The sequence below is a fragment of the Homo sapiens genome, chromosome 2 (genome assembly GCF_000001405.40).
Source record: "Homo sapiens chromosome 2, GRCh38.p14 Primary Assembly".
Lineage (NCBI taxonomy): Eukaryota > Metazoa > Chordata > Mammalia > Primates > Hominidae > Homo > Homo sapiens.
In genome coordinates, this window is record NC_000002.12 from 7,332,375 (window position 1) to 7,399,890 (window position 67,516).

The 67,516-nt window shown below is 42.3% G+C and overlaps 2 long non-coding RNA genes across 4 annotated transcripts, besides 1 other annotated feature; both read left to right on the plus strand.

Moving 5' to 3' along the window:
* Positions 24,104 to 24,908: an enhancer, noted in NCBI's record as "H3K4me1 hESC enhancer chr2:7496609-7497413 (GRCh37/hg19 assembly coordinates)". NCBI's record gives its function as "activates a minimal SCP1, AML or CMV promoter by ChIP-STARR-seq in primed H9 embryonic stem cells {active_cell/tissue: H9 hESC(primed)}" and the evidence as "EXISTENCE:reporter gene assay evidence [ECO:0000049][PMID:30033119]".
* On the plus strand, positions 35,655 to 46,280 carry LOC107985847 (uncharacterized). The gene is made up of 3 exons (XR_001739269.2): positions 35,655 to 36,882; positions 39,755 to 39,860; positions 40,194 to 46,280. It is a non-coding gene; the product is annotated as an uncharacterized LOC107985847 (long non-coding RNA).
* A 1,523-nt stretch (positions 46,281 to 47,803) lies between these two features.
* Positions 47,804 to 55,148, plus strand: LOC105373406 (uncharacterized). Of its 3 annotated transcripts, XR_922747.2 has the most exons (5): positions 47,804 to 50,540; positions 51,092 to 51,160; positions 51,567 to 51,711; positions 52,474 to 52,661; positions 54,443 to 55,148. It is a non-coding gene; the product is annotated as an uncharacterized LOC105373406 (long non-coding RNA). The 3 variants fall into 3 exon arrangements; XR_001739271.1 differs by having other exon boundaries at positions 51,092 to 51,711; XR_001739270.1 differs by having other exon boundaries at positions 47,804 to 51,711.
* Positions 55,149 to 67,516: the final 12,368 nt, after the last annotated feature.

Sequence of the window (67,516 nt, forward strand, 5' to 3'; positions counted from 1 at the left end):
ACCACTGGCAGATCCCATGTCTGGTGGGGGGTTGCTACCTGAATTGCAGATGGTCATCTTGCTGTGTCCACACATGGAGGAGAACAGAGAGAGAAAAAGCAAGTTCTCATATGTCCTTTTATGGGGTCACTGATCCCACTTGTGGGAATTCTACCCTTATGACCTTATCGCCTTCCAATGGCTCCACCCCCTAATCCATCACCTTGGGGATTAGGATTTCAATACATGAATGCGGGGAGGAATGTGTAAACATTCAGTTCCTAGCAATCTCTATCTTTCGTTAGCCAAGAGAAAACACACAAAAGAAAAATTTACTTTGAAAATAAAAATATAAGCATGCAAAATAAAAATTTACTTTGGCCCAATGGATAGAAAAAGGCAAAAACTATAGATAAATAGATTTTGCTTTCTGGACAAGTAGTTGGAATAAATGGTAGTCTATATTCTCAGACATGCAAAGATGCCATCTTCCTTTGTTTTGATAACAGAATTTAATTTTTATTTCAGCATCCCCTGCCCACCCTCAGTGCTGGAAATGCATTCTCAGGCTACTCAGTGACTTCACCTTTTAGGAGGTGTGTCCACATTTGGTGCAGACTTTTCCTGTTTCCAAGGTGCTGAGCATGTTTGGATGGGGTTATCTGGCCTTCAGTGCCGTTACCTAGCCACACTGACCAGTTTTAACATCCCAACTCCATTGACTACATAGTCACCAGTCCACAGGGGATACCACTTGCTCTGTGTCCACTCTCATTCCAATGGAGGGCTTCCCAGGACAGCTCTCTGTGCCTAGGGCAGGCTGATTGCCGGTCCTGGAAAATATGAAACTCAGGCTCATCTTGGTTTCCTTTTACCTTCACCCTCAGACTGGAATTAGAATGGAGTAGAAGTATAAACAAAACGATGTTCTCCTCAGCAAGCATTCTCTCACTTTTTTCTTTCTCACCTCATACCCTATTTTTTTGAAAGATAACGTTGAGTGTTATTCCCCCTTCCCCAAATTCTGCTGAGTCACACTTTTTCATTTAGAACAAGCCTGGCAAGCCCTAGCAGCTTTCTGAATGGGGCAGTTTTCTGTATAGAGGGAAGCTGTTTAATATTTCAGAATGTCCTCCTTCCAGAAGGACTATCCTATTGCCAGAGCTGCAAAGTTGCCTTGCAAGGTAGTGAGTCACTCATCACTAGACATGATCAGTCAAAGGCTCATCAGTCACTTGTCTCATAGGCTGTTGAAAATTTTAAGCAATATGTTAGAGGCTGGCTCAGTAGAAAGTGGGATTAAGCCAAGACAATGATAATAACCTCTGGTGTTTGTTAAAACATTCACTGATTTTCTTACCCTGCTCTGAGATGCACTAAGTTAAAATCTAAAGGGGCAAGAGACATGGTTGACATTTTGAATAAAATCACCAACTTATTGTTATCCAGCCATATTTTAAACGCACTGGCATTCCACTTGATCCTGAGATATTCAGAAAAAGACTTATTCTAATCAATACCCACAAAGGCTTACCAAACTGGGCACATTACATTGTTCCTGAAAGCAACATATAACCACTGAAGACTCCTTTTGTTTATGTTGTTAATAACAGATGTGGCAAAGAAACATCACACATGCTTGGTTAATATTATCAAAACAATTATTCATTTATTCATCTCAGCTCAGTGTACTGGTGCAAGCTGGCTCTATAGATCTTGCAGGCATGGCCTTTATGAGTGCATAAACAGAAACCTGTGTCACATGTAATAAATCATCTCCAAACCCTCGCGACTCAGTGAGTACTGACGGGAGATATGGGGAGCATAACGTCTGATAGACTCTGCAGAAAACTGAGATTCTAATCATCTAGGAGGCAGTGATATGAAAGTCTGATCCAATTACTTACATTTTCCAGAATACCCAGAGTGGAGGCAGAGTCTTGCCTTTTGTTGAATGGCAGTCTGACATGCACCAACACACCAACATGCAGGAGCTGAAAAGACGAAAGTGAGATGCTTTGATTGGAATTGTTTTTATTCAATTAAGCAGTGAAGCTAACCTATATAATAATATGGCATGATGTTCAAGCCTAATTCATTTTCTAGGGTTTAATGAAGAAATTAAAATGTTATAAGAAAGAGCCTTAGTTCTATGTTAAATTTTTAAACAGCTTTGTTAAAAATCAAATGCTTTAACTAAGAAACTATTCAATTTCATTGAGAGCCTGGATTCTACAGTCGGTCCCCCAATAGCCACTTTGTTGAGTGGCCCTGGGGGTGTTACTTAAACTTTCTTTGCCTCAGTTTTCTTAACCATAGCTGATGAGGGGAATAGTGCCTACCTCATAGAATTGTTGAAAGGATTAAAGGAGTTAAAATGTAATGGCTTTGGAACATCCTCTGGCACTTAGTAAACCCTGTATTATCACCTACCTTTTCTTTCAACAAACATTTATTAAGTGATTATCAAGTGTCAGGTAACAGAAAATTAACAATAAATCAAACACACTTCTTCCTTCTGTTCAAGAAGAGAGTTGTTTAAAAGATAGACCCAAGTATGTGTTAATCAAAAGTTCGCAGTGCTGAGGTGGAGCCACTCATGATTCTACCAGGAGTGACGGCAGCTGCAGGTCCCAGGAACAACATGGAATAAGTGTTGGTTGAGTGCCTCCTGTTTCCCACATGGTGTTCTACAGTTTCTATTCTGTGAATTCTCAAAGCTTTGTAGGAGATATTGTCTCCTTTTATGAGAGAAATGAAGACAAGGAAAGGAAGGAAGAAAGGGAGGGAGGGAGGGAGGAAGGAAGGAAAGAAAGAGAAGGAGGGAGGGAGGAAGGGAGGGAGGAAGGAAAGAAAAAAGGAAGAAAGGAAAACTCAGAAAATTCATGTAAATTTTATGTTACATGACTGTTAAGTAGAAAAAGGCAGAATATGTAGTTTTAAAATTTATGTTTTTGACTTTTTTTCATTGAATCTTTTAGAACAAAGAGATTTTCTATGGCTGACTAATCTATATGATTTTTCAACCTGTTGGTGAACTATAAGATTGCTTTGTGCCGTGGACTTGAATTCTACTTTTCTTGGGCAAGACTGATTTCAGAATTAATTTAATTAAAGAAACCAAGCAGCTATGTTTAGAAACATTTAAAGATATAAAATTGTCTTAAGAAACCAAGGAATATAGGTGGGTAGAAACCCAGTTCCTTCCAGTAAACCCTTGCTTCTAAGGTGCCTTACCTGGCCCATTGAGAATCCATTCCACAAGCAGAGCTGGCTGGGCATCTCCTCTCTGCTGAGATTCGAAGATGTAAACAGAAATTATAAATTCTCCTTGCTGTCCAGGAACGTGTGGCTACAGCATATCAAAGAGGGTCTTGGAAACCCTGGACATTCAATATTTGAGGCAATCTTCCATGCCTAAGTTTAAAAAACATTGCAGGATTTAGCAAGATGAAAAAAGAAAGAAATCGGGGGAAACAGCAATCTAGGCAGAGAGAAAACAACGTGAGCAAAGGCACGTGTTGGGACACGATAAAACAAACAAAAAAGCAAACAGACATGGAATCGGTGGTGGTGGTAGGGATGGTAAGCAGTTCTGGACATGATGAGAGATGAATATGAGAGGAGGGAGCAGCCATGAAGATTCTGGGTGTGTGTTTTGAGTCAAGAAACAGAAATTGTGCTTTGTCTTCTAGATGATAGAAAGCCTTCTAAGAGTTTTCAGCTAGAGAGTAGCATGGCTGTATGGCAAGTCGCTGGATCCTTCTGGAAGAAGCAAGCATCTAAGGAAGCCAGCCCAGGAGAGACAGGACTCCTGCAGAGGCTCAAGGGAAAGATGGAAGAGTCTGAAGGAGGAGAGGGGGAGTGGGAGGTGAAGAGTCATTTGAGAAGGATTTCAGAGGCAAACTTGGGAGGACCTGGCAGGTGATCATAGGGAATGAGGAATATGAGTGAAGAGGGTCACAGGGAAATGTTAGTTTTCTAGACTGGATGGCCGGGGTGGTGATCATGTCTACTGAGATAGAAAACATCAGAGGAATAGGCTGGTTTTTCCAGTAGAAATTTTTTAAGTTAAAAAATATGTTATTATTCAACATAAAGAACTAAAATAAAAGAAGTACATGAAGATTAAAGGTTCAAAAAAATTTTAAAAAGCACTCACACTCTCTCTGAGTAAAATTTGTATTTCATTCTGAATACCTACATATGTATATACAAACATAACAGATATAGATAAGGTATAAATGTCATATATGTATATAGCTATTTATGTATGTATGCATTTTTCTACAGAAAGAGAACATAAGCATATTAGACATAACTTTTTAAATCAATCATATTTTTAAAAATTACCTGAAACTAACAAATGACAAAAGAATTAAAGAAAAATGAAATGTAAATATTTAAAATAAACATTTCTTTACAAGAGCTATGTTTCTACAAGAACTCTCCAATGTTTCGAAAAAATATGTGGATCATTAGGAATATGAAGTTATTAATGTTTATTTTTAATTGCATGCTTCGTTATTTTTCTGCATCTATTGACTTCCTGCTATGAAACGTTTGAAAAATGAACACACTTCTTTTCACCTTCCCTCTGAGAGTAAGATTTTGAGTTCATTTCTGGACAAATTAAGTTTGTAGTGGCTGTGAAATTTTTCAAAGGAGGTGGAGAACAGACAGTTGCATAATTTTGAAATATGGGATTGTGAAGAGAGGCCCAGGGAAAGTAAGGAACAATCAAGGAAAAAGGAGATCCTGAAGAGTTAGAGCTTATAGAACTCAGTGGTTCCTTATGAAGAACCAATCCAAAAGAAAGCCAATGGAAATCCCCCATTAGATTTGGCAGTGGGAAGGTACCAGTTGCTCCTGTGAAGAACTGTGCAGATCAGTGTCCAGGGGCAGGAAGCACTAGGTGGGGTTTGAATGGGATTGCGTTGAATGGGACTGAATGGAAGGAAGAGGGCCTCACCAGCCATGTGGACACATCATTCAAGAAGTAGTGTTACACACGATGGAATAACAGAAGTCCATACAAATGGTGAGTCTAAAAGGATATTCAGTAACTTGGAAAATGTTTTAATATGGATTGTTAAATTAAAAAAAAATTATGAACATTTTGTAGAGAATAAAATATATTACCCTGATCACTAGCTATGAAAATTCTTCGGCTATTATTCTGCTATTATTATCTTTTTTAAACATTATTTTCTCAATTTATAATTTTTTAAAAAAATATATGTCTTTACACAAGGAGGACCTGTGTGGACTTTGAGGGTCTATTGGTGTCTTTATGGAGTAACTGGAGAGAAGGCTCACCACGTAGACCCTTTATGGGTCACTGTTAAGATACATTTTTTTTAAAATTTATTTATTTATTTTTATTGATCATTCTTGGGTGTTTCTCGCAGAGGGGGATTTGGCAGGGTCATAGGACAATAGTGGAGGGAAGGTCAGCAGATAAACAAGTGAACAAAGGTCTCTGGTTTTCCTAGGCAGAGGACCCTGCGGCCTTCCGCAGTGTTTGTGTCCCTGGGTACTTGAGATTTGGGAGTGGTGATGACTCTTAACGAGCATGCTGCCTTCAAGCATCTGTTTAACAAAGCACATCTTGCACCGCCCTTAATCCATTTAACCCTGAGTGGACACAGCACATGTTTCAGAGAGCACAGGGTTGGGGGTAAGGTCACAGATCAACAGGATAAGAATTTTTCTTAGTACAGAACAAAATGAAAAGTCTCCCATGTCTACCTCTTTCTACACAGACACGGCAACCTCCGATTTCTCAATCTTTTCCCCACCTTTCCCCCCTTTCTATTCCACAAAACCGCCATTGTCATCATGGCCCGTTCCCAATGAGCTGTTGGGTACACCTCCCAGATGGGGTGGTGGCCTGGCAGAGGGGCTCCTCACTTCCCAGTAGGGGCGGCCAGGCAGAGGCGCCCCTCACCTCCTGGACGGGGCGGCTGGCCGGGCGGGGGGCTGACCCCCCGACCTCCCTCCCGGACGGGGCGATACATTTTTCTGTCCTTTTTTCTTTTTAATTTTTGTGGGTAAATAGCAGGTGTATGTATTTATTGGGTGTGTGAGATGTTTTGATACAGGCATGCAATATATAATCATCACATCATGGAGAATGGGATATTCATCCCCTCAAGCATTTATCCTTTGTGTTACAAACAACCCAATTATAATCTCTTAGTTATTTTTAAATATACAATAAAATTAGCATTGACTACAGTCACCTCGTTGTGCTATGAAACAGTAGGCTTTATTCATTCTTTCTCTCTATATATATTTTGGACCCATTAACCATCCTCACCTCTTCTCACGAACCAAAATCCTTCCCAGCCTCTGGCAACCGTCCTTCTACTTTCAATTTCCATGAGTTCAATTGTTTTGATTAAAATGCGTTTTTTCTATAAGATGAGGGCTACCAAAAGACAGAATACGTAGTCACTAAATGAGTGACATTGGATAGGGCAACGTCATGATTTATTATCCAAATAAGCTCAGTTGGTAGAGTGAAAAGAGGCAGCAACCAACTGGGCCTCTGAGCAGGCCTAAACTGACAGGCTTGTGTGAGCTCGCAGGACATCTGGTCCCCCCAGGCACGAAGGACACAGATTGGAAGTCCTCATTCCACACTTCTCTAGTGTTCTGAGGGCTTGAAATTGCCATAGATGATGATTGTTTTGGATCAAAGGTTTGAAGTTTTCTTTAAAATGAAAGTATGAGATAGGCACCTCTGTAAAAGATTAGTTACAATAGTTTTACCAGATTAGTCGAATTCCCTGAGGGTGTTTGAGAAATGAGACATTGTGTTAGGCAACAGGAGGCTGTGCTAATGAATGAACTAAAGTAATCATGGCCCAATACTAGAAAACTTTCTCTCTTACTCATTGTTTTAATTTCCTATGGGTGCTCTAAAAAAATACCATGAGCTGAGTGGCTTTAAACAAGGGAACTTTATTCTCTCAGGATTCTGGAGGACAGAGACCGAAAATCAAGGTGTCACTAGGCCATGCTCTTTCCCTGGGCTCTAGGAGAGAATCTGTCCCATGCTATGCTCTTAGTTGCCAGTGTTACCGTCAGTGCTTTGAACACATCACTCCAGTCTCTGCCTCTGTCACCGCATGGGCTTCCCTCCGTGTTCTTCTCCTCTTCTTATCAAGACACCAGTCATGTGGATTAGTACCATCCAATGTCCTCCATCTTAACTGGATAACACCTACAAAGACCCTATTCCCAAATAAGGTCACATTTGCAGGCACCAGAGGTTAAGGCACTATTTAGGAGGGAACAGTTCAACCTACAGCAGAACTTTGGGTCAAGAAGCCAAATAATTTTTAGAGATCAAATAAGATGGCACCAAAAGCCCCAGTGACGTGGGTTTAAAAGTGACAGAAGATGATCAAACAGAGTGTGTAGGAAAGAGGTCATGAGAAGTTTATCTCTGAAAGGAAGGAAGCTGGAAGGAGGTGAAGGATTGAAAGGAGGAGATTTAAATATGCATAAAAGCCAGTAGTAAGAATCTAGTTGAGAAGGTAAGTTTTAATATAAAAGAAAAAAAACAGTATAAACATCACATTAGGCAGCCAGAAATAAATCCAAACCATTGGCGTAGGCCTCAGCTTTGGGGAGGAGAAATGACCCTTCTAGCAAAAGTAGAGGAATATAACAGGATCCTGATAGGTTTATACTGCAACTTACAAAAATGAGAAATGTGTAGGAGTTCGAGCAGGAGACTGGCTCACTGGGGTGGGCTGGGGAGGAGGCACTGGTGGGAGAGAGGAGCTTTAGGTAGGAGAGAAGGCTGGTTATGGTAGACTGGCCATATGGTAGAGTGGCCAGGAAAATGGAGTTGCCAGGTGATATGGTTTTGCTGTGCCCTATCCAAATCTCATCTTGAATTGTATTTCCCATAATCCCCACTTATCGTAAGAGGGACCCAGTGGGAGGTAACCAAATCATGGGGGGTGGTTAACTCCATGCTGTTCTCCTGATAGTGAGTTCTCACGAGATCTGATGATTTTTCTGAGACAAGATTCTTCCCCTGTTACCCAGGCTAAAGTACAGTGGCACCATCTCGGCTTAGCGCAACCTCCACCTCCTGGGTTCAAGTGATTCTCCTGCCTTAGCCTCCCAAGTAACTGGGATTATAGGCACCCACCACCATGCCTGGCTAATTTGTATTTGTAGTAGAGACAGGGTTTCACCATGTTGCCCAGGCTAGTCTCAAACTCCTGAGCTCAGGTGATTTGCCCACCTTGGCCTCCCAAAGTGCTGGGATTACAGGTGTGAGCCACTGCACCTGGCCAATCTGGTGGTTTTCTGGGGGACTTTTCCCCTCCTTCTTTCTCATTCTTCTCTCTCCTGCCATCTTGTGAAGAAAGACGTGTTTGCTTCTTCTTCTGCCATGATTGTAAGTTTTTGAGGCCTCCCCAGCCCTGCAGAACTGTCAATTAAACCACTTTTCTTCATAAATTACCCAGTCTTGGGTATGTCCTTATAGCAGTGTGAGGATGGACTAATACACTAGGGCTGCTGAAGGCCAAATTGAAGTGGTTTCTGAGACCAGAACTTAAGACTCGTATGTGGCATGGTCTTGCAAATGGGAAACCTAGAAGCTGGAGGCTTGAAAACAAAAAATAAATTAATTGATTAATTTAAAAAAATCAAATGGACAAACAAGTAATGCCTGGGTTTGTGAGCTGAGGGACCTGGGGTCTAGCGAGGTATAAAGTACAAATGTTGTTTCCTGGTGATCCCTCACCCTCAGCAGCCAGGACTCTCAAGCAGGCTTGGTTCACCCAGCTCTGCTGCTTGACAAGCTCATTCCTACCTCCGTGATGCATTTCTTCTCCCCACATTAACCATAAGGTCCACAAACATAAGAATCACGACTTTCAATTGCTTTTGGCAGCACTCAGGATGATACTGTATGTTATATATATAGGAATTGATCCATACGCATTGCTAGATGGATTTTTGGCCCGTATTTACATATGTGTAAATATATATGTAGATTATACATAATATGAAAATGTACATTCTATTCTTAATTGGTGGAAGTGTATCTTAATTATTTACACATTGTACTGAAGTTATACAAGTGAATTCTAGTTAAGAGATATGATAATTTCCTAACAATTTTGCTTTTGTGTTTTTTAACATAGGCTTTCCTGATGATTTTGATAATCCAATCAATGAAAATTAATTAGATAACCTTTTCTAACAATTGTCAATGTCCTAATTTTATCTAGTATTTGGTGTTCATTTTCAATTTTTCTATTTCCAAACAAAAAAGAGTCTTCATTTTTGAATATACAGTAAAGTTTCTTAATGAACAGGCATTAAATGTGGAGTGATATAGTGGTTGGATTCTTGAAAACATCACTGTAAATTGTCTCTATGAAAGATATAATCAACAGTGTTTCATCATTTGAAATAACTTCACAGTGAATACTCCTGTGAAGTACAACACACACACATACAAATCCTTTCATAGTATAATCATCCTTCAGCTTGAAATTTTCCTATTGATTACACATCAATATGTAGAATTTCCCTAAAGGAAGTTTCACCTTAAGGGGCAAAGATGGAATATTAATCTCTGTATCCTCCTTAGTGCCTGAGGCACAATGAGCACTATTATTGCTTAATTAAATTTAATTTTAACAAGGCTGAGCTAAGCTTACCTTTGCATTAAAAACAAAAGACAATTTGCTGTGAAAGTTAATAATGTCAGCCAAGGAGCTATTCAGTGTAGCATATAGAAAAGACTGCTCTCAAATACTTGAGAGGCTGCTAGTATGATACAAATATTGATCCACTAATTTCCAACCATTCATTATAATTCATTAAAGTAGGGCCAAAGGACCTTTCCTAGGAATCACTCACCACTGGACATAGGATATGAAGTTAACAAATGTTTTTTCTTAGGACAAAAATCACCCTTTGTCTGCTACTGCCATCACAACCGCCACCATTACCACCACATACACAGAAGGACAACACTGTCTAGCAAGGTTTCTTAATGCTAGTTGATTTTTCTTTTCTTCCCTTTCCCTCCACATACTTTGTCTGAATCTTAGGTCCTTCTGTACTTTTTTGCAACACTTAAGAACCAAACTGCCTTGACAAAGATGGTTTTTCTCTTTCATTTTCTTATTTCCCCAAAGTAACAAACTTAGTGCTAACAAATATTTTGTCTGATTTTATAGGACAAGATATTCCAACATTGCTTTAAACAATGATCTCTTTTCAGTCCTTACAGATTCCCTTTGCACCAAGATGCCAGATTTAGAAACCCTCTGTGCAGACTTACAGCAGGTTTAAATACTGCACCCCCAGGAATGGCAGTGGCCAGACAAACATTGAAAATAACACACAGGCCAGGCACGGTGACTCACGCCTGTAATCCCAGCACTCTGGGAGAAGGAGGCCGGTGGATCAGGAGGTCAGGAGTTTGAGACCAGCCTGGCCAAGGTGGTGAAACCCTGTCTCTACTAAAAATACACACACACACAGACACACACACACACACACACACACACACACACACACACACAAATATTAGCCAGGCGCAGTGGCGGGCACCTGTAATCCCAGCTACTCGGGAGGCTGAGGCAGGAGAATCACTTGAACCTGGGAGGCAGAGGTTGCAATGAGCTGAGATCAGGCCACTGCACTCCAGCCTGGGCAACAGAGCGAGACTCCATCTCAAAAAAAAAAAAAAGAAAGAAAGAAAGAAAGAAAGAAAATAACACCCACACAAAAAGCCACTAGACTATCACTCACTCACTCTTAACAGACATCGCTCCAAGACCTTCCTCCAGACACCCCTACCAAAGGGGTCAAAGGACCATTTCAAAAGATAGTGCTGCGCTATTCTGAAAGAGCATGAGTGTGACGTCCCCTGGCCCTGTCATGCAGCAGATCTGTCCCTACTCATTCATCAGCTCATCACCTCCTTCATCCGTGCAGTAAACAGAGATGAACTGAGCATGTGAAGGGTCCCAAAGAAGGTCATGCAACCTGTCTTAGTTTGCAAAACTGTAAAATGGAAATAGAAATACCTTCTTCCTAGAACTGATTCCAGTACCAAATAAGAAAACTTGTAGGAAACGTGGCATTTGTTTTTAAGTGCTATGCAAATACAATATATATATATTTTTTTGAGACAGTCTCACTCTGTTGCCCAGGCTGGAGTGCAGTGGCATGATCTCGGCTCACTGCAACCTCTGACTCCTGGGTTCAAGCTATTCTCCCACCTCAGCCTCCCGAGTAGGTGGGATTACAGGTGTGTGCCACCGCACACAGTTAATTTTTGTATTTTTAGTAGAGATGGGGTTTTCACCATGTTGCCCAGGCTGGTCTCGAGCTCCTGGCCTCAGGTGATCCACTCACCTCAGCCTTCCAAAGTACTGGGATTACAGGTGTTAGCCACTGCGCCCGGCCACAAATACAAATATTTTAACATTATTCTTAGTAAGGGACCCTTCATCACTGGGGCTTGTTAACTTTCAGTGATCAGGAGCCCAGTGACACTCACTCCTTTGGGGAAACATTTGCTTGGTCTTATGAGTTGCTGCCTTCTGAAGGCAGATCTTTTGGAGGGGATGGTTTTCTCCTGTTCTGTTCATTAAGTGGTGGCAGAAATGTGGCCGTGGAGGCATCAAATACATGCGCTATCATAGTCTCTGGGATGAGGCATGGTCTTTGGGATGAGGCCCTAAGATGGTCTCTGAGGGAACTGCTGAAACAGAGACCTGAACAAAATCAGGACAAGGGCTTAGGTCAAGAGAATCAGCATTTGGTGACATGAGACAGAGGAGTGATGGAGACCTGAACCTTGCAGGGTAATCAGGAAATACCCAGAGAGATGAGGAGAATCAGGGCATGGGACGGCTCAGGATGTTCTGCATCAGAAGACATACCTCAAGCTGTGCTGCTGGGTGGGCCGCTCCTATGAGCTTCCCCTAGAGGTATTCCAGAGCACAGAGACAAGAGCTGTGCTCCGTGAGGACATGAGGGTGACCCAGGCATGCATTCACCTTCCTGGAAAATTGATGGAAAAGAAAGGAAGTAGCAGGTTGTGGCTCAGTCAGAAATGAGGTGCAAAGAAGAGGGACCCGGGCATTTGTCCCTTTTGCCCCAAGAAGGGGAGAGGCCCTGCCTGGAAACACTAACATAACTGCAGCACAAAGAGAGACCTGAAGACCACCATCCAGTGTTTCCCAGCTTTTATTCATAGAGCACATCAGTATCTACAGACAGAGCTCACCCAGGGCGGCCCCAGCATAGCTTGAAGTGGCGATTTCACTGCACCCAACATTTCTATTTTATCTCAAGTTTTGTTTTAAAGCTTCATGTGAAATTGGCGTTATTTTCATAACATGTTCATGTTTTTTCAATATAAAAACATGTTTTAAATTTGTTACTCATTACTTATTTAGGGATTTTTCCTCATTTTCAAGGACTATTGATACTCCAGGAAGATTCTTTAATTCATCCCATGAAGTACTTACTGGAAACCTCTATGTTTTGGATCAGTGATCTCCAATAGCTCCCCAAATATGCAATTTTAAGTTCTGTAAGTTTTCTGGTAACCACAGTTAAAACATAGGATGAAATTAATTTTACTAATCTATTTTAACTAAGCGTATCTGAAATATTATGTCAATATATAATTAGTACAAAAATTGATAATGCGATTGTTTTCTCTCCAGCAGAAGTCTTCACGTTTCAGTGTGTACTTATACTTCTACCACATGTCAATTCAGACTAGCCACATTGCAGGCACAAAATACCCAAAAGTTCCTGGTGGCCACCATATTGGACACAGTTCTAGATACTGTGTATGTCCACACAGATATAAATATTTACTCTTATATGGCAATATATGCTGCAAAGGACAATCACATTTTTTTTTTCAGAGAAGACCATTTTTAAGATGTAATATGAAGCCTATTATCTTAAGAGTGAGGAGTCGGCCTACAAGGAGAAGGGGAAGAACATAACAGGCAGAGCAGATGTTATCTGTGAGGATTCTAATATTGGAAAGAGCCATGTGCATTCAGGAAATTGAAAGAGGCGAGTGTGTCCCAAGCTGAGAGTGTAGGAAGGAGTGATACAAAGTGAGGCTGGGGAAATAGGAAGGGGTTTGATTATGCAGGGCCGTTATACAAAGTTTAGGTTTAATTTTAAATGCACTGGGAGGCAGGGGATGACACGATCTGATTTTTACCTTAAAAAATTATTCTGACTATACTAATGAGATTGGAGACAGGAATTCTGCTAGGAGAGAATGGTGTTTTGGTAAAGTCCTGGAAGTGGTGATAAATAAAGGATTAGAACTGGAAGGACCCAATGTGGCAGGGGTGAGGATCAGATGCTAAGATGACTTCCCCATCTTTTTCTTATGCAATTGGATCGATAGAAGGAAGGATGGATGGATAGATGAATGGTGGAGGAATTTACTGTGATAGACAACTCTGAGGGAGCATAGGGAATATTGAAATGATATTATTTGCGCAGGCTCTTCTAAATGCTTCACATCGATACATTTGTTTAATTTTTACTGCCATCCTATGAACTGGTATGCTATTGGCACCCGTATATTACCGATGAAACAATAGCCAGAGTTTATGGTTAGTAAGTGGTAGAGCTAGGATGTGTACAGCTCAGTCTGACTCCAGATCTGGACTCTTCACCCCTAGACTCCACTGCCAATTCAATTCAAGTGGCCTGTGAGATATTCTATGTAAGTGGAAACTTTATGTAGGTTGCCCAGGTGGGAGTTATGGGCAATTCGGTGGAGAAATCCTGAGCATTCCGGATGAGAGGAAACCCTTGCATTATGTTGTTTCTGTGCCCTCGTGTAGTTCCAGGTACACTGATAGTGACGTGTGCCCAGTGGGTGCAGGGGGTATTTTCCATTCTTCCCATTTAAATGTGAAGACACTGAGGCCCCAAGTGTTTCAGAGACTTTCCCAAGCCACCCTGTAAAGGGCAGGGCCAGATAAGCTCCTGGTTTTCCTGGCACTTGCTCCCACATTCTCTCAGATGCACCTGAGGACATTTCTGTACAGCACGTTGGAAAAAGCGTGAGAAAGATTTTGAAGATTTTCCTAGATAGCCTCAATTGGGCAATTGCAGTTTCTCAAGTTGATCACAGCTAGTGTTCCAAAGAAGGAACTAAAAAATAATGAAACCTAAGCACGCTTTGTCTTTTTATTTTTTATTTTTTTTTGGAGAAAATGTGTGCAGTGGAATTTATGTTCCTATTTATTCAAGGGGAAGCACTCAGCCTGGTACTTGTTGAGTGAAAAGGACAAAAAAGACTCCAGAATTCACGCCACCTAAATGCAACCCTAGAAATAGGGTGGGTTTGCTTCCTCGCGGAGGCCCAGTCTTGGAGCCATGGCACCAGCTGCAGGTTCTAGAGAAAGAGGGGCCAGGATCAGCCAACCCGGGTGACAGTCCTTGCTTCTGCAGCTGCCAGCTCTGTCACTTAGGAAGGTCATTTAGCCTGTTGAGCCACAGTTTCCTCATCCATTAAAAGGGAGAATCCTTACATTGCCTGCCTAGTGGGCTTGTTGTGAAGCTCAGATTAAATGAGGGAAATGAAGGCAGTGGCGGAGCCCTGTAAATTGCAGAGTCTGCTGGAGATGGATGGGCACCCTGTGGTTCCGATAATGGAGGGAGGCTGTCGTCATCATTGTGGTCATCATTGTCTTCAGCTTCCCGGTTACGGCAGTTAGGATATCCTAAATTTTATGTGATGGGGACTTTACACACTATTTTATCCCATTATCACAACAATATTTCAGGCTAGGGGTTATCTCCATTTCACAGATGTAGGAGGTGAGCTCAGGGAATCATAACTTGCCTCAACTCCCTAAGTTAAAGGGTTCAGATGCAGGTTCCGGTCCAAGCCCTGTCTCTCTAAGCCTGTGCATTTATATTGAAGCACACTGGTTCCTTCTCCCCAGATTACTTTCCCCAGAAGCAAACACCACCTGTGGAGGCCCTTCCCATTTGGCCTCCACTGGACCTTGCTTGCTCAGATTTCAGCCAGTCTGTGGGAACTGGGCAGCCTGGCAGGCGAGATCAGCCTATTCAAGGTGACCTGCTGTCCTGAGGGCATCCGCTGACTCAGTGCCCTAGCTGCTACCTGCAGTCACTCTCAGCAGCAGACCCTCAGGGCAGACTTCAGAGGTGAAGCTCCCCCAGGCCTGGCAACTCTCCTCTCTACCCTTGGACAAGTGTGTTGGAAGCCAAGCTGACTGCAGTGGGAGAGCCAGCTCTCTGTCGGAGAGCTGTTGAGGGCCTAGAGTCTATCCGGCTGAGACTCAGCGAGACCTCCTTTCACTCTCTTCTCCTCCTTACCCATATGTAAGGCAGGGCCAGGGTGGCATGGACCGTGACTTCCCAGGGCTATTTACCCCAGGCCTGTCCCCACTCTCCTAGAGCTCTTCTTCTAGGAAGTGGACAGAGCATGATGTACTTCACAGAACTTCATCCCATCCATTCATTTCTTTCTGCTCCAGAAACATCTGTGCAGGAGGCAAGAGGGATGGCTAAGCCCATTTGCCACCAAGGAAACCATTGTCTGCTGAGGGAGGGCCTTGGGGTCAGCCTGACCTGGATAACACCCTACATTATTATTTAACCTCCTACGTGATTTGGGCAAGTTACTTAAGCTCTCTGAGCTTTAGTTTCTTCCTCTGTAAAATGGGGAGAATAGCACCTGCCTCTCGGGACATGTGAGGCAAAAATGAGGAAATATGGCAACTTTTGGACTTGAACTATATTTAGTAACCTCTGGTCTCTTCCTTCCACTTACCAGATGAAAATGAGGTTTCTAGAAATGAACCTCCTGCGAAAGCCTGTGGCCCTGGGAGGTAGCAGAGTGGGTGCACATCCAGGTCTCCTGACCTCATGTCTAGGACGTGTCCAAGGAGCCCACATTTTCATCCCAGTGCCTATCAGGACTTGCAGAATTAGGCAGCTGGTTAAGAGGAAGGGTAACATTTATACTTGGATCCATTAACCTTTCTCTTCTTTCTGGGACCCTGCTTCCTCCAGCCTGGGGTTAAATTGCAACCTCAGTAGCACTTGGGTTAACCTTAGTGCCCTTTTCCATGGTTAACTCAGCCTGCTTCCTGATGTAGTTTGACTTCTCCACGGTTGTGTTTGGCTTTATGACTTTGGATGTCACGCAGGTTTCCGTGGCAATACGGCAGCACTGGTTGCAGGGTGAGGGCGAGGTTTGCTGTTCCTGCTGATGCTGAAGCTGGGGAGCAAGAGCAGGGGGTTTCGGTCTGCGTTCCCACAGTTGCCCATGGCTGTGTGTGATGTGTATATTAGGGATGTGTGCACCAAGCACAGAACTTTCAATCAAACACATTTTCTCTTCTTAGACACTTGTGTATAAAAGATGGTCAAACTGAGGACTATATTAAAATTTTTTAAAGGAGAGATTCTACTTTCAAAGGCTATGGTTCAAAGCATATTAGCAGCACCATACTCATTTCTGAAGCTTTATTTTAGAGTTGTGGCTACCCCAGCCCGGAAATGGGGATAGCTTCTTCCCAGTTCTGTCTTTTTGCCCATCCACCTTTCAGATAAGGCACGTGTGTCTGAAATTTCTCTGTTTCACTTTCTTAGTCTCTTTACCCATTTTAAAAAATCATTTCTTCTCTATTGAATTCCCAGAACACTTTTTGCCTGTGCATTTAATAAATTTTATTTTGCATTTATTTTATCTTTTGCTCCATGCTATCCTTTCCTCTCAAGAGAGGACAGATTCTGAGGTTCACTCATCACTATATTCTTTATGAAATAATTGCCTGGAATGTAGTAGTAGCTCCGTGAAATGCAGCCACGCTTTTCTTTTCAGAGGCCATCCCTGCGCCTCTCCCATTAGAACACTGGGGTGCTTCCCACTGCCCTTAGGACCCAGTACAAACTCCCTGGAACGGCCAGAAATTCCATTGATCATTGCCTCTGCTGACATTCCCACACTGGCCTCTCCTCTGGCCACTTCATTGACCTAATCTGATGCTCCAGCCTCAAGGGAGCCACTTATGGTCACTAGAGTTCTCCGAATCCCCCGTGGTCTACAGAGTAAATTGCAGTCAGCTGAGCACTGCAAAAATTCAAAGCAAAGCCTCTTTGAATCATGCACCTTTGTGTTATATCTGGATAAATACAATATGGGGTCTGCTGTTCTACTTCATGAATCCAGACTTGTTAGATAAGCCTGGAGGGGGCGGTCTGTATATTAAGTGGGAATATTTTGTTAATTTGGTGGCACAGATGTGACTTGGCTACTGAGTGGGACTCTTCTCATCTCTGCTCTTAGACACACCCAGCCCTACATGGCTTAGTGGATGCGGGGTCCTCGGGGTTCCAAAGGGGACAAATGCCCGGGTCCCTCTTCTTTTCACCTCATTTCTGACTGAGCCACAATCTGCTACTTCCTTTCTTTTCCATCAATTTTCCAGGAAGGTGAATGCATGCCTGGGTCACCCTCATGTCCTCACGGAGCACAGCTCTTGTCTCTGTGCTCTGGAATACCTCTGGGGGAAGCTCATAGGAGGGGCCCACCCAGCAGCACAGCTTGAGGTATATCTTCTGATGCAGAACTTCATCCTGAGCCATCGCGTGCCCTGATTCTCCTCATCTCTCTGGGTATTTCCTGGTTACCCTGCAAGGTTCAGGTCTCCATCACTCCTCTGCCTCAGTCACCAAGTGCTGATTCCCTTGGCCTAAGCCCCTGTCCTGATTTTGTTTGGATCTCTGAGGGAGATGAGGGACAAGGGCATTTGTTCCTTTTGCCCCAAGAAGGGGAGAGGCCCTGCCTGGAAACACCAACAGAACTGCAGCACAAAGAGAGACCTGAAGACCACCATCCGGTGTTTCCCAGCTCTTAATCACAGAGCACATCAGTTATCTACAGACAGAGCTCACCCAGGGCGGCCCCGGCATAGCTTGAGGTGGCGATTTCATTGCACCCAACGTTTCTATTTTGTCTCAAGTTTTGTTTTAAAGCTTCATGTGAAATTGACATTATTTTCATAAATGGTAGGAGGCTTATCTCAAATCTCCAGCTCCATGTCATCCTGTATTCTCATAAAGTTTATGTTTCTCCTAGTACTTCCATTTCTGATTTGCTACTTTCACCTAATTATTGACAACCCTGTGTCTTGGTTTTCAGCTGTTCTCTGCTGTCTTCCTAAATGTGGCAAAGATGAACCATAATGTCCTGTTGACCTTTTTTTGTAATCCCTACAAAATGCTGCCAAAAAGTCTCCACCCAAGGCATATTTTTATTGAAGTTTGAGGATAATGATGGGGATGATGAGGTGGGCAAGGATCACCTTCAGCATAGCTTGGCAAACGACTGGCATTTTCATATTGCATGATATGATTCTTAAGAGTCCTTTCCTCTCCAGTGCTCCACACCCTGAGCTGCTTGTTGCTATAGACCCAGTGAGGCACCATGCCTTTGGCTTCCGGATACCATCTAGCTTGCTACTGATAACATACCCATAGAACATGACATCTACCAATTATTTACCAATGGAGACTGTAAGATCCTTGTAGGTGACATCAGTCCTCAAGTCCTCGGGTGTCCTCTCTACCATCACTCAAGCTGGGCTAGGAACTCCTCCTTCTCTGCTCCTCTGGCACCTTGTATTACACCTGCCAGTTTCCTCACCAAGCCCTTGTCAGTCACCAGTCTGACCCCATTTCCCCTGTAACTAGTGCCCAGTTCTGGGAACTCTGAGAAGGCTCAGAAAATTGACCAGAGACTGTTAACAATTTGCTATATTACAGGTTGAAACCTTGTCTTCTAGCCTCACTGACGTGAAAATCATGGCATAAAAAACCACCAGTTGTTCAATAAAGTTTATGAGAATGTTTAAGGAGCTTGTGCTGGGATAAAACAAATCAAAGTACAAGGCCAGGCCTAGTGCATGATTGCATGATTTAAACAGTCTACTCAATTCCTTCTTTACTTGTTGTCTGATAAATTTGCTGATCAGAGTCTCACAAAAATCCTTCTCACATCTGCTCTCATCACTGTGACATTGAGGTATTTCGACACCTGGAGTCATATCAAAGGTGGAAGATTTAGAATATCACAGCATTTTTTTCCAAGAGTTAAATGATTACTGGTCTTTGATTAAAATATGCCATGGAGTTTAATGGGAATCACACAGGGCGAGCCAAAAGTATGATTTTAAGTCTATTGGAGTCACTTAAAAAATGTAAAATTAACTGTAATCATGTATTTTATTTAAGCAAACATCTGAAATTTAAACATGTTGCCAATATAAAAATTATTAGTGATGTTTTATATGTTTCTTTACAATTATGTCTTCAAATCCTGGTTTGGATTTTACATGGACAGCACTTCTCAATTCAAACTAGCCACATTTCAGTGCTCAGTAGTCCCTTGTGTCTAGGGGCTGCCCCATTGGACAACACAGACTGGAAGCTTCATCATACAGAATCACTGTGGGAAACAATTTTACAAAATCAGTAGCAGTGGCTGTAATACTGCCATGCCATTAGGAAATTGGAAGCAAGCAAAGGATGTCTATGTTCACCCAATATGGCAACTCTGTTCACGGGTTTTGGACAAGATCATTTCTGTGGCCTGAAGAAGAAATCCTTCTGGCAGGGCAGTAACTCAATTCTGTGTTCAAGTTAGAGGTAACTTTTAGGAATTTATATCAAAGTGCAAAACATTGCTAAAACAAGGTTCCTTTACATATTTGCAGAATTTCCAGATAACTATTCTGTTTTCTTATGAAGAGATTTTTTAGAGCTTCTGGCAGTTTTTATTTTTTTTCTTCCAGCTCTTGTTGAGATTTTTTTATAGACCCTAAGTTGTTCATAATAAGCCACCCACTTTCAAATAGGTTCTCTCTGGTGCATCTGTTCCTAGCTGGTAGCAGTGAGCAAATTCGAGTTTAGAAACACTGTGAGAAATGTTAAACACTAGCATTTGGTGGAAGCAGGTGCCACGAGACCGACGTGAATGTCAGTAGTTGCAATTGATCGGGGATTCTGGGGAAACATTCATTTGGCCTCTGCTTAAAATTCTGGGAAGGGTGGCATAATATCCATGTGATTTCCCTTCAAGTTTCAGCTTTGGAAATATATCCCAAAAGCTGTGTGAATCTCTCATGAAGGCCAAGACCATATTGGCTGGGTTTTTTTTTCTTTTTTTTTAATTTAAGTCTTCTCCACTCTTTTCTCTCTTTTCTCCATGTACAGCATTTATGATTCCATTGTGCAAAATCTTACTTAGTCTCCAAGATTAATTCTACTTCACTTGACTCTAGTGTGGACTACCGAATTAAGAACATAGAAAGGGGAGGCAGCCATGTCTTTCCTAACCTACCATTTGCGAAAGAGAAAGGAATGACCCAAACTACGGATCTACTGATGATAAGGTGCCCATCTCTATTACACACACTTAGCCACTCCAGCTTCTCAGTTAAATGTCAATTTCAGACAAAAAAATAAACATTTAAGAATATTAATATGCCCCAAATATTGCATGGGGCATCATATATACATCATATATTGCAGCTTCTCTGAAACTCAACTTTAACTGGGCTTTTTTTTTTGAGATGGAGTCTCACTCTGTCACCCAGTCTGGAGTGCAATGGTGCGGTCTGCAACTTCCGCCTCCTGGGTTCAAGTGATTCTCCTGCCTCAGCCTCCTGAGTAGCTGGGATTACAGGTGACTGCCACCACACCTGGCTAATTTTTGTATTTTTATTAGAGATGGGGTTTCACCATGTTGGCCAGGCTGGTCTCAAACTCCTGACCTCAGGTGATCCACCCACCTCAGCATCTTTATTTTTAGTTGCTAAGTTTAGCAACTCTACATAAAAGGCCAATCTGGTTTTCAAGCCTTGACTGCGAACACTCTACATGCCTACCACGGAACAAGTGCCTGCCTTTTTACGCACAGTGTTCTTTGCAACGCTAGTGTCTTTGCATATCCATTTAGCCAACACATGTGTTGAGCATCTACTAAGAATACTGGTGATACCAACCTAAGTAAGTCATGGTTGCCATTATTAAAATACTTATAATCGAATAAAGTGAGTCATATACGCAAATAAATCACAGAAAACAATGTGTCACATGGGCTGACAATAATTGTCTGCACAAACTAGAATGTGGGCCAACGAGGGAGTGGTTCATTCCATTTGGGGATGTCTGGGAAGATGCCATAGAAGAGGTAACTTTAAGTAAAGACTCAGAGAAATGAGGAGCTACTCATTAGAGGGATGACTTTATCTGCAGAAGAAGTATCCCGAGAAAAGGCCAAGGCATGGGAAATCTTAGCGTGTCTGACAAATTGCAAGCAGTCCAAGGGGGCCGTGTGGTGGGATACCAAGTGTGAGGATCAGTAGCAAGAAATGGGTGGCTTAGAAGGCAGAGGCTCAACCATTGAGGGTCTTTTAAGCCTTGCTAAGGAATTTATTTATCTATTTATTTGTGGTAGCCAGTAGAACTCTTTTCAGGGTTTCCACATGAAATTCCTTTAACACTGACAATGCCTCCTCATTTTTTTAGGAAGCAACACACAGCCATGTTCTGTGAATCTTTTCACCATGTCCAGACCAACTGGCCGTTCTTCCTTCGGCTGACCACATAATAGCCTCATTGCTCTGCCCTAACCCTAACCCTCACTCTAGCCACACTGGCATGTGAGGACCTAGTCACAGCTTCTGTTCTAGACTGCTGTCCTTCTTAAGGGCGGCAAAGGACGAATTCCATCTCTGTCATCACAGAGCCCAGCAGAAGAGTCAGAAGTGTTAGATACTTATAGAATGAAGAAATTTGAACGGCACATTTCAAAGGAATTAAAGCACTGCCTACTTCTCTAAAATTCCATAATTTAATATAAAAGAGATCTATTAACCATGACACTGAGCCAGTATATTAGTTTGGTAGGCTACCATAACAAAATACCACAGACCAGGGGTATTAAAAAACAGAAATTTATTTTCTCACAGTTCTGGAGGCTGGAAGTCCAAGATCAGGGCATTGGCTGGTTTGGCTTCTCCTGAAGCTTCACTCCTTGGCTTGTATAATGCCCATCTTCTTGGTTTGTCCTCACATGGTCATCCCTTCATGTGTGTCTGTGCCCTAGTATACTCTTTTTATAAGAACACCAGGCCGGGCATGGTGGCTCATGCCTGTAATCCCAGTACTTTGGGAGGCCAAGGCGGGGGTGGATCACCTGATGCTGGGAGTTTGAGACCAGCCTGACCAACATGGAGAAACCTCGCTTCTACTAAAAAAAAATATATATATACAAAATTAGTTGGGCATGGTGGCACATGCCTGTAATTCCAGCTACTTGGGAGGGTGAGGCAGGAGAATCGCTTGAACCTGAGAGGTGGAGGTTGCAGTGAACCGAGATCACGCCATTACACTCCAGCCTGGGTGACAAGAGTGAAACTCCGAACTCTGTCTCAAGAGAAAAGAAAAAAAAAAGAACAATAGGGTCACACCCATATGACCTCATTTTTACCTCAATTACCTCTTTAAAGGTCTTTTCTCAAATACAGTCACATTTCTAAGGTACTAGGAGTTAGAACTTCAACATATTGTTTTTGAAGTTCTAACTCCTAGTACATTGGGAACCTGAGGCTCCTGCTGCAACTCCTGGAGTCACCTACTCCCTGGTGCTTCAGGTAACCGAGACCACCATGCTCAAGATGCTATGGTGCATGACTCAGCCCATAACATCTAGATAATGTGAAAAATAAAAATGTGAGTCACAGCCCCTGTCCTCAAGCTTCTTACATTCCAGTTTAGCTACAAATTCACAACTCACGGATCCTTTTGAAGTGTATCTGGCATCCACTATCAGTGGAGGGGATGAATAATTGTTAAGCACTCTGCATCCTTATTTGTAAACGATATTATAGCGTTCACTCCACAAGAGTCATTGAAAAAATTAAATGAGAATAAACATATCAGTGTTTCGTGAACAGCCCTATATTATAAAATACTAACCAGGCTATGATTTTGAAATATTTATTGATGTTTTTCCTTGTTTATTTTTCTTCTGTTATATATTTCCCACTTTTCTCTGCAGGCAATAATTAGGCAGCAGAGTCTAATTTCTGTTGGTTGTTTCAAGGATGGAACTTACAGTAAAGGAAAGTGGAGGGGAAGCATTTTATCCTAGTTTTTCTGTTTCAAATGTAAGGCCTTTAGTAAAATGGAAATGATTCACAATAGAAAACTTTAGGCAAGAATGTGCCAAGTGTGAGGGCTCCCCCATCCCACTCTCCTTCATGGGTGACGCCTAAAAGTGGGGTTATGAGGGAGGATTATAGGGAAGTAAAAAGACAACAGAGTGACTTTCCAACAGACTTTCTTTTCCATGCTGAAACAGAAAACAAAAGCTCTGTTTCTTCTGTTTTTCTGGACAGAGACCAAAGCAGCAAACCCTAGACTCTTGTGGTCCGAGGGGCAGGGGTGCCTTGTGCCTGAGCCTGAAGATGTAGGGAGGTCCAGAGAGGGCGGGCTCTGTGTGGGGCAGGTGGGCCCCGCAGGGATCCCTGCACACGTACTGTGGAATGGAGCCCAGGCCTGCAGAGTGGCTCTAAATCAGCAGAGCAAAGCTGGCTTCGAGCAGGTTCTGCAGATGAGGTTGCAAATGTCATTTCAGCAGTCACCGTGGATGGATTATCAGGAAGCTGTGTCGCAGATTGCTGGGGGAGCATGCGGCGGCCTTTGGGGCCTGCCTGCTGCTCCCGACCCCTGGATGCTGCAGAAATCATGAGTTCTGAGAACTTAGACACAGCCTGTGAGCAATGCCAAGAGCTATACATTTTTAATTAAATCAGGTGTGTTTCTGTCCGCCCTTCCTTCAGTTCTAGGAATTAAAATGCTGAGTTCTGGAGTTAAACAGGTACTTCACCCATGCTGGGTCTATAGAAAGAGATTCAGACACCCCATGATATTTTAATATTACAGATGAAGCTAATTTAATTTGTAGGAAACCTGTCTCTACTACACCCTCAAAATGAAACACTAATTACTCTAATAGTTTCTATTGCTTTTATCGGATTGGCTCTAATTTTTCTATATGTATCCTAATTGGGACTCCAGGAGTTGAATGCAGTTCCTAAGAATGGCCGGGGCCCACACGTGGCAAGAAGGTCCGTGGGCTCCTGTGCTCGTGCAGGAAGCCCCATGCACAGAGGCAGGGGCCAAGGAGAGCAGGAAGGTTCCAGACGGCCTGAACACAGGGCTTACCTAAGAGTGACGGAGGCAGGTCAAGAACACAGGATGAAAGCACCTTAGAAAACTTCAAGTGCTGAGAGAAATGGAAATAGAAGAAATTGGCAATACCCCTTAACTTCTTGACTCAAGTGTGCCTGCCCCAGGTGGCCTCTTTAAAGCTGTGCATCTGGCTTGTGTGCATGGAGGTGGCTCTCCGTGCTGAGGTGAGGATTCACTGCCTCGGGTCTGTTGGCCCTACCTCCACCTGCCCGAGTCTGCAGGAGGCCTCCTGTAGAATGTGAGGGGACTCCCTCCGCTGAGGGACAGTGTGTCCTCTGTGTGGTCTGGAGAATGTTGGGCAACATGCTCACATCTCAGTCTTTGACTCAGGGTGGCTGGAGCGCAGGCAGCAGGCTCAGGTTCCAGGCAGGCTGTGCTGACTTTTCCTCACTGACCTTGTCCGCCGCCAGGTGGACTGAACTCCCTGCCAGGTGGCCTCCCTGTGTGTGTTCAGCAGGTGGCCCTGGGAGCAGAGAAGAAAGGAGTTCTGTTTGTGACTCTCAAAGAGGCCAAGCTGACAGGACCAACTCTGTTCAGGGACTTTGTTTTCCTGCTCCAAGCTTCCAGGGTAGCCGATGATTAACTGAGCACTGACCTTGTGACTTGTACTCAGGGCAGGCTGGCTGGAGTCCATGGGAAGCAGGTGTTCCCCCAGGTGACACCAACAAGGAACATAACGGGGCCACAGACACAGTCACAGACCGTAATGATGGGTCCAGGCTGGGGTCCAGCACGTTCCTAGATTCTCACACTCCTGTTCTCCGGTAAACCATGGAGCAGAATGGCTCAAAAACACAGCCTGGGGCCACTTTGCACACTCTCAGCTGCAGATGCCCAGAACTAGGGCTCCCCCTGCACCTCCTGGAGTCATCGCCTTCCTAGTGCTTCAGGTAACTGAGACCACCAGGCTCAAGGGCTGCCTCCTCCCCGTGGCCTGTGATCATCTGAAAGCATCCCGGGGTGCACACTAGTCTCTGATCTCACCGCCCTGGGCCTGGCCTCTCTGCTCAGTGGAGGAGCAGGGGACTGTCCAGGGCCTTCACATAGCCTTAGCCCTCAGCCATTCCTTCCTATCTTGAGGGCATTCTTTGCCTTTTCCTCTCCTTGAATAGGATAGGAAGTCATTTGTATCAAATCCTCCAGGGCTTGAACCTTTACTCTCTCCTCTTTTGCCTCAACGTTTCCCCTCTGCTCCCCTGGAAGCTGCCTCTACTTTTGGCCAGATTTCTAGAGTTTGATGGCCAGGTTTGGCCTAGTCCAATTTTGCGGGTTTTGTTTGTTCGTTTGTTTTTACTGTCTCTACTGAGATATCACTGGCATACCATACAATTCACTCATTTGCAGTCTACAGTTTTATTTTATAATTTATTCCTAAGGTTGTACAATCATCACCACAATATAATTCCAGAACATTTTCATCAACCAAAAAAAATCCGGTACCCATCCTCAGTCACTTGCCACCACCCCCAACCACTAGGGGCTTATTCTGGAAGTGTTATCTAAATATACTTATATAATAAGTAACATTTTATGTCTGGCTTCTTTCACTTAACAAAACATTGTCAAGGTTCACCCATATTGTATCATGTAGAAATCATTTTTTATTACTAAATAGTGTTCTATTGTATGGATATGCCACATTTTATTTAGTCATTCATTGACGAACACTTACATAAAAGTTTTCATGAACATATGTTTTTATGATTTCTAGACATATACCTAGGTGTTGATTTGCTGTGTCATATAGTATCTCTGCATTTAACACTTTGAGAATTGCAGTTATTAATATATAAGTTAAACAAAATAAAAACGTACTTTCAGAAAAAAGGTAATCTTCCTTTTTCTGTATGGAACCAATCACAAATTGGCATTTCCTGGGAAATATGGAGAATCTTGATGTTTCTGAGCCTGCAACAGTGGGCAGGTAGTTGAGAGAGATGTGCCTCTTTTCTGCCTTCCATCTGCCTGTGGACTGAGAGCCTTGGGCTCAGAGGCAGGGCAGAGGCAATAATTAAAGTTTGCTCACAAAGACTGGGATATTTGGATTAGCCTCAGATAGTGTTTTTCTCACCTATAAGACTGAGTAGGGATGACATCCCTCTTTCACATGTTTTGTTGTTGTTGTTTTTTTTTTTTTTTTTTTTTTTTTTGGTGGCGGAGTAATGGCATTTGTGGATGCCATGGGTTCATTTTGACATGTCTGGTCTTTGCTGAGTGAAAATCACTGTCCTTCCAGAATAGGCTTGAGCAAGTTTACTTTCCTTCTCATCAAGGCTGGCGTGAGCGATAAGGAAAGAGGTCCTGGTCTTTGTTCTCATTTCCACATCTGCCCTTGTGGCTCTTCTTCCCCTGGTGCTGCCCCCACTGGCGACCACAGCCCTGCCCTTGTTTTCTGTGCTGGTTGTGTTGCCGTGACTAGGAGAGAGCCTGGGTCTAAGTAAGTGATGATACGTGCTTTTTATTTGAGTGAACCAGTGACCCCTGTCACCCAGGCTGCAGGAGTCAGCTGACTTTGGATGTGCAGTAGGATACTTCAACCACAGTAAGGGCTCATTTGAGAAAAGAGGCAGTAAGTTTACAGCGGCTCTAATCTGCCATGCTATGTGTAGCTGCTATGATTAATAGTCGCCACCGGCTTTTGTGAAAACATGAGACTCCCTCTATATTTTTTAAAACTGCACTCATTCCAAGCTTCCTTCTAGCTCAACAGCAGGAAAATTAAATTTAGTTCATCTATTAAACTCAATCCAGTCCAAAAACTTTCTAGTACTTTTCTTTTGAAGTAGAGACTGTATTTCCCACTTTAAAAGAGAGGAATATGATGTTATTTGTGTCTTATACCACTATCAGATGACTAAAAACCTTTTACTTTAGGGCGAGGTTGGACTCTGCATTCCTATTGCTAGCACAGAGCTGTGGTGAGTCAAATTGGAGCCTGAGATTTTGATGCTTCTTCATGTTGATTTTTGGGTTAATTCGGATTAATTGTATTGCATTCAAATATTATTCATGATGACTGGTTTCTGGCATCCCTTTGTTATATACCTGAGAAAAGTGAGGGACTTTGTTAACTTGGTATCCTCCATGGCCTAGCATGTAATCAGCTCTCAGTAAATATTTGCTGAATTTGGGAATTAAGAAGAGACTCATGATTGTGGTTTTTGTTTGTTTGTTTGTTTTGCATCTGGACAATCTCTGTAGACACTGCATTCTCCAGGTAGTCTTCAAAGCCAATGCACAGAATCCGAAGATACAGGTCATGCAATAGGCTCCACCCAGTAAGGCATAGTAGCACTCATGGGATCCACAGCATTCATGGAGTACAGATGTGGGGGTTGTGAGCAGTTTGGGGACTAGAATGCTCTCAAGTATACACCTTTAGGAAACTAGGAGCTTTAACAATTCTGGGTCCCATTCCCTTGGCACAGTGAAGTTAAAAAGAGAGCACACTTTAAAGCAAATCATGGTTCAGAGCAGTGGAGAAATGAAACATGGACTTGGCCCTAGAAAGAACTGGGCACAAATGCTGACTCTACCGCCTACTGGCTATGTCACAGGACAAGGGATCTGACCTCCCTGAGTCTTTATTTCTCTGTGTAAACAATGGACCCAATCCTATTAATTTCAGATAACTGCATGGAGAACTGCATGACCATAGGGTAAGAGGCAAGTGCACACATGTTATGGAGAGAATCTTCAATAAGGGGTGTCTTATAGCACTGCTAAGTTCAGTGGCCACATGAGAACTTATTTGAATGATGACCGACTGTTAACCCGTCAACTAGTGGGATCTACCCTGATGGCTCTGGGGCCAGCAGCTACTAAACTTACACCAGAGTGTATGTGAACAAAGACTAATTTGTAATTTGTGCAATTTAGTGTTCACATCCTCCAGAGACATAGCTGAGGTTTGTGCTATGGCTGCCAAGCACTGCCATTTATTCCTGCTGCAGCTAGAGCTGGGGCAGAATCCAATCTCATCACAAGTACTTTAGATTCCTTGGAAGAAAGGGTTTCTGTTGAATATTAATATAAACTGTTATTATAGATACCCGCCAAAGTCGCCTTTTTATTTTGTATCTCATCAGAGGTTGTAAAATAAAACCTTCCAGGAAATATGCAGTTGATTGGCTTTGTTTCATTCCAACAATGATTTGCAAAATTGGGACTTCAATCTTCTTGGATGTGTACATTTATATACCTGACATCACATACCAGAGAGAGTTAGGCTGGGTAAATAGGCTTCCATTTAACCCTGGGTCACTAATGCTTTTCCACTGGCATGATGCATGATGAAGGGATGAGTGGGCTGAAGTCAGACATAGCTTCAAATATGTGAGCTTTGTTGGCCTTGGGATGTCTGGGCATTTGAAGGAAAGTTTGCGCAAAGGGAAAGTTCTCCTTCCATCTCCTTTCATTTCCACTGCTGGGGTTAGGCTCTTTTTCTTCTTTTCCTCTGTGTTTGCAACACATTGTCTTTCCTTTGCCATCTGGCTGTGTTCTCTACTATTGTTCCCTGGCCTGGAGATTCTCTCGGCTCTGTCGACAGCTCCTTCTTCTTGTTTGCTGTGTGTGTGTTTGTCTTTCTGGGATGAAGTTTGTTTTTCAAGCTCTGACAGACTGGCAAGGCAAACAAGGTTGCCATTTTTGTTTTGTTTTGTTTTTATGAGTATGGCAATTTTTAGCCCTTTGAAAACAATCCGGAGACTTGGGAGGTTATAATTCGGGATGCCATGTGTATAGGCATACATTCAGAGCTTATTGTGGCTGAGGAAACGAACTGAGGAAAGGAGGTGGAAGACAGATTAATGTGGATGATTTATAAATTGTAAAGGGACCAAGCTCCTGACAGAACTAAAAGATGAAACAGCAGAAAGGGAAGGAATTTTAGAGAATATTTTGAAAAGTTAATGTTGAAGAATATGTTTATGTCTGTATATACATATGTATATAGAGTGCATAAATAAACATTGCATCTCACACATACACTTACCTCCTGCTTATATATGTCAGGCTTCTGGCAACCTCATTCTTTTAGAATCCACAGGAGTAAAGACAAAAGGGTCCCTGAATGTGGTAAATAGTGATCTCAAAGTTATGCCGTAGGCATGGGACACACCTCTATCTCCATTTGGCAGATAAAAAAACCAGAGGGTCAAAGAACTTCCACAACTTGCTTCAAATGAAAGAGCTGTGAAACCACAGAGCCAAGGGTAAACTCTAGGCTTACTTTTGGATCCAGGTTGAACCTGGAGGCCTCAGTGTCAGAATGATCTCAAAAGGTGCAGAATCTGAGATACATCTGTGAAATCCCACCACTTACCTCTAGATATTAGCAGTTAGTCCCATGAGAAGCAGAGTTATTCAAAAGAAGGTCTTAGGACTGGGTCTAGGCAATGATTTTCTTTAAGGATGCATGCAAAGGTAGAGGTCATTTGGGAAAGAAAATTAACAGCATACCTTAGAGCTCATCTTTCTTTACAACAGTCCTCTCTTTTTACTATATATTTCATTCTCCATTTAGACATGACAGCTCTTTGGGAGTATGAGATGTATTTATTTACAGTAATTTTGACTTAGATCTTTTTACAAGTCTCATCTTTACCATCAGTTAGCTGTTTTGGCTATGAGGACACCCATATTTTAAAGGTGAACGTTACTGAATTCTCAGAGTCATATATCTTGCTTGGAATCTGATCACACTGCAAGCCTTCATCTTTAGAAAAAAACAAAGAGGAAACTAGTTGTGAAAGTATATTGGGGATTTAAGAGCTAAACAAGAGAAGATTATTTTTACTATTATGAGTAAAGTACTAATTTTTGCAAAGCAGTGCCAGTAGTGGATCCAAACCAAGCCTGCCTCTCTGGTTATGGCCTATGGTTTCCTGAATCCTCAAATGACATAAGAACATGTCTGAGCTTGAATACTCAACCCCAGACTTCCTAAGAACCTAGATTTGATCTGAAATTCACTAACTCCAAATGATGGAATGGTCTCCAACCAACACAGAAAAAAATGTTTCAGAGTTACTGTCTTTTGTTATAAGAGTCTACACCATTTCTGGTAGAAATTGATGTTATAAAAACAACACATTCAAATGGTAAAAGTGAGTCAACATGTTTGTAAGCCCTTTGAAGGCAGAGGCTGCTGCCTCTCTACTGCTTACTCAGCTCAATGGGCTTCAGTAGGAGGATCTCATTGCATGAAGTCTTCTGGTTTTGTGGAAAAGTACTTCATTGGCTTGTGGCGATGGTCCTGGAGAAAGATCTCTTCCTTCCCCACCCCCCTTTCCTGTTTTATACTTTTTAAATTTTCTTTGGTATTAATGAACAAAGAACAGTTAAACACCATCAGTCAATTTATCATAACTAACTGTTCCATCATTTGGTAATGAATAGTGTAAATGACTGGTAGGAGAATAATAACAGCAGTGAAGATATTATGAAGGACCTTTTATATTCTCAGCCATGTAGATGAAGCTACACGGTACAGAAAACTGACACTCCATTGAACACACTTATTTCTCAATGTGAATACCATATCCACAATAAAACAGAAAAAAAACCCAGGGCTGTCAACTGTGTTTTGGAAAGTGTTCATGGGAAGACACAAGCATAACATGGAGGTGTTAAATGGCAGATCTGTGATAAATAAATGTGTTATTTTGATGTATACGAGTGATAATTGGATTTTAAATTACCCAAATATAAAGAATAGAATCTATAGTGCAAGAAGTTTAGTTATGAAAAGAATTATTTAAAAAAGCTCTCTCAGCCTTACATACAATTTAAAAATACACACACACACACACACACGCACACACATATATTGGGAATACCCTGAGTTTCCATTTTCCAGTCACAGACTTCTCGATAAAGTATCGTGACAAGTTCATAAAGGATGAAATGAAATTCCTCTTAACCTCTATCTGTTTATGAAGAATGAGGATTAAACAAGAATTTCTAACCAATGAGGCATTCTATAAATTCTTGCTGCTATTGCTTTGTATATCAGTAGCCTAATATGCCATGGAGTAGGACTACACAGCCTCCTAGGAACATGAGAACATTGTCAGAAGAAAAAAAGGTTATGTATAAAAGTATGTCATTCTTTTATTCATACTTCACTTATTCAATGGATGTTGGTTAAACATTGTTATTTACCATGCACTCTTTATGGTATGGTTTGGCTCTGTGTCCCCACCCAAATCTCATCTCGAATTGTAATCCCCAAGCATCCAGGAAGGGACCTGTAATCCCCGCATGTCAAGGAAGGGAGGTGATTGGTTCATAGGGACAGTTTCCCCCTGTTGTTCTTATGATAGTGAGTGAGTTCTTATGATACCTGATGGCTTTCTAAGTGTTTGACAGTTCCTCCTTCACATGCTGTCTCTACTGCCACCTTGTGAAGAAGATGCCTGCTTCCCCTTCTACCATGATTGTGAATATCATGAGCCGCACCCCAGCCATGCAGAACTGTGAGTCAATTAAACCTCCTTTGTTTATAAATTACCCAGTCTTGGGTAATATCTTCATAGCAGTGTGAAAACAGGCTAATACACTCTATTTCATCCTTTCAATGAATTTTGTTATTTAATCTTTACAATAGCAGTAGGCGAGTGATACCAGCATTATGCCCATTTCAGACTTGAGGAAACTGACATACATAATTTGAGAAACTTGGCTAAAGTCATGCAGCCTTCAAATAGCAAGCCTGAGATTATCTCCTGTGAGTGACGTGCACGTCAGGCTCACTGAAACAGAAAATGGAGGGCCTGGTCATCTCAGGATCTGATTTGTCCTTGAAAGATTTGGCCTCTGTGTTTGGGAGAGTCTCCGGATGGTTATAACTTTGTGATAATAAATGGCTGATGGTAAATGTGGGTGTTATGATCAAGCAAATTAAGATAGAAAGCAGAGATGTGGAAATAAATTATTTCTATCTGGATACTCCATATGGATCTCAGAAAGCTTGAATACAGATAGAGGAGTTCTTAACAATGAGAGATTTAGAAACAGGCTTTGATCTTTTTCCCTTTCTGGTCAACTATGTATTTAATTCTTCCTAAACTTTCATTAAGTTTTATTGCATATACTACTAGTAGCATAAAGGTAAATTTGAGTAAACATAACCTCTGAGTTTTTATGAATCCAAAGTCAGGGTATCCTAAATACTAACAGTGTTCTTATTCAGATATTTTGCAACTAATGAGGCCTTTATGATGGTAATGTTTCCTTCTAGTAAGATTAAAGAATCATACAATAAAACAGTCCACATTTCTGTATGGAAAAGCTATCTTCCACTACAGGTTAGTGCAAAAGTAATTGCGGTTTTTGCCATTAAAAAGTCGCTTTTGCGCCAACCTAATATTATTTCAAACAATGGATGGTAACAATTTTATGCAGGCTCTCATCAATATGTGAAGATCATAAATGGAAAATAGATTTAAAAAATACTACAGGCAGAAAGTCAAAAAAGGTTTATCTGATTTTGCACTCATGACATTTAAGATGAGAGAAGTGAGGCCGAGCGCAGTGGCTAACGCCTGTAATCCCAGTACTTTGGAAGGCCGAGGCAGGCGGATCACGAGGTCAGGAGTTTGAGACCAGACTGACCAACAAGGTGAAACCCCGTCTCTACTAAAAAATAAGCCAGGCATTGTGGCACATGCCTGTAATCCCAGCTACTCAGGAGGCTGAGGCAGGAGAATTGCATGAACCCGGGAGGCGGAGATTGCAGTGAGCCGAGACTGTGCCCCGGCACTCCAGCCTGGGCAACAGAGCAAGACTCCGTCTCAAAAAAAAAAAAAAAAAAAAAGAAGAGAGAGAGAGAGAGAAGTGAAACCAAAAAGTTTAAAAAAAAAATCTAAAAATACCCAAGCTGGGCATGGCAACATGTGTCTATAGTCCCAGTTACTCAGGAGGCTGAGATGGGAGGACCACTTGAGCCCAAGAGTTTGAGGCTGCAGTGATCTATGATGGTAACACTGTACTCTAGCCTGATTGACAGACTGAGACCCTGTCTCTAAGAATAAATAAATAAAAATTAAAAAAATAAAAATAACCAAAAATATGAGATTGATGTCTGTGTGTAACCTAAATTCTAGAAGAGGATCTTCTTCCAGGTTATAGGAGTTGAAGAATATTGGCACATTCCTAGAAGGTGTGGCAACATGGCCCCACAGGACATGATTAGTAAAAGAAAAGTGACATAGGGCAGGAAATCCTATTCTACAAATATTTTCAGTTTTATATACTGATATTATACATTAGGCTGATTCTGGCAATCCCTCTTTAATCTGTCATTTTAATATGGTTGGTGATATTGAACAACACAAGTGAATTTAAATATTGACATAATCAATGTGGTAATGTGATTTAAAAATGGAGGAAAAAGATAATTTCAAAGGAAGAGACTCATGGCAAATGTGCCGTGGCATGATAAATACTATGGGGCAGGAAATGTGTGCCCATGGGAATCAGCATCAAGGACAATGAGATGAAAGCCACAGTTTTGGGTTGTCTAAAGTTACTAGTTACAGTGGCAAGATATGATTGCAAAAGCAAATTAAAATATCAGTTATCATATAGAACATAATGAGTAGCACAAATCCATCTTGGACTCTTATCTGATAAAAGTTAATAATTTATTAATATGAGGACGATATCATTATTAGTGGTTACTGTCCTAATATAGTAATTGGTAGAGAATAAGGAGAAAATCAGCCATTGCAAAAGAGTAGGAATTGAAATGAAAATATCTGAATCCTAGTCTTTGCTTCATCATTAAGTAGCTATGTGCCATGCCTTAACGTAGAATTAGTGAAAGTTCTGAAAGGTAGAATGTGAGCAAAAGTCTTTTAAAGAACTATAAACAAAACACAAGTGATTTTCACATCCAAGATTTTATATCGGGTATTTTAGCAAAGATATTTCTTTTGTCCTACGTATATCTCTTTTTTGTTTATTTATTTAGGATGTAAAATATGTACAGTAGTGAGGCATTGAAATGTCATTAAGCCTTGTGTTATGGTTTATATACCTTAAAGAAAAAGGATTTGAAGAATTTTACTAATCTCAGTTGCCTCTCAATTGCCCATGATGATTATCAGGTTTTGGGAGGGAACACAGTCAAGTTATCCAGTATTATACCAACCCTTAAGTTAAGAAATAAATCATAAATTTTAGGGCCAGGCGCGGTGGCTTATGCCTGTAATCCCAGCACTTTGGGAGGCTGAGGTGGGCAGATCATGAGGTCAGGAGATTGCAACCACCCTGGCTAACACAGTGAAACCCCGTCTCTACTAAAAATACAGAAAAATTAGCCGGGCATGGTGGTGGCTGCCTGTAGTCCCAGCTACTCAGGAGGCTGAGGCAGGAGAATGGCATGACCTGGGAGGTGGAGCTTGCAGTGAGTGGAGATCGCACCACTGCATGCTAGCCTGGGTGACAAAGCGAGACTCTATCTCGGAAAAAAAAAAAAAAAGAAAGAAAGAAAGAAATCATAAATTTTAATAAAAATAAAAATAAAAAACTGTACAATGACAAAAATCAAACATATCAAACTTAGAGGATTCATCTTAATATTTTAAAAAAGAGTTAATAAACTTAAATGATTATATTTTTGAAAAAAGTTTGAAAATTAATAAGCTAAGCATCAAATGTATAGAGAATGAATTATTAAAAAAATAAAAAATAGAAGGAAAGATAGGAAAGGCCAGAAATGAATGCAAAACAAGATACAATGGTCACATTAATAATGCTACAATGTAATTTCCTAATAAAAATTGATAAACCTCAAATAAGATTTAATAGGCAAAAATGAGAGAAAGTATAACCAAATATTGGGAATAAAAAAGAAAACATTGCTAAATAGATAGTAGAGATCTAAAATATGAGAATATTTTGATCAACCTTACATCAATACATTTAAACAAAACAGAGAAAACAGAAAACTTTCTTAAAATAATAATGTTCCAAAGCAGACTCAATAAGAAATGGAGAAAAAGAACAGTTTTATAAGCATTGAAGAAAATGAATTAGTAGCTCAAAATATTTTCAGGAAGGAAATGACAAGCCTAGACAGTGTGATAAGCAATCTCTAACATCCTAGGAATAAATAATTCTAATTATAGGTGAACATTCCCAGAGAGTAAAAGAGGAGGGAATATTTTCCAATTAATTTTGTAAAGATGGTACAACTTTGACACCAAAACTAGGCAAAGTTAGTACAAGAAAAAATATTAAAAGTAAATTTAATTTTTAAATATATGTGGGAAAAATCTAGAAAATATTAACAAACCATATCTAATAATGTATAGAAAAGATAATATAAAATGAAACATTTTGGTTTATTCCAGAAATTCATGATTTAGTTTCACATTTAAAAATCCATTAATACAACTTACAATATTAACACATTTAGGAAGAAAAATGATCTTAATATACATAGATAATTTTCTTAACATTTACCATCCACTTATGATAAAAATGATTAGTAAAATGGAAAGAGAAGAAAACTGCCTTAATATATTAGAATATTTCATTAAGTAGAGAAAAGTTAAATAATTTCCTCTGAACTCAGAAAAAGACAAGGATGCTCACCAGGACACTGCTATGCAACATTTTACTAAATATTTAAGCCCAAGATATAAGACAAGAAAAATTATTGATAGACTGGGAAGTCAAAAACAATATTGTCAGTATTTGCTGATGCTGTGATTTTCTATAAAGAAAACACAAATTTCTATACCTTTATATAGAAATCATTAGCATTATTATAAGCGTGTAGCAAGACTGATGAATTTGAAATCATTATGTAAGGGTCAACTGTACTTTTCTACCACATAGATAAACTACCCAAAAGATGGAAGGTAAAATACCTAAAAATAAGTCTGATACTAAATAAATGCATCTTATTCATGAAAAAAATTATTAAGATATTAAAAATATTGAAAAGGAGTTAAATTCACTGAGAGCTCATTCTAATGCATAAAAATACAGCAATGTAAAGACAACAGTTGTGCACAAGGATAGAAATAGGTGAGTGGAACAGAAAATAAGAACCCAGAAACAGATCAATGGTCAAAAAATTTCAATACATGAAGCCAGAAAAGATGTATGATTGTATGGAAAAATAAAAGAAGATTTCTATTTCAGACTCTACACACAAATACATCTCATATAGCTTAAGGTTTATATGTGAAAGTAATAAAAAACTCTTTCATATCTGTATGTTTGGTACCCAGAATACTCACTACTGTTGAGGTCGTGGTGCAACACTGCCTGTGCAGGAATGGAGACAGGTTCAGGAATGTCCACAGCAGAACCGGTTGCTGCAGGAGACTGAAAACCACCCAAATGTCAATTGAAGGAACACAGACAATGTTTAGTAAAGAAAAAAAAAATACCGTGGCTGCAATCACTATGTAAAGCAGGAAAGATCAATGAATTATAGGTGCCTGACATCAACATGGAAAGAAAGGTGGAGTGGAGAAAGAAAACACATTGTGAAGAACAAATACTACATAATTGCGGTTATATAAGTTTCAAAAGGTAATATGTTGTTTAGAGAGTCATACTTTTATGAAAAAGTCATTCTTATTTAAATAGGAAGGGATGGTAAAATCACAGTTGAGGAGAGTGGCCAACTCCACACTGTGAAAAAGGGGACTGAGCCAAGAAGGGCACAGGCGGCTTCAAATGTTTTGACATGATTCTCATTCCTATCTGAGAGTACATGCATGAGACCCCATTTCAACTGCATTCTCCTATCTATCCATCATCTATCTATCTATCTATCTATCTATCTATCTATCTATCTATCTATCTATCCATCATCTATCTATCTATCTATCATCTATCTATCTATCACTTTATAATTAAAACAAGGAAAGAAAGGAAGGGAGTGGAGGCGGGGAGGAAGGAAGGTAATGGGATATCCCCTCATTTCTCCCAGTTCATCTTTGAATCTAGTGCAAAGAAACTGGGAAGACATTCACAAGTTTACAAGATCACAGGGTATCTGAGTGGAGTAAAGGAACTGAGAGACAGAGCCTCTGGACTCTGTTCTGCAGAATCAGGAGGTGAGCCTGGGGGTTAAAGAGCTGAAGGAGAGCGCAGGACACTGAGTTGGGGGCCAGGAACATAAGAGCTTTGGGTCTACACCAGGGAATGTGTCTAGTCCGATTGCAGAGGACTCTGAGTGAATTTTGCAGGAAGGAGCCGGATCAGGAGGAAGTTGCCTTCTGAAGTGCCTGGATGAGCCTCCTGGGCAACTGATGAGAGAGCGCAGGAGGAAGTTGCCTTCTGAAGTGCCTGGATGAGCCTCCTGGGCAATTGATGAGAGAGCGCAGGAGGAAGTTGCCTTCTGAAGTGCCTGGATGAGCCTCCTGGGCAACTGATGAGAGACAGTTAGGGCCGCAGACAGCTCCCCCAGCGTCTGCACCTCTAGCAGGACTGGGGGCAGTCAGCAGGGGTTCTTTGGTTTGTAAGCTCTGCTGGGAAGAGGGGTCCCATAGATTGCGAGATGGCTGGAGGGGTCCTTATTCTCAGGACCCCCACCCAACTGGCCTCTGCCGCCATCTGAAGGCCTTCCAATCTACTTCCCACAGGTGCCTGATGGCACTTTCTGGCTCAGATATCAGAATGCATTATTTCCCACCCCCATAACACACACATACACACACTTTAGTGTTTTCAGGACCACCCTTAGCCTTCAGAATAAAATCCAGACTCAAGGTGTGGGATGTGGACTTTCCCATCTGTATGGCTCATGACATCCCCTCTGACCCTATGTCCTTTATTACCAGAAAATCAGAACTCCTTGATTTTCCAAGCATAAGCCATCCTCACCCATGCCTCTGATCATGGGTGCTTGTTGTCACCCTGACCTTAGTACCTTCCTGTCAAAGCTCATTTACCCTTTAGGGATCAGCCCAAGCACCAGAACATCCTTTCCTGGATCCTTCAGACTGATTGGGCCTCCTTTTCTCTGCCCTACTGTCCCTGAAGCAAATCTCCTGGAGAGTAGTGATTACCTGGCACTATCATTCTCACCGCTAGGGTAGGAACCTGGTGCCTTCCAAGGATTTTACATTGAACTAATGCATAAGCTTCACCATGAAGTCATTCCTGAAATACAAGAGAAACCGTCTTTTTTTCCCTGTCCCTCTGCTTCCATTATCTAAGGAATCAGATCTTTGGCAATGAGGGAGACCAACAGGACATCCTGGTAAAGTTTGCAGATGAAAAGCCCTAATCAATGACCTTGAACTTGAACCATTCATAAACTCAATATCCAGATCTTAGATTTCTTAATAACAAAATGATCAAAAACAAAAACGCTCAGGAATACAAGGAGCCTCCCTGCAAGCCCCCGCCTTGAGGGCCTTATAATCTGAAGACTCACTTTTTGAGAGTCACTAACCTATACAAACTTCTAACTCTTTGCTATGGACCCCCAATAGCGACAATAAGCTACCACAGGCTCCATTTATTATGACGAAGTAAACAGCCCAGTTGATTAATGAACGACGCGTGTAAGTGAAGCAGAACAGACAATTACGGGTGAAAACAATGCGTGTTTTGGGGTTCCAAGGAGAAATAGATCAATATGGTTTCATATAGGTAAGGAGCACAGCTAGAGGCAGGGAGTGATTAATGCGTTCCACAGTGTTCCACGGGAGAGTAGCTTGTGGCCAGACTCAGAGACATTAATTAGCGGAAGCAGGAGGAAGTGGAATGCACAGTGCACAAACAGTAAGAGGACTGATACAAAATGGGTGAGGGCTCTGAGAGTCAGAAGAAAAGTCAAATCAATGTGTCGGCAGCAGTTGTGCAATAATTTGACATCTTGGTAGTTCTTTCCAGTTAAAATAATGCAGGTTATAATAAGACTGTCATCTTCCTGACAGTTTTTTTTAATCCGCTTTATTCTCAGTTTTGCAAAAGCACTATTTTGATGCTGCATTTGTTCATTCGTGTATCAAACACTTTAAAACACCTCCTCTGGGCTTGATGTGACACTGAGTACTAAGTATACGAAGATGAGTAAAACATGGAAAACACAAGGAGAAGTAATCAGCATTCACAGGTTGTGATGAGTGCTATCAGAGAGTACACAGAAATGCTCTAATGCCAAGATCGAAGCACCAGAGCCAGCAGAGTCCATGCAATGCACAGAATCACAAAAGAACTATCCCTGAACAAGAAGCCAGACCCTGGTCTCAGCTCCGCTACTGATCAGCTCATCAGCGGGGGCAAACCATTTCCCACTCTGGGAAGACAAATGGAGACTGGAAATGGGTGGAATAACTTAAGGAATATGCTGGCTCTAGGAATCCAGGCCAAGGCCAAAGACAGTCACAATTTGTAGTGCCTCTGAGCCACAAAGAACCAATAGCACTTCTCGTTAACCTTTCTACAGAAATTCAGAGCTCCTGGAGCCACATGAGGAGGCCCACAGGTTCATGCAGACTTTCTCGGTCTACTCCTGAGCCTCACAGCATACCTGAGGCCCCGCAAATGTGCAGGTGGGTCTTGATCATCCCAGGCTTTTGCTCTTGTGTTGCCTCTGTCTGTGACATCATTTCCCCCACTGCACCTTCTTCTCCTGGAAACAGCCCTACTTCTCCTGTAAAGCTCCTTTTACCTGCTAAGTGGTGTTATGATGATCTGTTTCATGCAGTTTTCTGTACTAACTTGTATGACTTTTCAAGGCAGGGGCTCTGTCTTTGTCATCTCTGGATTGTAATAACATGACACAGTGCCTGGCACCTTGCGTGTGTGTGTGTTTTTTTATTTGAGAATGCATGACATGAACACACTATACAGCCTAAATAAATCCCTGTTTTCTTTTATTACAGCCATAAAGCAGTTGTAAAATGAAGAGGAGATGGTCTGGGTGCTTTGACATAGTGGGTGGATGTCTGAAGGTGAAGGTGGGACCGATTTTAAAGGAGGTGTCTATAGGAGCTTCCAGGTCCCCTAAATCCCACTGGCTCTGCCAGTGTTTGGCCTTCAGGTCTGTGAACTTGTCTCCCGAGGACCCCAGGGTTAACTAGACTCAGGGATGCTGATCAAGACAAACCAATCCCCCAGACACCAATGGTCATAACCAGAATCATGATTTATTAATTTGCAGGGGGAGCTGCATCTGTTGGAAAGACCAGATACAGACACTCCTGTAAGACTATCACAATCCCTACCTGTAGAAAAGCCCCATGGGAGCCAAATCATAATCAGAGGGCTGCTTGTGGAGAATGCAACCCAAGCAGAGAGATGTAGTAAAGGAAAAAACTGTCCTTGGCATCAGGCTGAAACCACTGGGGGCTTCTACCTTGCAACTGGCCTCTATCTAGGCAGGGGCACAGTCCTCCTCTGGCAGAGTTTGGATGGGCACCAGCAATTCAGACATGTAAAATCATGACCATAGAAAGCCACCCAGGCTTGGGATTAAGTCCCTCTACCCATGTGGTCTTCATACACTTAACTTCATCTGTGAGGCTCAGCTCCTCACCTGTGAAATGAGAATAGTGGTAATACCCACCTCTAGAGTGTGCGAAGATTAGACATGGTCTGGAGAAAGCAACTGGCTCAGAGCCTGGCACATGGCAGGTGCTCTACAAATGGAATGTTCTCACATTCACCCCAGGAGTCTCCCCTCACAGATTCCCCTTATCCAGGCTTGTGCTATAAATAGGCTTCCATCAAGTTTAGATGGCTTGGGAGCTCTGTAGTCCCTTTAACCTGGCTTAGCCTACTGTTATACAGGAATGGTTTCCAGGGGAAGGGTTTTCCTAGCCTCTGGGTCTCACTTCTCCCCCCCTTTTTTTGATAAAAATGTTCTAAATTTTATTGAGATAATGGTGATACAACTCTGTGAGTACACTAACAAAATTGAATTATCCACTTTACATGGGTAAGTTGTATGGCATGTTAATTATATCTGAATGAAGCTATTAAAAATAAAATGAAAACTTAACAAAGAAAGGGGGGGAAGAGTGAACACTGATTCCCATGAATATTTAGTTCTAATAGTGAAAATTATACAGAAACTTACATTTTAAAATAATAAACTGTAAAAAATAGCAAAACAGCAACAATTTGATTATGCTATTCCTTCTCTTACAATGTTGCTTTGAACATATCCACTATTTTGATATTCTATTTTGAATGACCTCCAGGTTATCACACTGAAGAGATGGTGTCCCAAAGTGAATTTATGGCCCAAGATGGAGTGTTTCTCTCTCTTCCCTTGTCCTAGACAGTCTTCTTTTACAGATGCAGTCAAATAGCTCGGTAAATCCTGCTTTCCTCTCTAAATGCTCACAGAACACTCTTACATTGGTGAGTTCTAAATTGCGGACCGGAATGGGTATCAAACAATATCCAAATCACTTCTCCCTTTTATTCCCCTGCTCCTTGGAGGATGGTGTGGAGCTGCTCTTCATGGATGTCTTTGGTTTGGGGAGGCTAAGATCCATGCTTCCATGAGGGATGGTAGTTAAATGCCTAAACCTGGCATCACACTTCCTAGCAGGACCCTTGGGCTCTCACACTGCCTATGTCTGTCAACATAGACACCACAGTGATCCAGGGCTTATCTTGGCTTCAACCTGCCATTCTTTTATTTTAGTTCTCAACTTGTTCTGAACCCTGGTGAAGAAAAATTTCCCTATCTACATGGAGATCCTTCAGAAACTCAACACCGACCTAAAGTCTCTATTATTCTGCACTGTTCTAAGTGTTGAATTTGTAGAGTGTAAATACATTTGCTTGTTTTAAATTTCTAGAGAAAACACTCTAGTATTACCACTAGCCGCCCCCACTCCCTGCATTGTCAGAGCAAGTTCAAAGTATGCACCAAGGGTGATGGGGACCATGGCACCTGCAGCTCTAGAGGAGGCCACCATCCATGCCTTTGCCACATAGCCTCCGAGACCACAGCCTTCAGGGTTAACCCCTGAAGACACTAACAGGGCCCTAAGAAAGCACTGGCATTGCCTTGTGGCAATAACTAGGAGGAAACCTGGGAAGTAACCACAGGTCCTGTGCATGTGACTGTCAGCTCTATAGCTTGCCAGCTAAACAGCCTGGATAAATCATCAGTATTATATGTTTTAGTTTTCTAATCCACGTTATTTGTAGAAATCACCTGTTATTCTTGGTGAATATTAAATTAAATAATTCATATAGAGTGTTTACCACAGTGCCTTACACATTGCTGGTGCTTTAGTACATAGTAGTTTACTGTTATTATTTCTCATTCTCCCACACTGACCCTGAAGCCTTTAAAGACCATTGTTCGACTTTGTGTACCTGTGACCTTGGATTCTCCAGGCCTCACCTGTCTTTCATGCCCTCAGTTATCTGCTGGATCCTGGAATCAGAAGAATGGCCATATCCAGGGCATAAAATCCCACTTTCTCAGTAGCTGCCCAAGGACTCAGGTGGCCCAGCCCAGAGGTTCAGGGGAGCTGACATCCTGCAAGACAAACTGTGACTCATGGGGCCCAAGAGCCTGGGGAGAGCCAGGAAGCACACCTTTCTCTATTCTTCCTGTTGAATGCCTCCCAGGTGTGGTGTTACTGTACCTTTTACCCAGAGATGTCCCATGGGATGCCCAGAACCATGGTGAGTCTCTGGGAAGCAGTGGTCAGCTGGGTAATGCCCACTTTGTATTTGCCCTTCTTCTCTTGTCAATGCCCTGTTCCTTCATCCTGGCTTCTCTGGGATTGAAATAATATGCAAACATTGCCTCAGACTCTATTTTCTAGAGTCTAGCCTAAGCCAGGCCCTACTCCCTTTTGTATCTCTGGTTCCTAGAACAACACTTTACGGAGAGTTAGTGCTCAGTGCCTGTTTATTGACTTGAAGAATAAAAGAATAACTGATCATCTGAATGCCAAAATGAATTAATGAATGAGTCTTGTGTTCACGCCAGTATTTCCACTGGACAAAATTCTGAATTTCTGAAGAGCCTCAGTCTCTCTGATTGTAACACACTAAAGGAAAGCAACACAGGGAAAGAAGAGAGGAAGAGAAAAGGTGGCAGGAAGAGAAAGAATCCAAAAGAAAAACTGCCTCGCAATCCCAATCTGTTCCAATTGCCTTATTTGCCGAGTTTTCACTTTGGGCCAAAACAGTACTAGTTTAGCAAAAGGGAGACCAAGGCTGGAATCACTTTTGAGAACTGAGGGCACATGGAAGATCTCTGATACAATGAATGGTGGATTATTTTTAATCTGGAAAAATGTCAAAAGCATGAGCAGCTCAATGCCAACCATCCAACTTCATGCAAACCTTTAATTAGTTATAATACTTGGAAGCCTTTCCTGGGATGCTGTTTCATTGCCAGTGAACTCACCATGCTCAGTGCCTGGCAACCATCTGGTGCTGAAGTCACTGGGTTGGGAGCTGTAAGCCAGGCCTAGAGTCCCTGCCTTGCCTCCCATTCCTTGTGTGACCCTGGTGTGTCTCTTCCCTTCAAGACCTCTGCTGCCCATTGTGCAAAGTGAGGACAAGAAGTTCTAACCTTCCCTCAGTCTATGGCTGACAGTGAAGCATCTAAATCACCCACATGTTGGTCTGTAGAACGCCTTCATTATTTTGAGAGACTGTAATATGATGGAATTTCGGTTTACTTAACATAGTCTTGAGAGGGCTTTCTGAGCAGCCCTGCTGTGCCTGCAGACCAAGGGAAGAGATAAAAGGAGTCCAATACAAAGGCCGGGTGGTCAACAGGGCTTGAGACTCCAGAGTGTGTGAGAGACAAGAGACATTTGGGCCTCCAGACCACACTCTAGTTGCCCTGGAATAAATGGAACGGTCCTAGCTGCCATCCAAGGCAGCCAGCATGTGTATCTTGTTCAATGTCAGGCTCATCGAAGCTGGCCTTGGAGTGAGCATTTCTCCATTTTCTCTATGAAACCAGAGTTGGTTGAAGCATTCAGGGCATGGGCCCCTGCATTGTGCACATGAGACTTCCCTGTTGTTCCTAGAATCTGCTGCAACCTTTGAGATGATAACATCCAAAATGTTTTTGCCCCTTACACTGCCTTTTTTGAAATTTCAATGATTTTTTTTTTTAGCTGAAAGACAGAATGACCCATTGCTGATGTGGAGGTTTTGGTGTGTTCTCATTAGGGAAGTGGTACAACCTCTGAAGACTCACATCATTTCAGAGTCTGAGCCTTGAGTGGTCTTCCCTGCTCAGTGGAGAAGATATTGCTGGAAGCTGACATACTTCTTTATCTCCAGCACATTTCACTCCTGCAAATTGGCTTCCTTATGTTGTCATCAGAAATGACCATTCTCATTTTTTTTCGGGGCATTCTCTTCACCTGGAATGTCTTCCCTGATGGACCAAGAGATTTATCCAAAATCACCAAAAACTGTCATCAGAATCAGCATGGCTTTCAGTCAAAGACCTATCTGGCAGGGCACCCTGCCTCTCCTCCAGGCTCCCACTCCTCCCGTCAGATGACACCTACCAACAACTGATCACTCCACCACCTTGGCCTTGAGATTCGTGGGACTCAGGCCCTGCCCTTAGAGGTTGCTATGCTGACTCTGTACTCTGTGTTTCTCAGAGGTTATTTGGTGACTGATAGCATCAACTTCATGTCCACAGGCTTGTTGAGTTCACACCTAGGGTGCCTGGCTCTCATTGTGTTTGCTGTAATAAATAATCACTGGGTTCTTACTGTATCCAGCTCTGTTTTGGGAAATGAGGAAACAGATCATGCTAAGACTGGACCATATCTTCAAGGAGTTCAGAGTCTACGACACCTCTATATGCAGTGGGGCATGCATAGGAGAAAAAGAAATATTCTGTAAGGACAAAGAAAACAATTTCATGACGGCACTGAAGATTTTGATCTCTCAAATAAAAACACTCCATTAAAGCAAGGTATAATTATTTGGAGTCTAAAATAATTTCATATCATAGAGAAATATTATGCAGCAAAGATGGGCAACTGGCAGAGGAATGCATACAGATGTGTACCAAGAAACACCATATATCTCTACTGCATGTGGTGCAACATTTTAATCAAGTCAAAGACTCTCATGCTTGGGTTAGAATCTGTTGGCATCCACACCTGTGAACGTGACTTGTCATGGTTTCAACTGAAAAGATAGCGGCCCAGGCCTGCCTGGGGATGCACTTTTTGGGTGATGGTAAATGTGCTTTTTGTGCGAGCAGATAGCAGCCTTGCCCTCTGTGTGTGCATACCTCAGACTTCTCTCTCCAGAGGACTGGAACTTGCGGGGCATATGAGAAGACCCAGGCTCTCAGAGCAGCAGCAGCTGTCCTGGGCTCTGAGCAGAGATTAGCGAGGCTCAGGCTGCATTCCACAGCCTCCACCCCCTGTACTTCTGGCAGGGCGCAGTCCTACCTTTCAAACACACACACACACTCAACTGCAGGTGAGGAACTGACATTGCCCTGGGAGTTTCTGTCTTTGCAGAGGAATATTTTGAAAACATCCACTCTTGCTTTCTCCACACTCCCATCCAGTGTGCCTGGCTTCTTCTGCACAGTGCATATTCTGGCTCTTTGCCAGAGGCCTGGAAAATCCTGCCAGGCAGCCGTTCACGCAGTTGCCCCCAGGGGCAGTGACTGACCAGGAGTGAGACACACCACTCTCAGCCCAGCTGTCTGCTCAGCGCAGCTCAAAGCACTTGTACCTTGAGGGAGAGAAACCCAAGCCACACGTCCTGACAGACTGTCACCTGAGTCCCTTGGAAAACACAATCAAGAGCTTCCTGCCCACTCATGTCCCGAGCTGGCCGGGCTCAGTAGATGCTGTGCCGCCAGCTCCTGGCTTAGCCGGCCTCCCTGGTGCGTCTGCCCTCAACTCTTTGTGCAGCTGGAGTCCCAGAAGGGAGTAATAATTAAAGAAAACTTTGTAAATGTTCAAACTGAATAAAACTGTTGTTGTTGCTCATGGTTCCTTTTCTTCCTTTTTTGCCATCTGGAGCCACAACCTGTCCGGTTTGCAAGCCCAGATCCACGTCCTGTTTCCTCCCGTCACTTGTCTGTCGATCCTCTTCACTGGTGGTTCTCCGCAGAGAAGGGATTTGCTGGTTATTTTTGTCCCCTCCCCTGCACGCCAGAGCCCTGCGAAGCTCGTCACTGTCCTGGCTCCAGCGCACCTCCTCATCTCCCTGCTTTCCATATGCTTTGAAGATATTCCTGCCTCTACCGCTCGTTTGCAAAGCCATGTGGCATGTGTGTGCGTGTGGCTGCCTGGGTTTCTTGTCATTGCCACTGAGAAACTGCCCATCTGAAGGGCCAGAGGGCCATCAGAGTCAGGCTCTGCCTACAGCCCTGGCTGCTGTCTCAACTTTAAAATATATATATATTTTAAAGTGACAAAGGAAATGAGTGGATGAAGAAAAAGTAACAAAATAAAAATCACACTAATCTTAATGAATTAAGGCTTCAAGTTACATAGACACTGCAAGAAAGTATAAATCACCCTGTCTATGCAAGAGTAAAACCAGTATTAAGCTAAATCATGTCTTCCAAAAATATATGTGAAAGTCTTAACCCCAGAAACTCAAAATGCAACCTTATTTGGAAACTAAGTCATGTTACAGATGTAATTAGTTAAGTTAAAATGAAGTCATCCTGGAGTGAGGTGGGCTCCTAATACAATAGAACAAGTGTCTTTATAAAAAGAAGAAAATGTGAAGGCAGGTGTCCACAGAGTGAAGACTATGTGAAGACAGCTATGTGGGGATAGAAGCTGAGATATGAGTTGTGTATCACAAGCCAAGGGAAGGCTGGGGCTACCAGTAGCTGGAAGAGACAAGGAAGGAGATTCCCTTAGAGGCTTCAGAGGGATTATGACCCTGCCAGTGCCCTGACTTGACTTCTAGCCTCCAACGCTGTGAGAGGAGCCATTCCTCTTATTTTATGCTACCCAGGATGTAGTACTTTGTTAGGGCAGCCCTTAGGAAACTAATGCAATGAGAGTTCCAGCAGAGTACAATAGCCTCTATGTAAATAGTGGTAAAACGTATCCTCGTTAATAAAATTACATTGTTCAGCCAACACATACTTATTCAACCTATATTCTTGCAGAGTTGCTCTATTCTTTTCTCTCCTTCTATCAATGCTAGTTTTCTTATTAGATGCTGGTCATTGTAGGCATACAACAATGAATCAAACATCTGTGTTTCTTCTCAAGGATTGCAGTCTGGCAGTGGAGTGAGTATAAGCCTCTATATAAACTCTGCTACATGTGGGAGTATGGACATCTCTCTCAAGAGGAGCATGGGAAGGAAGCGCAGCAGGGGCACCATCTAGGGACACTGCACGGGCTTCAGGAAAGCCATGACATTGGAGTTGCCGGTGGTGGTGGTTATGGTGGTGGTGATGGTGGTGGTGGTGGTGGTGGTGGTGGTGGTGGTGGTGGTGGTGGTGGTTCTGTGGAGACTGGGGAAGGTAGGTGAAGAACAGCTGTGGAAGTCAATGTCCCAAGACTATACCTGGAGGAGTTGGGGATGGCTTTATACATGGGGTGAGGCTTGAGAAAACATGGTGCTCATAAGGCCAAAAGACTTTGGTAGTGGTAGTATTGGCTCACGTTTCCTTTCAGATAGATTGAAAACCATGTGCAAAGGCAAAGGAGGTGAGAGAAAGCACTCAACCCCCAAGGAAAATAGGCCGAGGCCAGATCAAAAAGGTCTTTAGATATGACACCAAATGTCTCAACCTTCTTTCAGCTGATGGTGTGGTGAGCGGTTCCAACACAATACATGCTTTGGCAACTATTGTCACATGCAGACCATCTTGAGTCACATAACGTCTTGACTTTCTTAGATTCAAAATATTTTTATATCTTTTTTCTACTATGTATCCAAAGCACTTAGTTGAATAGTTTTATTTTATGCCTACTTCATGAATACTTGACTTCTAAGAAATAACTTTTCTTTCTCTAGCCTATTGTATTTACCCTACAGCCTAGCATAGATACACACCTAAAAATAATTTTTCTGGACTCAGCCTGGGAGTGAGGCTTAAATGGCAATTTATTCCTGCCTCCAGCTTATTAAAGAAATTCCCCAGTCCCCTATCGTCCCCTTCATCAATTTTGATAAGAGTCATCCAGATCCAGTGACTCAGGGACAAAACAATCACCACCTCAAGTGTTTCATTCAATCCTACAGACTAGAGCTCCAGGAAGACTGAATAGAGACACCCAGGAGAGCTTTCCTGGTTGACAGCACTCCCTGCCTATCGCCACACATTGATGCCAGGAGGGTGAGGTGAACTCACTTCAAGGCGAGAGGGCCGTTGAAGCTTCTGTTTGAAACCCTCTCAGACTCTGCCCTAAGCATCTCTTCCTCTGGCTGATTTTAATCTGTATCCTTTCCCTGCAATAAACCAAAGCCATGGGTGTAACTGTTCTGTGAGCCCTTCTAGTAAATTTTCAAAACTGAGGGTAGTTTGTGGATCCCCCCGCCAACCTTGAGGTTCATGTCAGAAGTAAGAGAGGTCTTGGGGACTGTATCCTCTAACTGTCTTGGGCAAACTCTATTCCTCTAAACTCTTTTTTTTTTTTTAACTTTTTACACTGATATTCTAGATTGTTTTTCAATCAGTAAAGCAAACCTGATAAAGAAGTTCTAAGAATCAGGCCCTTCATACCATTTATAGTGGAGGTTGCCTGGCATTCTGTGTATCATTCTAGTTCTTAGCATGCACAGCTATCTCCTCTGGATTCCATGAGGCAGGATTCATCTCAGTTCCCTCTAGCACAGTGGCTAACAGAGCAGGTACTCAGAAGTGCCTGTGACTAGAGTCACATATAAGACAGGGTCTGTTCTCAGGAGCTCAGCATGCACATGTGGAGACTTCACAGGAAAATGTAAGGACTTTCACATTGGTGGCATCTAGTTTCAAAGAGAATGGCGAGTGTCTCAGTCAGCTAGGGCTGCCATAGTAAAATTCCACACTTCTGTTGGCGTAAGCAACAGAAATGTACTTGCTCACAGTTCTGGAGACTGGAAGTCCAAGATCATAGTGCCAGCAAGGTCATGCTCTGGTGAAGCATCTCTTCCTGTCTTGTAAACAGACATCATATTGTGTGTGTTCACATGGCCTTTGCTTGGTGCATCTGCAGAGAAAGAGAGGGAGAGAAAGACAAAGAGATGGAGAGAGAGCTGTTTCTTATAAGGGCACTAATCCTATCATGGGAGCCTTACCCTCATGACCTCATCTCAACCTAATGACCCTCCCAAAGCCCTGTCTCTAACTACCATCGCATTGCGGGCTAGGGCTTCCACATAGGAATTTTGGGGGGACAAAATTCTATTTATAGCAGTGACTTAATCTGAGGTGACCCAAGCAGCTTTGAATAGGATTGGGCCTGGTGGACACAAGAGGAATGGAAAACAGGGTCTGAAGGTGTCGCTTGCAGGGTGACCCCAGGGCCCAGAATGCCCATGTCTTCTGCTCCTTAATCTCCATGTCCCAAGAGGTGCATAAGGGGACACTGGGGACACAGAAAAGCCACGTCTTCATCAGCGGAGGAAATAGCTCAGGAAAACTCCTATGCGTTCTTTGGTTTCCCTCATTATTAAGACCAATCATAGGAAAATGAGAAAGGAAAATCCACTCTTCCACCCGATATGTGTGTTCTTGTGACTCCCACCTGATGGAGACGGTTGCTAGGAAACTGTGACCACAGTCTGCAGATTCTGTCAAGGAGAAAGGACCCCCTCACCCCTGAGTTCTCCTTGAAACTCACAAAGTGCTTAGCTGCAGCCTGTGGTGCAGCATTCAGGAGAGTTAATGCTGGCAATTCACAGAGAAGGGAACTGAAGATTAGGGGCATCAGGTAGGCAGCTGGTCATGGCACCAGCGTGTGGCTTGGAGCCAGCTCCCCTGCTGCCCAGGGAGGTGCTGTCTCTATTCCATTGCACTGCCCTCAAGAAGAGGGACCTAGTTCAAAACCAGAAAGGTGAGGCTGCCATGGTCTGCCCTTTTGGGGCACCTCTGGAAGAGGGTACCTCTTCACCGAATGTCTTCCTTTGTGTGTTCTCACAGGATGGCAATCCCAGGTCTGGATTAATGCCTGTGTCTGCTGAAAAACAGTGGGACAGACAGTGCTGGTCCATGGCTGCCTTCAAAATGCTACTAAATTTCTGTCTGCCATAAAGTGGAGAGAAAAAGAGTGCAAAACTAAAACGGGAAGGTAATAGTTACATTTGCCAACTTAAAATACATTAGTCTTAGTCTTGACATCATCAAAATGAGGTGAGAGAGGATAAGGCTCAGATGTCTGGCTAGGGTTAAGAGCATGGACAACGTCACCATGCTTAGAGAGAGGGGATAGAACAAGCAGCAGGTTTAGGGAAAAATTTTCCCCAAATTTCCCACTTTTCAATTTCTGGCGTGTTGAGTGTGAGCTAATGGTTAGAAATGAGGGTGGTGATGCCCAGGGCTGGTGGGCGGGGTCCAGGGGATCATAGGAGACACAGGGAGCAGGAGTAGAGGGTACGGCTGTATGTGGTGGAATGAAGAGTAAATGGAGGGGAAGAAATGAAAGAAGCAAATGAAAACTATTCTTTTAGTAATTTTGGTAAAGAAGAGAAGGGTATGAATGAAATAGTGTAAGAGTATTTTATCAGCTGTGTTGGGATTAAGATGGCCAACTCTCAATCCAGGCTGCCTAGCTTTGAATTTTGGCTTTACCACCTTTTCACTGTGATCTTGAGCAAGTTACATAACTTCCCTGTGTTCCAGTTTCCTCATCTAGAAAACAACGATGATGATGATGTCAGTGATAACCTATTTTGTACGTTCTCATAAATGGTAAGTATGTTAATATATGCAAACTTACTGGAGCATTGCCTTGTCCATGATAAACTCAACTAGTGTTTGCTCATCTCAATTATCCAGAAAAAAAATGGAGAAGGGAGGAGGTTGGGCAGTAGTTTTGGAGGCAGATGCAATACTGAAAGAAGATATTTTTAGGATAAGTGGAGTGAATTGTGAATTCTGACTGCTCTGGTCTGATCCTAAGTTTCAGTTTTTAGCTAGGTCTGCTCAGTTCATGAAATCACAGTGGGCAGGGACCTTCACACAAAGCACCGAGGATGAGATGAATGACAGGAGAGAGGGCAGATTGGCAGAGCACTGTGTGGGAAATTAAGCAGTCCCTGGTCTCATGTCTTACCATTGCAATAATCAGAAGAGCAGGTCTCATATCTTGCCTCAGTTTTTTAGGGTTTGAAGCAACATGGATCTCTCAAATGTGAGCACCAAGACTGAAAACCACTAAGGATAATGAGAAGCTGTCTTTGTGCACACATTTTGGTCTCCTCCCATCCATGCTGGAAATAGCCACTTCAATATCATCAGAAGTAAGTTTGAAATCCATCTTTTTTGGTCCATGTTTATCATTCACTGAAAATTTGCCAGAGATACTACCTCACACACATTAGGTTAGCTACTATAAAGATAAAAAGAAAGTAACGACTGTTGACAAGAACATGGAGAAATGGTAATACGCATGCACTGTTGGTGGGAATGTAAAATGCTGCAGCCTCTACAGAAAACAGCATAGAGGTTCCTCAAAAAGTTAAAAATAGAATCCAGCAATTCCACTTCTGGAGACATATCCAAAAGAATTGAAATAAGGATTTTGAATAGGTGTTTGTACACCCATGTTCATTACAGCATCACTTATAATAGCCAAAAAATGTCCACTGACTCACGAATGAAAAAACAAAATGTGATATATACATAGAATAGTCATTCAGCCTTAAAAAGGAAGAACATTCTGATGCATGCTACAACACGGATGAAACTTGAGGGTATTACTATGTGAAATAATCCAGTCCCGAAAGACAGATATGATAGGATTCCACTTACATGAGGTACCTAGAGATAAAAAATAGAATAATGGTTTCCAGGCACCGGGGGAAGGGAGAAACGGAGAGCTGTTGTTTCATGGGTGCAGAGTTTCAATTTTGAAAAATTAAAAAAGATTCTGGAGACTGGTTACACAACAACCTGAACACACTTACCATTACTGAACTGTACACTTGACAATGGTTAAGATGATAAATTTTACGTTTTGTGTATTTTACCTCAATTAAAAATAAAAAAAAAAATATTTCCAGGGGTATAATGCTGGGAGACACTCTCTGGCCTCATGGAGTTCCCTGTCCAGTTGGATGGACACAAAGGCAAGAAGACACAGGGAGCGTGACAGCAGCTATGAGAGGTGTTGGAGCCTGCGGCTGGGGTGGGCGCGGTGCCGGAAGGCTTCCTGAAGGGAAGGGCTTCTCCACCAGATCCTAAAAACCAAGTAAGAGATAGTCAAATAAAGGAGACAAAAATATGTTAGGACGTCAAAACCATATGTGCAAATTCATGGTGCTATTCGGAAACTGCACATGTTTCTGCTGGGCTGGCACATTGGGTGGGAGTTGAGGGGTGTAAAACGTGGGGTTTGTCTTGATTTATCCAGCATCTGCTGTGCCCAACCTCAGGAGAAAAAAAAACTTGTGGACATAAGGTGACCGCTTTCAGCAGATAAAGCAGAAGTGTGGCTGTGCCCTAAAGTTTCCTCCCTGGGGAAACTTAACCATCAGAAACGTTGTCCTGAAAGGCACCAGAGTGAACTGTTTCCACTCCACAGAGGTCTACATTTGTTTGTTTCAAGCAAATACAACCTAGTCCACCACCACCCCCAAACTATCTGTTATTATCAGTCTTTCATTGACTGGTCAAATAACCACTTATTCAATTAACCAAGCAGTCTGACTACTCCATTTCAGGACTTTAATGAACACATGGGAGGGAAAAACTACAGGCATTTGGGGTTTCTTGAAACTGCTCCAACTTCAGGGTTTGATGTAAATAATCTTTGCAACTTCTGGATCCATCTCTATGCGTTTACTTTAAATATAGATGTGTTTTTTAAAAAATGCAGCACTTTGGACTTAAAGCTGAAGCTATACAATAGGTAGAGTTTTTTATAAATGGACTATAGACAATAATTGCAAAAAATGCATAGAAAAGACGAAGAGCCAACTTGAGAGACTTCCTACTTACACTTTTCCAACCATTTTCTTCAGGCCAGGAAGACAGCCTCATTTCTTGGTTTTCTAATCCACATTATAACCACAGAAAATGAGGGCCTGCTAGATCCAGAGCACCCTATTAAAGGCTGTGGAGCAGGAGAAGGAAGGAAGGGAGAGAGAGAGAGAGAGAGAGAGAGAGAGAGCAGGTGAGGGAGACAGAGATGGAGGAGTGAGAAGTAGAGAGAGAAAGAAAGAGTGAGGAGAGAGAGAGAAGGGGGAAGACAGAAAGATAAAGGAGACAGAAAGAAATAAGGAGAGAGAGAGAGAGAGACTATTGGATTCTAGTAGGAAATAAATAGATACACAATACCTGTCTTTAAAAGTTTATTATAATAAATCCCATCTGCATTAGAGATCTAAATGTCTGAGTAGAGAAAAAGTAAGATAAATTCTCAGCATCAGGGGTGGAAGGTGGAAGGATGAGCTATTAAGGGAAGGAGGTGTGGGAGTGGGAGAGGAGCCTTTCCCGGGTGCCTCTGTCCCGCAGGCCTCTCATGCACATGGCAGAGGCTGGCCCACACTTTTGAGATGGCTGATAACATACAGGATAGCAGGGGATGAACAGGTAGATAAATGAAGAAACAGGTGAGTGATTCTGAGAGCCAGACACTAGCAGCATGTGAGAATATATTTGGAAATGATTTGAATTCATACCTCCTTTATGTCCTGGTCGCCAAAGTTTCAAGGAGAGGGAAGAAAATATTGAGCTCCTACGACAATGGCAACATTTTTCTTAGGCCCTTTCTATCACTTATTCTTCACTCTCACTCTGTGATGATCAACTTTAGGTGTGCATTTTACTGGGCTAAGGGATGCCAGATAGCTGGTGGGGCATTATTTCTGGGTGTGTCTGTGAGTGCATTTCCAGGAGTGACTGGCATTGGAATCAGTGGACGGGGCAAGATCTGCAGGCACCCTATGTGGGTGGGCCTCGGATTGGCTGAGGCCTGGATAGATCGAAACAGCAGAAGAAAGGCTAATTCTTTCTCTCTCTCTTCTGGAGCTGGAACAGACTTTTTCCTCCTGCTATTGGGCATCAGAAGCCCAAGTTCTCTGGCCTTTGGACTCCAAGACCTGCAACAGTGCCATGGTTTCCCTCCTGGCCCCAGTGGATTTCAGTGCTGACTGAAAGTTACACCATCAGCTTCCTTGATTCTGAGGCCTTTGGGCATGGACTGAGTCACCCTGCCAGCTACCCCGGTTCTCCATAATCATGTTAGACAGTTCCCGTAAGTCCCTTCTTGTTATCTCTCTATGTATCCTATTGGCTCTGTGTCTCTGGAGAATCCTCACTAATACATATCCTTTGAGTTGGATAGAATTCTCTCCATTTACAGATGAGAAAACTGTGCCTCAGGGAGGCTTAATGCTCAAATTCATTCGGCTATTAAATGGAGAGCCCCAGTTGGAATCCAGGCCCACCGGACATGTACTGTCTACCTGCCTTGGGTGCTGTTCCCAAGGGGCATGAGTGTTCATGGGTGGCAATGGAATCCCTAGTCCAGTTCAGTGGCGCTTACCTTTTGAAAGTTTAGAGACCTCAGGAACCTCATGCTGATTGGAAATGTGCTTTTTCCTGCCTGACCTTTGATACGGTTTCACTGTGTCCCTACCCAAATCGCATGTTGAATGGTGATCCTGAGTGTTGGAGGTGAGACCTGGTGGGAGGTGATTGGATCATGGGGGTGGTTTCTAATGGTTTAGCACCATCCCCGTAGTGCTGCCTCATGATAGAGTTCTCAGGATAACTGATTGTTTAAAAGTGTGTAACACCCCCTCACCACTACCACCCCTCTCTTTCTCCTGCTCTGACAATGTGAGACCTGTTTGCTTCCCCTTCACCTTCTTTCATAATTGTAACTTTCTTGAGGCCTCCCAGCCATGCTTCCTGTACAGCCTGTGGAACTGTGAGTCAATTAAACCTCTTTTCTTCATTAATTACCCAGTCTTAGGTAGTTATCTGTAGCAATGAGAGAATGGACAAATACACCCCTGAAGTCTACAGTTCTCCCAAGCCAAGGCTGGTTTGGAAGCTGCCAGCCTGGTGATGGTGGGGGTGGGAAGATGGGGGAGGTTGTGATAGCAACCTTAGGTTTGCCTTCATTTTTATATCAACCAATTAGGAAAGTCAATGGAGTATGGAATAAGAGATGACTGCTATTGTTCTGCCACCTCACAGGGTCATGGGAGCCAGTGAGGACCTGGGGGCATACACGCAGAAGGCTCTGCATCCTACAGACTTCCAGTTCTGACTCTTTCCCAAGCAGCCCTTCTGTCAGGCAGTAAACACTGACACAGCCACTGGTTGCCACCACAGAGCCTCCCAGTGACCCCCCTCCTGACCATCATCCATTCCTTAAGTTGTTTAAAAACATGGACCCAGCATTCCATATGATGCCTCTATAGGGTGGATGATTGGCTATGGAATCAATACCATAATTGGCTTAAAACCTTGCCCCTGGCTTCAGCTTATCTCTTACCCCAATATAGCTACTTGGTGAAATAGATGTGCAGGGAGCTTCTTCTCTTTAATCATAGACAATATTGGTACACGATTAGTATCAAATATTTAACTAGGACAGTGGCTCACATGCTTGAGTATGTGTATTAGTCTGTTTTCACGCTGCTGATAAAGACATACCTGAGACTGGGAAGAAAAAGAGGTTTAATTGGACTTACAGTTCCACATGGCTAGGGAGGCCTCAGAGTCATGGCGGCAGGTGGAAGGCATTTCTTACATGGCAGCAGCAAGAGAATGAGGAAGAAGCACAAGTGGAACCCCCAATAAACCCATAAGGTCTCATGAGACTTATTCACTATCATGAGAATAGCACAGGAAAGACCATTCCCCATGATTCAATTACCTCCACCTGAGTCCCTTCCACAACATGTGGGAATTCTGGGGGATACAATTCAAGTTGAGATTTGGATAGGGACACAGCCAAAACATATCATTCTACCCCTGGCCCCTCCAAATCACATGTCCTCACATTTCAAAACCAGTCATGCCTTCCCAACAGTCCGCTAAATCCTTAACTCATTTCAGCATTAACCCAAAATCCACAGTTCAAAGTCTCATCTGAAACATTGCAAGTCCCTTCTGCCTATGAGCCTGTAAAACCAAAAGCAAGCTAGTTACTTCCTAAATACAAGGGAGGTACAGGTATTGGGTAAATACAGGTATTCCAAATGGGAGAAATTGTCCAAAACAAAGGGATTACAGGGCCCGTGCAAGTCCGAAATCCAGCAGGGCAGTCAAATTTTAAAGCTCCAAAATGATCTCCTTTGACTCCAGGTCTCTCACATCCAGGTCATGCTGATGCAAGAGATGAGTTCCCATGGTCTTGGGCAGCTCTGGCCCTGTGGTTCTGTAGAGTACAGCCTCCTTCCTGGCTGCTTTCACAGGCTGCCATTGAGTGTCTGTGGCTTTTCCAGGTGCATGATGCAAGCTTTCAGTGGATCTACCATTCTGAGGTCTGGAGGACAGTAGCCCTCTTCTCACAGCTCCACTAGGCAGTGCCCAGTAGGGGATCTGTGTGGGGGCTTGGGCCTCATGTTTCCCTTCCACACTGCCCTAGCAGAGTTCTACATGAGGGCACCACCTCTTCAGCAAATTTCTGCCTGGGCATCCAGGCGTTTCTATATATCTTCTGAAATCTAGGCAGAGGTTCCCAAACCTCCATTTTTGACTTCTGTGTACCCACAGGCTCAACACCATGTGGAAGCTGCCAAGGCTTAGGGCTTCCACCCTCTGAAGCCACAGCCTGAGCTCCACTTTGGCACATTTCAGCCAAAGTTGGAGCAGCTGAGACACAGGGCACCAAGTCCCCAGGCTGCACACATCATGGGGACCCTGGACCTGGCCCATGAAGCCACTTTTTCTTCCTAGGCCTCTGGGCCTGTGATGAGAGGGACTGCAGTGGAGGGGCTGCAGTGAAGGTCTCTGACATGGCCTGGAGACTTTTCCCCATGGTCTTTGGGATTAACATTAGGCTCCTTGCTACTTATGTGAAGTTGTGTAACTGGCTTGAATTTCTCCCCAGAAAATTGGTTTTTCTTTTCTATCACATAGTCAGGCTGCAAATTTTCCAAACTTTTATGCTCTGCTTCCCTTATAAAATGGAATGCTTTTAAAAGAACCCAAGTCACCTCTTGGATGCTTTGCTGCTTAGAAATTTCTTCCACCAGATACCTTAATCATCTCTCTCAACTTCAAAGTTCCACAAATCTCTAGGGCAGGGGCCAAATGCTGCCAGTCTCTTTGCTAAAACATAATAAGAGTCACCTTTGCTCCAGTTCCCAACAAGTTCCTCGTCTCCATCTGAGACCAACTCAGCCTGAATTTTATTGTCCATATCTCTTTCAGCATTTTGGGCAAAGCCATTCAACAAGTCTCTAGGAATTCCAAACTTTCCCACATTTTCCTGTCTTCTTCTGAGCCCTCCAAACTCTTCCATCCTCTGTCGGTTACCCAGTTCCAAAGTCGCTTCCACATTTTTGGGTATCTTTTCAGCAACACCCCACTCTACTGGTACCAATTTACTGTGTTAGTTCATTTTCATGCTGTTGATACGGACATACCCGAGACTGGGAAGAAAAAGAGGTTTAATTGGACTTACAGTTCCACAAGACTGGAAAGGCCTCAGAATCACAGTGGGAGGTGAAAGGCTCTGCTTACATGGTGGCAGCAAGAAAGAATGAGGAAGAAGCAAAAGCAGTGACCCCTGATAAACCCATCAGATCTCATGAGACTTATTCACTATCAGAATAGCATGGGAAAGACTGACCCCCATGATTCAATTACCTCCCCCCGGGTTCCTCCCACAACACGTGGGAATTCTGGGAGATACAATTCAAGTTGAGATTTGAATGGGGACACAGCCAAACCATATCAGTATGCATCAGAATCATTTAGAGATTTTGTTAAATATATATATTTTTTAAACTCCTAGTGGGTTACAGTTTATCTTGCCAAATATTATATTGCTAGGCCCGGCTCCAGAGTTTCTGTGTCAGTAGATCTAGTGTAGGGCCCCAGAGTCTGTATTTCTGAAAGGTTCCCTCGTGATGCTTATGCTGCTGATCCAGGGACCACACTTTGAAAAGCACTGTGTCAGGCACTGAGCACTGCAAGAATTCTAGGACCTCTGCAGGCTCCATGTCTGTTGGTATTTTTCTGGGAAGTACCAAAGTCCAGCTGTCATAGAGCAGGACATGGGCAGCAGACAATCATCCTGTCAGTTTGTTATCACACCCCAATTTTTCAAGCATTGGGAAATCAGACTGCAGCGTATTTGGCGTTTTGAAGTCAGTTATGGCTGAATCATCTAAATGCCTTTTGATAATTGCTAATTGACAGAAATAGAGTCAGAAAGTCACACCTTTTCCACTATCAGAAGACAAAAAGCAAACATGGACATAGCCTATCTTTATTGATATATATTTATATCTATCTATATGCCATTATACATATACTCACATTATATACATGATATATATTTTTATTTATCATGAAATAAAAATCTTTATTGATGTATATTTATATCTATATTGATATATGTTTATATCTATCTATATGCCATTATATATATACTCACATTGCATACAAGAAATGTAAGTATGTGTTTGTAAACACACACACTTATGAATGAGAGAGAGAAAATGCTCCATAGCAGCTGAGGATAAAACAGAAAGAGTCACACCAAGGCAGCCTCACAATTCAGGAATAGAGAAACAGTAACCCGGTGGAGGGGCAGGTGGCGGAACAGGTGCAAGGGTACCAGAGTTAAAGTCTGAGCCTGCAAGGTGTCCCAGGTGTACAGAGATAGAGACAGAAGGATCAAGCTCAGGACAATGTGGTTAAGTTATGGCAGAGAGTGGCTGGCTGAGGCAGTATTTAATGGCCAAGACGCTCACCTTCACAATTTATTGGTGAAAAATCTCATGAGAAAAGTGACTTAGCACTGCTTTGTTCATTCTAGGTGTCTGGAATTGTTTGTTTTTAAGGGGTTAGGAGCTATTTGTGACATTTCTTTGGATCTTGTTTGCATGATTATTTAAAAGTTCAGTAACTATTTCCAGGGACTTCTCATGCAGTCAGTCAAGAACTATTTACTGAGTATATACTGTGCTATAGTCATTACGTATCCAATGGAATAAAAAAAGCCAGGTGTCTCCCATCATGGGGTCTATTGTCTAATCAGTGAGACTCAGTGACACAGACATTGACCAAGGAATCTCCCAAATAGAGGATAGGAAAGTCCTGCTGTGGAGAATGGCTCTCGGTAAGTCTGAAGCAGAGTGTAGTACGGGAATGAAACCCACCTGGGCAGCTGGAGAGAATGCCCGTGGGATGCGCCCCCTCCGTACACTGAAGCTTCGAGACAGTGAATAGAGCTTCACTAAAGAGAAGCAGTCTTTAGTTTCACATTTCGGCAGTATTATCTCATGTCATTCTCCCAGTGGCCCTGCCAGGTTGATGATGTCATCTCCAGTTTGGAGGAGGAGGTCGAAGCTAAGCAAGGGCTGTGAGCTCCACCCACGCCAAGAGTTTCCAGTTCCGCAGGTCAGGGGCGGGCAGATGATTTGTCTTTCTTGATGAGTTTCCAGGTAAGGTGGCTGCTGCTGATCTCAGGACCACACTTGAAGAAACAACCTCTGAGCTAGAGCCTCAGGAGCAGCCCATTAAGAACATGACTCTCATTTTGAAACCTGTCATATAAGAAAACACATGGAGTACTTGGAGCCTGTCAGGTGATGGCCAGTCTTTGCCAGATCTCTTGCTCTTGTGCATGACTCTCTCATCCTTGATGAGCAATTCCATCCTGGCATCAAATTTCATACATTCTTTCATATCCAGTTCACATGACATCTTCTGCTGGAAGCTTTCACACCCCTTCTTCCCCCAATTTTAGCTACACTAAACTCACATGTCAAATTGTTGGTATCAGTTTTGGTTTTCACCATGGCCTTCCACTATAGTTATCAGTTTGCAGAGATTATGCCGAATTCATTTTTGTATTCTTGCATCATGACTTTTTATAATGTCTTGCATAAACAAAGCCTTCAATATACATGGATTGAATGAAAATGTTAAGTATTTAAAGTCATTCACCTGTGTATTTTCACATTTTATACACTAATAAGCTCATGAAGCAATCTGAGCAGGAATATTTTCCCCTAAGTTTTAGAAAAGGAAAAAGAGGATTACAGGCACAAGTAATGTAAATGACATACCCAAGTACCATAACTGTGCAATCATGGGTCCCTGCAAAAAAACAACTGGCACATTCAAATTTGATATGGAGGAGGGTTTAAAAACACATTGTTTACAATGACATGTAGTGTTTAGGGAAAAACAACAAAGATGAAGCAAGACCAGGAGTGAGAAGCTGTCATCACCCTGCAGCAGAGACCAAGAGGGGGCATCATGTGGAAAGAGTGCCCTGACTCTAGAAGAAAGTTAGCACCTGTGGTCATCTGCATCAGGAGAGCTGAACATACAACCCCACCCCTACCCTTGATCTCTTGCTGAAGGCAAAGGAGTCCATGCACATGGGCCTCTGGCGTGCCGCAGAATGAAGGGGCAACAGGACACCCAGACATTGATTTTGGCCTCCAATTTCTGTGCATTCTCCTCAACCCTGCTGCTTCAACAATCTCATAAATCTTCCTGTTAAAAATGTCTACCGTGTGGAATGGAGATGGTTTATTGATAAAGGCAAGACAGTTTAGTTAAATTTTAGATGGAATTGCTTTAGGAAAAGGCTCATTTTAGAATTCACACTTTCAAACAAACTTTCTGCTTTATGGATGTTAGTTTCTTAAAAAAAAAAAAAGTCAACAAACCATAACACTGAAAACGTTGTTTCATGCTAGCTTATTACAAACTGCCTCGCTGAGCAGATTGTACATTTATACTCGATGGTAGGACTTAACATGCACTGGGATAATGATAGAAAAATGAAATGAATTTCAACAAATAATCAAGGATGCAGCTTCAAAAGACTGGTGAAATTCTTGCTATGATAATCTTTTTTTTTTTTAAGTCATGTATATTTTATGAGTCTGAAACAACTGATTCCAATAAGTCTTTGGGCTATGGAAGCAGAAAAGGAACACGATGTAATGTAGCATAGCATAATATATGAAGCAATCATTCAAACATAGCTTGCAGTACGTACGTCAATAAACTTCTACTGTATTGAAGCCAGTGAAGTATAGGAGATATTCAAGCAGAAGATGTTTATTCAATGCATTGTAAAAAACCCATTTTTCTTTGGCTTGCCAAATGTGCCTGAGAGTTATTACTAATTTATCATGGGAAAAAAACTGCCTCTGTGATAAAGGCAGAGAAAACTGGATAATTTCTCTTCTTGCTCTTTTGAACTTTAATAAGATGCCATGGAATTGAGACTATAATGATCATGGTTTATTGGGTGGGATCTTGCCTTGACTCAGTGGAGGTCAAGCTAGTGTCGAGAACACTGGCCTGGGTGTCAGAAGACTTGGGTTCCTCTCTCAGCTCTTGCAGGAGCTAGCTATGCCACCAAGAGCCTCTGGGGGCAAATTGAGAGAATCAGATACAGCGATGGAGTTTGTGATTCTCAGGTATGCTGGCAAATCTCTACTGTATTCTGTAGGATCTCCTCTGGGTCAGCAGCTTTCTCATTTCCTAGTGGGGAGTGGTCACTCATCACAAAATTTGACTGGCAGTGACTCCTTTCCGCCTGCCTCTGAACAGCTCAGACAGCAAAGGATGCCATAGAGAACAGTGACTTGCGAAGCCCCAAATGATAGGTCTAGAGGAGTTTTCAGGTATAAATTGGAGAATCTAGTGGAATAGTTGTTGTATTCAATTTCCACTGCTACATAAAAAATTATCACAAACTTAGCAATTCGCATTTATTATCTCATGATTTCTGTGGGACAGGAAGCCAGGCGTAGCTTAGCCAGGTTCTCTGCTCAGAGTCTCACAAGACTGTGCTCAAAATATCAGCCAAAATGCTTTTTCTTTAGAGGATTCATGGGAAAAGGTCTGCTGTCAAACTCCTGCAGGTTGTGGGCAGAATTCGTTTCCACATGGCTGCAGAACTCATGGTTGCTTACTCCAGGCCAGCAGGGGAGCATCTCTCTTGAGGGAGGGGCCATTCCCTTTGTCAAAAGCTTTCACTGATTGTGTCCTGCCCGCCCAGCATAATCTCCCTTTTGATTAAGGTCTTACCTGATTTGGGCCCTTAATTACATTTGCAAAATCTCATCACCTTTGCCTTATGACAGAACTTAATCATGGAGTGGCACCCTTTTTAATCAGAACTCCCTCCACACCCAAGGACAGGAGAGTATTCCAGGTGTAGACACCAAAGGCATGGTGTTGGGGGACATCTTAAAATTTCTATCCAAATCCGAAATAAAAGGATACTTTATATATTCCATTCATCATTCAAGGCCAAAAGCTCTAATTCTACTTCCTTGAGAAAGCAGTCGTAACTGATGTTCCCACCTTCTGAACTCTCCTGACATGGCTGGACCAGCCCTTTGGTCACCACTATATTCTGTGTTGTGTTGATAGTTTATCATTTCTCTGGCTTCTCTAAAATTGTCTGCAAATTATGTAAGAACAGAGATCAGGATGCTTAAATCTAAATTGTACTTAGATTGAGCTTGCCAACTTACAGATGTAGTAGATAGTAATTAATGACTGATTGCTAGTATTATAAAAGTACTTGATATGTATACAGTTCTACAAAGTTTATAAATCACTTTCAAATGCTTTATTTCATGTGATAACTCAGAAAGGTGAATACAGCAGAAAGTACTTACTGAAACATACTTTAGTAGCATAAAAAAGACACGCTTCAAATTAGCCATGTTGTAAAATGTGTAACATATAAGCAAAAAATGAAGAAAATATTTTTTGCCTAAATTATACCTGTCTTTGCTTAGATTTTTTATAATTACTAGAATACTTCTAGGATAGCAAAATCCCACTTTTTGTTTACTTTTTAAAACCCTCTGTTTTATTAATGTTCCACAAAAATAGGCACATTTGTATTTAAGAAAACAACTTTGGGGAGGGATAGTCAAATGCACTGATGAATCAATCACCATAAACTAGACCATTCTCATTTGCGAATGTGTTTCCTCAATTTTGTCAGTTCCAGACCAGAATATTTTTTTTCAGGATCATTTTACTTTTATTTAAATTATTTGTGGCCACATCAGAATTTGCTGACTACAGATTCTGCTATTGTAAGTTTTCTTTAGGGATCATTATTTTTTTTAATTTAACTTTCATGTTAAGTTCAGGGGTACATGTGTAGGTTTGTTATATAGGTAAACTTATTTCATGGGAATTTGTTATATAGATTATTTCATCACCCAGGCATTAAGCCTAGTATACATTAGTTATATTTTCTGATCTTACCCTCCCCTTCCTTCCACGCTCTGATAGGCCCCAGTGTGTTTTGTTCCCCTCTATGTGTCCATGTGTTCTCATCCTTTAGCTCCCACTTAGAGTGAGAACATGCAGTATTTGGTTTTCTGTTCCTGAGTTAGTTTGCTAAGGATAATGGTCTCTATTTCCATTCATGTTCCTGCAAAAAACATCATCTCATTCTTTTTAATAGCTGCATACTATGCCATGGTGTATATTTACCACATTTCCTTTATCCAGTCAACCATTGATGGGCATTTAAGTTGATCTCATGTCCTTGCTGTTGTGAATAGTTCCGCAATTAACATACACATGCATGCATCTTTATGATAGAAAGAATTATGTTCCTTTGGGCATATACCTAGCAATGGGATTGTTGGGTTGAATGGTATATCTGTTTTTAGGTCTTTAAGGAATCGTCACACTGTCTTCCACAATGGTTGAATATTCCCACCAATTAGTGTATAAGCATCCCTTTTTCTCCATAACCTTGCTAGCGTCTGTTTTTTGTTTTGTTTTGTTTTGCTTTTTCACTTTTTAATAATAGCTATTATGACTGGTGTGAGATGGTATCTCATGGGGGTTTTGATCTGCATTTCTCTAATGATCAGTGATGCTGAGATTTTTAAATGATTATTGGCAGCATGTATGTCTTCTTTTGAAAAGTCATACTTAAGATCTTAAAGTAAAAATATTCAAATAGTATAGAACTGTTCATTGTGGCAGAACTAACACCATGAGAAAAAATAAATGTAAATCTGCAGATTTCATTAAAAATATATAAGGAGAATGTTAGTATAGCAAATGATTCACTTAAAAAGATTGTAAGCCATATGATGCTGACCAAGGTAACGTTTCACCTCTCCCTTTACATAGAGATCATGGTTCACCAAGCATTGCCTGAGTGGCAGAAAGGCCATGGGAGGCACAAGAGGAATGTGGCAGAGTCCATGACCTTAAGCAACTTTAACCTGCATGGGACCCATGCAATTAGCTATAATCAGATGTTATGAGGGTGAGATCAAAGCAAGTTGCATTTTGAGCCCAGGGAAAGGCTCTAACCCCCAGAAAGGAAGAAGATGACATCTTACTGGAAGGTTAAAGGTGAAGAATGGAGAGAACAACATTCTAAGCAGAGGAAAGAGCACTTACAAATGCACAGTGGTGCAAAAATGATCACAATCTATTAATAAAGCCAAATAATTTTATTAGAGTAAGAGAGGTGAGAAGGTGAGAGACTGGACTGAAGAGATAGACAAAGAACAAATATTGCTAAGAACACCAACATGTTCTGATACATGATGATAAGAACATTAAGCCATCGACTTCATTTAGACTCAGTGTACTGTATGTAAACATATAGTACTCTAAGACATTTAGACATCACTATGACCATAGAGAGCTACTGAAATATTTTAATCATATTTTTAATTGTAAATATTTACTCTGAAAGTTACAGGAAGGATACATCTTTTAAGTTGTGAGTAGTGAAGATGGAGTAATTACTAAGAATATGACTGCAGTAATATGAGTCAAAAAATATCAGCCTTAACTAAAGCAATGCCATCAGAGAAGATGTATTTAGTTTTGTTTTGTTTTGTTTTTGTTTTTGTTTTTTTTTTGAGATGGAGTTTAGATCTTGTCACCCAGGCTGGAGTGCAATGGTGTGATCTCAGCTCACTGCAACCTCCGCCTCCAGGGTTCAAGCGATTCTCCTGCCTCAGCCTACTGAGTAGCTGGGATTACAGGCGCGCCACCATGCCCAGCTAAGTTTTGGTATTTTTAGTGGAGATGGGGTTCCACTATATTGGCCAGGCTGGTCTGGAACTCCTGACCTCAGGTCATCCACCCACCTCAGCCTCCAGAGGGCTGGGATTACAGGCGTGGGCCACCGTGCCCAGCCAGTATTTTTTAAGAAATAAAATCTATCAGATTTGTTGGTTAATTCAATGTTTTTAGGTTACACCAAGGGAAACTGAAGGGGGAAAAGGGTAAGGCCAAGATTTCTCACTCAAATAACTTGGCAGGTTTTGGGACTTTCATTGTGATGAGGAAACAGAAAGAAACAGATGTGGTAGGAAAAGAATGAAGTTATTTTTGTAATGTTGAGTTATGGGCATCTGTGAAACCCAAATGGAGATATGGAGCAGGCAGTTAGACGTAAAGGTCTGAAACTTTGAGGAGGGTTTAGGTAGTGCTGAATTTGGTAAAGAAGGGAGAGGACAACATTCTACATAGAGGGAAGAGGACTTAAAAATGTTCAGGGTGCAAAAATGTTCATGGTATATTGAGAAAGCCAAATAATTCGTTTAGAGTAAGCAGGGCGAGGTGAGAGACTGGACTGAAAAGAAAGACAAAGAACATACACGATTAATACACTACATGGAAAGTTAGGTTCAGGTTTATATTAGGTTGCCCAGAAATAATGAATGCTGTGGGAAAAGGAGAGGAAATCCAGCATTTAAACAGTATACGTGAGAAGAGAAACTGAGAAAGACTTGGAAGCAATGACCATGAGAGTGTGACCCCCAGAATGCTGCTATGGAAATTTGCACTAACCCGACATCCTCACCTGCATTTCTGGGCTCTTCTGTATATTTCAAGTGCCAATTAGATGATATTTCTGCTCGGCTCAAAGATTTTTAATGACTCCCTATTGTTCTCAGAATAAGGACAAGCACCCTCATCAAGTCTCACAGAGCTGCACTGTCACACAGAGCTGCTTTCAGTCCCATCTTCTCTTACCTCTGGTGCTTAGAGGTTCATCTTTCTCTCTTTGTATCCACCACTTTCCCAAATGCAGTCCATATCAACCATGTTCTCCCATCAACTCTCTCTCAGTTTTTATGTCTCCAGACATCCTTCCCTAATGGAAGTCCTTCCAGAAGTATCTAGGAATGGCTTTGTGCCTCTCCTACGTGCCCTCATGGATTTCATCAGGATGTGTCATGTTACGAGTGATGTCAGTGAAGATGAATATACAGGAATGAACTGAAAGTGAGACACTGAAGGCCAGGTGACCAGTTTGGAAGCTGCAGTGACCCATGTCCAGGGGTGGCGTGGTTCTGGACTAGAGCAGTGTTATCAGTTAGGGTTGTTTGGGTTGCAAGCAACATATACTAAAACTAGATAACTTAAGCAAAAGGGGACGTGAGGGAAAGATATTGACTAGCTCAATAAATCTACAGAACAGCTGGAGAACTAGGCGTGAAATAATGAAGAGCCAGGGAATGCCTAGAGCCCTGTAAACCACAGCAACCCTCTCATGTGAGCACTGCTGGATTCAAGTACTGCTCACGGTGGTCATTCTGTCTTCTACTTGGGTCAGACTTTAAAGTCTAGGATGGGACCACAGCACTGGCCTGTGTGGAGTTGCATGTCTGATCCTTTTGGGAGAGAAGAGAAAGACACTGTTTAAAAACAGTGTCACTTGTTGACTGTTGCTTCCAATAAAGACAAGTGGTTCAATGAAGAAATGAAGTGATTCCCTTAGGGAAAAGAAAGCAGGCCTCGTATGAGAAACATGATTCTCAGAAGGAGTAATCAAGAGATAGGAAGGCTTGTGTCAAAAGGAGGCGGGAGGCATGCTAAATGTTTTTTGTTTCAATCACTAAGAAATAGTCACTCTGCGATGTAGAAACA